Here is a 60,948-nt window from a genome sequence, read left to right as displayed (position 1 = left end):
GTTAACACCTGCTGGACCTGAGCCTTTTTGTGGACTAGGATACAAGGCAGCGGTCCAAAAAACGGAGTTGAATAACAGGATAACCCACTGGACAAACACTCCTGGACTTACTCAGGCCAAGAAATTCGTGATGATTTCACCTACCTCTGCCAGAAAGCTCTTGAGGCTGTCACGAGTTGAGCTTCGGGTGATGGTTGGACTGCTGACGGGGCACTGTCAGTACAAACATCATTTGTACCGTATGGGAAAGTCAGCAGATGAGATTTGCAGGCTCTGTGGATTAGAAGCAGAAACAGCTGAACACATGGTATGCAAGGGTCCGGAGCTGGCTGGCCTAAGAACCATTCATTTGGGGAAGCTGGTCCTGGATACCATTGAGGTAACGGCGAAGGCCCCTAAGGATATTGTCAGTTCATCAAGGCCATTGACGACTTCCTTGGGTTTACATGAATGAGTAGGGTAGGGAAAAAAGATCTACATGGTCGCAGTTCCCGAAAGACATACCGAGTCACAACGACCTCAGTTCAAATAATAATAATGAAAGGGGGGAAATCCTAGCACTTCACTCATTAAGTCCCTGACCTCATCAGTAAAAACACATTATGAATCAAACATTCGACTTAAAGCCAAATTTATTTCCTTCGAGCAATTGTACGACAAAATCACCATGCTCCTCTATGAAGATAAGATATGTTTATGGCAGGCAACATTGAGTTGCCATACTGACAATTCCACCAGTGACACCGGAATGCAACACAACAATATTCGAGAGAGGGTGCACCTTAAGACTTGGCTAAGCACTTGTCACCGAACACTGCTGACTGGATAAAATACCTTCGGTACCACATGAGCTTGACCGCAGATTTTCAGACGCCATCTATTGAGCTGAACATATATTTCCAAATAGCTGAAGAAGAACAGTTCAGAGCAAGCCTGTTATTAGATATTAGAAAATAAACGAACAGCTCATAATCGAATAAACTTTTATTGTGTATACTGTATTATATAGTTGTCTTGTACTACTAATCGACGACCAGCTTCTGCTAAAACGATAATCAAGTTGTTCTTGGTATAAAAACTGTAAAAGCCAACTTAAAACTGCATTCGCCCATTCACTCAATTGCTGTTATTGGTGTCCCCTTGTTGAGCATTTTCTCTGGTTCTCCTCCTACCTCTCATCGCTGATTGTCTGGCTTCTGCAGCTTGCTGGATGGCTTTTCTAGCTGCGCACTTGGTCGCAGCCAAATCATTCCTAGCAGCGCAGAGCTCGCCGCACAACTGCTGTAATTTGGCTCTCGCAGCCTCTATTTCCTTCACTTTTTCAGCCAGCTGCAACCTAAGGAGATCTAGAGAGGATCTCTCGTTTGCGCCCGAACCCTGAGCAAGCTGACCCGCTGTGGCCAAAAGCTTCACGAGAGCATGTGCCTCGTGAGATGTCCTAGTCGCACTGTTCGCCGTATTTTCCAGTTCTATTTTGCTGGCTCTTTCTTCCTGAACTGCAACGAAAAACATCTATGTAGAAAAATAGGGCAAGATACTACCGTCGAATAAAATCTCAAAGTAATAACAATCGAGGGGTCTCCAATGAGAGGTTTCATTTTGAATAGCTTGCTATCTGGACAGTTGTACTATTTATTGAAGCTGTCTTATTTTGACATTTGACACTTGAAAACTACGCCATTGCTAAAGATGGAACGAGACAAGCTCGAAAAACGCAGTGAAACTGTTAAAATTCACTACAAACATGGTAAAAAATTCACAGTAAGGCCCATTTTCACCACGGACATCTACGTTCATGAGCAGAATTATCGAATTTGGGACGAATGGATTGCGTTACTGAGCTATGATTAATGCTTGCCGGAATTGGAAGATATTGATGTGAACGACTTTAATTTTCAACAAGCAAACATTCGCAATTCTGCAAGAAAAATTTTCTTACCTTGTTATTTCTCGTCTCTTCGAGAAATAACAGTTGACCTCCGAGATCTTGAGATTTAACACCTTTAGACTTTTTTTAATGATACGTGAAAGATAAGGCTCCACAATAAATTCAAGATGTTAAATATGCAATTCGTGAAATTATCGAGGACATACAGCCGCAAATGCGCCAATTGGTCATGGAAAATTTTGAAAAAGATATGGTGCGATATTATTTTCCATCGTTAATAGCAAACCTTCTTCTTCACAATGAAAAAAAGCATGCATTGATTTCTCCCAAAATATGCTCGTTTTTTTTTAATATCAAAATGAAACCTTTTCTTGGAAAACCCTTCAGATAGATGGACATATACGTCATTTTCAGTAAACCCTAAGATATTTCACTGAATTCAAAGATTCCTCGATGAAGATCACACTTCTTACATCCAACGTGAATGAAGGGTTTGTTATGACTCAATAGATTGAAGTAAATAACTAGAAATATCTGGAAACACTACAAATTCACGAAACAAACGATGACAAATCGCGGGGAAGAATGCAAAAGCTAGAGTTTGAGCAGGTAGCTACAGAAAATATCAAATATTCTTATCATACATTCGTGAACGAAGGAAAATATCGCAAAGACAAATTATGCAAAATTTGATTATTATACAAGATTCATTCAAATGAATAGTGTTTTTTATATATTTCGGGCTTACAGTTCCAAGGTGGATGAAAATCCTTCTCTTATCACTATGAAGATATGGAGAAAAAGAAGGAGATGCACTTCCTATTATGCAACGATATTTATGATTGACAGAATCGTTTTATCTGATCAAAAAGGCGCCTAAATCGATGATTAATTTCAGTTGGAAGCAGAAGTTATCGTTGAGGGAACTCACCAAAAGAATTAGATTAATTAATTAGAGATAATTAATTGACCCGTAGTTTCCGAAAAAAAAATGGAAGTGATGCCACGTGTTTAATAAATATAAACAGATTGGAAATAAATCTTAGATATCTGTCTGGTTTGTGGATATTACGAAATTGAAGTTCAAAAAAAAACGAAGATAATTTCAATGAAAACTGGAATATCGTAATTACATCATTCCTCAGAATGAATTTTTTTCATTTCAACTATTGAATCTACAAAAAAAGTCTGATATCGACAAGAAAACATTTACTAGTTATACAATCAGCAGGAGAACATAATAACGAAAAAAAGTTATAAAAGCGATTACGTATATAGGTGTCTAGGTATGTGGTCTCCAAGGGTGCAATTCGCACATGAATGATGAGCGCTTAAAAGTTTCCTGACCACGTCAGTCGAGAGAAATGTTTGAAGTTTTTCCTCAAAATCGGTAGCAGAACCTATAAAACTACAATATACCAAAAAGTTTAGTATCAGATTCCTTTTTACAATTTTTTTAACTAAAGCAAAATAAATTCTGGAGGAACGGCACTGTTCCAAAGAATTTATCACTCTGTAGAACTTCAAATTGGAATAACTTTGCCAAATTCCAGTTGAATATCTTGTGTTTTGCAGATGCAATGAGAAAACTTAAAAAAAAATCAAACTTCAACACCCTATATCTCGACAACAAAGTGTTAGCGGGTCCATGTTTATACGAGTTTTTCTTCTTGAATCACCCGGAGAAACTCTCATATTCATTTGTATCCTTAAAGTAATCACCGAAACTCAGTATTTTGCTCAGTATTTGGTGGGACCAGCTCGGCGTAGTGTATTATGAATTGTTAAAACCGACTGAAACAATTACAGGCTATCGTTATCGAACGCAATTGATGACTTTCAGCGGAGCTTTGAGAAACAAACGACCGCAATAAAACGAGAGACATGATAAAGTGATTTTACAGCATGCCAATGCACAACCCCTTGTCGCGAAAGTGGACAAGACATACTTGGAAACGTTGAAATAGGAAGTCCTACCCCACCTGCCGTACTCTCCAGACGTTGCTCCCTCGGACTATCACTTGTTTCGATCAATGGTACACAGCCTGGCTGACCAGCGCTTCCGGTCTTATGAAGAAGTAAAAATTGGATCGATTCGTAGATCGTTTCAAAAGATGACCAGTTTTTTCAACGACAATACTTTGAATCATAAATGTATAACCAGTTTTTCAAAATAAAGCCTCGAATTTTGAAAAAAAAAGGCGGAAGAAAAGTTGTACGCCTATGTAACAATTTCAATTACAAGCCAAAGTGGCCAAAACTAAACCTATTCAATTCAAAATAAGAAGAATCCGATCTGAGATTAAATCCTACCTATTGTTCTCGCAGCTTCCCTTTCCCTGTGTATTTCGGATAGATACGTTTCTTTACCGGCCAAAGCTGCTTGCGCCGCTTTTGCAGCCTCGACAGCTTTATCAGCTAACTGTTCCTTAACTTGATGTGCAGCCTGCTGCCCTGCAGGAAGTTGGGCATCGTGAGCTGCCTTTGCCTCTTCTGCAGCTGTCACTGCAATATTACTCGCTACTTTACTATGAGCTGCACTATTACATTTCACTCTTACTATAACACTTAAAAATAGGCAGAAAATTGCCTTTTTGTACATTTTTGATAAGTTTCCAAAAAGTCAGTATATTAATGACAACCTCAAACAAAAAACATAGAAGCTTAATTCGATCAACATCAGGTATAGCCGTTGTTTTTAGGGCTACTTTATTTTTTTCAGTTTCTCAAAATATTCAGTTCGGATTTATTTTGTTTATTGGAAGAACGATCTATTTATTTGGATTTTATAATTTCATTATCATATAATGCTAATCTGATGAGATTAAGACTGTCCAACCGCTCTCTATCCACAAGTCTTTGTAACTGAGTGGTTAGAACTTAAAGTTAGTAATATTGAGAGATCCGCACCGTACAGATTCAGGCAACTAGAAAGAATATATTTTCACTACAAAAATTATGAAAGTTTTGCAGTCACAGTACTCAAAACTAAAGCAATTTCTCGGCCGGCAATAGTGAAACTGGTAGATACTTTTGAGCTACTAGGACAAGTAAGTGATGTGAAGAATTGAAACCGTGTGCGTCGCTCGAAAACAACTGAGAATATTGCAAGAAAAGTTTCCTGGCCTTGTTATTTCTCGGAGAGGTATCACAATTGGCCACCGAGATCTGATTCAACACCTTCAGTTTTTTTCTTTGGAGCCATGTGAAAGATAAGGTCTATGACAAAGCCACTTGGCTGATATTATTTTCCATTTGCCATGTTTATGGCATACCTTCCTCTTTATCAAGAAATGAACATCCATTGATGTCTCTTAAAATATATCTACTTATTTTCTGCAATATCAAAATGAAACATCTTATTGGAAAACCCTATACCTACTACATTAAGAAAATATTAAAACAAAACAAAAATTAAGGAAGTAGGTATATTTCTCTATCGTCTGTCATATAACGGGTGTTTTTTTTCGAGGTATATAACTTTAAGTTGGCATTACTGTTCAAGATGGCGACCGATTTAACAGCTGTCAAGTGATTTATTCTCACTTCGGTTTGGCAATTCATCATGAATAGACTCACGCCTGAACAACGCTTGCAAATAGTGTAATTTCATTTCGAAAATAATGGTTCTGTGCGGAAGACGTATCGCGCACTACGTCCATTTTATGTTGTTTAGCGATGAAGCACACTTCTGGTTGAATGGCTACGTCAACAAACAAAACTGCCGCATTTGGAGTGAAGATAATCCTCAAGTGTATGTCGAAACACCGTTACATTAAAAAAAACTGACTGTTTGGTACGCTTTATGGGCTGGTGGAATCATTGGTCCGTACTTTTTCAAAAACGATGATGGCCTGAACGTTACAGTCAATGGTGATCGGTATAGAGCCATGATTACTAACTTTTTCATTCCTGAATTGAACAACCATGATGTCCAGGAGCTGTGGTTCCAACAAGACGGCGCAACATGTCACACAGCTCGTGCCACAATCGATTTATTGAAAGACACGTTTGGTGACCGCCTAATTTCACGTTTTAGACCTGTGGATTGGCCTCCCAGAACTTGTGATTTAACACTGCTAGACTACTTTCTGTGGGACTATGTAAAGTCATTAGTTTATGCGGATAAGCCACAAACCCTTGACCATTTGGAAGACAACATTCGCCGTGTTATTGCCGATATACGGCCACAAATGTTGGAAAAAGTCATCGAAAATTGGACGTCCAAATTGAACAACATCCGAGCCAGCCGTGGCGGTCATATGCCAGAAATCATATTTAAAATGTAATGCCACAAGATTATCTTGCGGATAAATAAAATTCATGTCAATCGAATAATCCATCGTTGTTTTATTGCAATTTAAAGTTCTATAGCTCTAAAAAAAACATCCTTTATTTGTTCATATACTCGAATCTATTGTCCAGTCAAGTTTCCCAACTATTTTTATAATTAATTTGTTCCATTTCAATTATTCAGACGAAAAATTTTTCAAACACAATTTTTTAGAAGAAATAAAATAATAATTGGATAAAAGAACCCATAATTTTTCCTCTTTATTTCTATCTGCCAGTTCTCTTCTTATCCTCTTAAATCAACCAATTTTCTCCTAATCATTTCAATAGAACATTCCAAACACAAGCAGGAGGGATTCTAGTAAAAAAATCTGGAATTTTCCCTCATTACCTGGAGTAGGCGAGCCTTATTGATTGGTAAGGTAATAAAGCACAATAATAAAGTGACATCTCAGGTCTGGAGATGACCGTGGTTGTTATGGATACGAATTTACACAACTCCGACGTGCAATCTTCATATAAAACTCGATCTCGAAGAAAACAAACGTCTTGTATTTCGTGATCCTCAGGTTGTCTCGCAGTCACCGGATAGTCTGATTATAACGTTCGAAACAGACTGATGTCAAAGGTTAAATTCGAATAGTGAAGCTTAGATAAATCTTAATTGTCCAATGATGCATGTAAGACGTTCAGTTCCAGTGTATCGCTAAGTAGACCGGCTGTCATGACTCCAATTCGTACAAAATTGAAATTTTGAGTGAATGATGTATCGCTTCTTGACAAAAATCCATCAAAGATTGTGCGAAAAAATGTACACTTTTGACGATGTAGTTGCTTTTATGTATTCGCCAAAACATCCTTCTAGCTTAGGTGTGATTCGAATTTTGTTTGGTGAGTTTCTTTAAAAGTTTTCATTTGAAATTTCATACAATAGTTAACATCACCCACAACTACAGGTGATGTTAAAATATTCCATTGTTACGATCAGTATATAAATATTTTTCCCCAATTAGATATTTAATTCCTAGTTGTTTTACTTTATTCTCATATTTATTTCATTATTTTCAACTTTTTCGTTTGATTCACTATAAAAACTGTTTTCTTAGTCGTTTCAATTACAGTTTTATATTTGTATTTTATAATTTTATATATTCCTTATCTTTCAAATTTCGTAGATCGTTTTCTTGTGCTGGTATGATGAATACCAACCAATTTTGTAACAGATTTAATACAAATAGCTTCTGACAAAACTATGGATAACATTCTAACAGGTTCTTGAAAATATTCAAGAATAAAATTCTTCAACCCTAACTGAAATTTTTAAGGTTTATATTTCGGTATTTATATCATTCGAAAATTAAGAGAAAATCTTGCATGCAATACCGAATTTACTAGCAGAATTTTCGAAAATTCTTTTTTTCCTTTGGAGATTCGGTTTCAAAGCCGGTTTATATAGGTGTCCCGAAACTATGGTGCTAAATTAAAACAAAAGATTATTCGCCTTGAAAAATAAATAAAACTTTCCTGATATTTATTTTATCAAATATCATTCGTATGAAAAGGTTGAATATAAAAAATTAAAAGTAATTTTCATTTAAACTTCCGCAGTTTTAGAAATTTTTTTATTAAATTTGAAAGAATGTTTGTGTTCAATAGGTGCTTTATTTCTAACAAAAAAGCACATTTTCAGTTGCCACCAGTGGCGTAAAATAAGGTTATCATGGTCCCTTTACTCACTCATTTTTTACGCCACTGGTGAAAACTGCATTTTCGCTTTGTGCATTCAATTTTTTGTAAAAAATTTATAATAAATTATGCCAAATTGAAACAGAAAATTCTTTTTGAAAAATATATAAGACTTTTTAAAAAATTTTATCTGAGATCAGAAGTAAAGACTTCACAGAGTAATATTTTTTATATTTATTTATATTAAATGATCTTCATCAAGAATAGACTGTTTGTCGTTCTATAAAGGATTGTGCATTTTACGTATGCCTACTTACAGACGCTTGGGGAATTTATTATTATCGGGAGCCGCCGGGACTCGAACCCGGCACCTTGTCGCATCTCGGTGAGTGAGTCTACACTCTTAACCTATAGGCCACCGAGTGCTGTGTTTATTGTTGCTATGTGGAGCTTTATGAGAAGCCGCCACAGGATATTTGTAATTTCGAACGATTCCAAAATTTTTTGTGTTTCCAGGGTTACTCATGATGCTGGATTTACCGGAAGAGAGAGGAGGTGCTGATTTATTTATTAGATATGGACATCCTAAAAATTGTCATTTTCCTCTATTTGATAGCATAAAACCTCTCAGTTACGAATTAATGTCCGTATTATATGGCATAATGTGGCTTGGTGAGTAATTCATAAAAAAAAGGCTATAATATTGTAGGAACTACACTAAGGAGCCATAAAATAAAATCATCTCAAACAAATTAATAAAATGAGTTCTTTCAAACATTAATTATATCTAATTCATTTTTTCATACCTTTTGATCTCGAATTATTTCAGGAACTCTTGGTATTATGTTAGGACTGCAATTCCGTCTGTCTGTACTTATGTTCGCCGTGCCCTATTGGTACATATTCCTCCTGGACAAATCTTTCTGGAACAACCACACTTATCTCTATGGACTGGTTACTATATTACTACTTGGATCATCTGCCAATCATTACTGGTACTGTTTTTTGTCTAGATTGATGTGCGAAAATTATATTTGGTTCATTTGTCGACACTGATTAAGGTAATTTGGAACACCATATAGCTTGAACTAGTACTTATGAACCAAATACTGATACTGTTGCGTAGCAAACAATATCTTCACATATGTATAGTTGCAGCTAAAGGTTAGAAAATTGAAGAAAAACACAAACACAAGAATGTGGTGAATAAATTCTAAGATATCGCACTTTTGAAAAATATTTCAAATAATGAACATTTGGATGCAATAATTATCCTTTGAACTGTAGTGACTCTGTCTGTCCGAGAGGTGGCGTTATGGGCGTCGCTCCACACTTTAGTATGGCCCCGGCGGGTTTAAGGGAGCCACAGCGTTGCAGCAGAGTCACCTCTCCACATTATTAGGCGGTTCAGAAATGGTACAGCTATCTGTTCGAAAAACGAGTTCTCATAAATTCAGAATTTCTTTTAACTTAGGAAAATGCTTTTTTGTCACCCTATCAGCATTAAACACCTTATATATGTAGTTAATCCAATCCGATGAATGTGAATTATGTTTTCAGGTCTTTGGATGGTTTATTGAATAAAAAAATTCGAAATAAGTTCGTACCCAACTGGAACTATTTTATATTGAAATTCCAATTTTTCATGCTGTACTTCTTAGCTGGTATAAAAAAAAGCAACTGGGAATGGCTGGAAGGCTATGCTATGAACAACATGGGACATCATTGGGTTTTTATACCCTTCAGGTAATTCTCAACATAAAAATTTTATATCTGACAATTATTTCCAGTACAATTTTTTTCACCCTTTCTGAACATAATAGCTATATGTATAACATAAAAAAAACGAGGAAAAACTTACGTGAAGTCTGGAACTTTTGAGCGCTTGTCATGGCGCATAAATGACGAGAGCTCAAAAACTCCTGACTCCACAGATTTCCCCATTATGTTTAAACTGGATAAACATACTTACTGTACATTACAGAATTTTTCTTACTCCCGAACAAGTTGATTTCCTCGTTATTCATTGGATTGGATGCATCTTCGATTTGGTAATTGGTTTCTTAATCTGGTTGGAATTCACAAGACCTGTTGCTATGGTGTTATGTACATTCTTTCATCTAATGAACTCCAGAATGTTCAGTATAGGTCGGTTTGAATTTCGGGAATGAAATTGCAAAATTAACACTTATGGTTTTAGGGTTGTTTCCTTATGTCTGTTTGGCTACACTTCCGCTGTTCTGTGAAGAAGATTGGCCAGAGAGATTTCGGAAAGCATTAATTGAGAGAAAACCTTCTTCTGGAAAATCAGAAAATAATGTTTGTTCGAAAGAAACTCCTGACGTAAAACCAAATATAACTTGGAAAAAGAGATTAGTGGTTTGTCTGTTACTCACACATTGTACTATACAAACTTTTTTGCCATTCTCCCATTCAATAACAAAGGTGAGTAAGAAGACTACAAAAAATTAATTAAAAGATGAACCATTTTTGTTAGAAAATTATTATTGGAAGCCTACAAAGGTCTTCATATATTGTCTGCTCTGGTACATGATGAATACAGATAGCTACATGCAGTAAAAAAATCATATTTGGGGAAATAACTGTATTATATGGCCACCATATATCAAAATTTTTTTATTTTACAGGGGTATAATAATTGGACAAATGGATTATATGGATATTCCTGGGATATGATGGTCCATGGTTGGGAAACTAACCTTGTGGTAGTCAAAGTCGTAGATAATAATTCAGGAGAAGAATATTTTTTGGATTCAACAGCATGGACCTTAAATGAAAGATGGAACAAACATGCTGATATGTGTGTCCAGTATGCTCAGTGTGTTAAGGAAAATTTAGCAGGTGATTTGAACAAATCAAAGTAATTGACTAAAGCGGGCATCTTGATGCTCGAAAAAAACTCAAACTCCAGCACCCTGTATCTCTAAAACAAAGCGTTTGCATGCTCATGTTTATAAACTTTTTTTTCTTAAAAAGATCCAAGGAATCTGACATTTTCGTTTGTATCTCCAATTTAGGAACATCTTGTATAACATCCTGCTTTAATGTCCATAAAAATATTTAGCTTTTCTCGAATATGATTACATCTGTACTAAAAATAACTACTCTTCAGATCACAGTCCAGAAATATCCAAGAATATTTCCATATACATCGATGTTTGGTGTTCAATGAATGGAAGAATCCAACAGCGAATGTTCAATCCAAACTACGATTTATTGAAAGCAAATTGGTCAGTTTTTGAAGATGTAGAATGGTTGTTGCCACTACTTTCAGAATATAGTGGCTTTAGGAAAAAGATATCGAAAATTTCAGAAGATGTCTATTCTTGGTCGAATTCTTCGGAAGTTATATTCATCAGTGATTTTCCTGGTAAGTAGAAATAATTAAACAATCATTTTTTTCTAATGGATTTGTTCGTAGGTATGAATTTCGAAAATTTCGTCAACCCGGAATTGAAAAATGTGTCCCTTGAAGTTGTGGAAGGTAGTGTTAGATATGAAATCGAAGATAATAAAGATGTGAAAATTTTGAATAAGGGCGAAAGAGAACAAATTGAGGTTGGAAAATTCCACAAGATATTCACCATTAGCGAAAAACCATCATTCTTCATGTATACCTACATGAATTCTACTAAGGATATAACAGATCAAATAGAAACTGAGAAGCCTAAACTGCGTTATACTATGTATTCTCCATTTCCACTGCTTGAAGATGTAAATCATAGGGTTGAGTCTTTTAAAAAAATGTTTAGTCATATTTATAATGGTTACCAATATGTAATAAAGAATGCTTACTAAAAAAAATTTTTCTTCAAAATTCATGACACATTATCTTTTATCATTAAATAAACCCATAAATTTTTTTTAATGATGCAAAACAAACAAAAGAGTTTTGGTGTGTTGATTTCATTATTTTCATATGTATATTATTATATACCCATTTATATTTAACGTAAAAGGTTATAATTGAACCTGAGTGCCTTGGCCTCAGAAATCAATTGCCAAGGTTTTAAAAAAACACAAATTGATAAATATAATAATATATTTAATAAAGTCGCTACAAATCACTTTGAATGAATAAAATAATCTATAAAATAATAGGGAAAATACTTTGAGTACTATTTACATCATATTGCATTCTAATATCTAGAAAAATAGAATATGTATAGAATTTGGCAAGTTTTAGAAAACAATGGCATGGATAATAATAATCATTATTAAAAAAGAAGTTAAGTAATAAAAATTTCAAGTCCAATATTCAACATATTTGATATTTTATCTACATTGAATATTAAAGAATTTATTTTAAAATAAGGAATAAATTCACAAATTTCCTAGTCACAGCTCCTGAATAATTCAATTCTGAAAAAAGTATAATGAATAATAATATTTTGATCACTATATGTTCCAAAATGGAATAAATTGCTTTTTGATTATGTTAATAATTTTTTGGTATTCCTCTAAATTCCTAAAAGTGATTATTGTGAGAATCAGCACCACTAGATCACAGATTCCAATCATTCCATTTTTCTATCAATTATACACTTTGTATAATAAAGTATACAACATTATTGCTTTGTTTCTTGAATGAAGGATTAATTATTTCATTTTCCTTGTTTTCTTAAAATGGACAAACTACTTTGAGGATCGGCTAATGAATACGTTTCTGGTTCAAATACTGGCGGGTATTCTAAACCTGGATAATCAGGATGTGGTGCAGCAGGCAATGATGGTGGTAATGCAGGCTCGGATACAACAGGAGATAAATTTGGTATGAGATATGAATTATCTTGAAGAACGATCTGCTGAAAGAAATGAAAGATCTACTAAAAAAACTCCTAATCAAAAGGGTACAGATCAAACATGATGAAAATAGACTATTCAACAGATTTTTCAAATCTTCTCGATTTATTGAGTGATATTCATCAAATATATAAAAGGTGGATATTTTAAATGAATATTTTTAACTTATTCAAAAAATGAAATTCAAAGATTCAGACCAAATGCAATTTTACTCAATTTGTTTTCATCACTTAATAATAATTTGAGAGCTTTTTCATATTTTTCTGTGTCAAATAACCTATTCCCACAAATTTTTTTATTATTATTTAAAAAACAGACATACCTGAGTAGCTATTGGCCAAGTAGCATCTAAGGGATTACTTGTGTTACATTTTTTGAAAATTGCTCTGTGCAGCTTGGGAGACCCTAAGAATGTCTTTTCTTTTTTTTGATCACTCTGCTGTTTTCCAAAAATCTGCTTCAATTTCCCGGATGATTTGCTTGACTTTTCATCAAGATTCAACTCGAAAGCAAATTTTGGTCTCGATTTTGGATCTTGAGTTAAAGGTAGAGACATCGGAGTATATTGCATGGCAGATTTCAACTTGATCCTACTTGTTGAAGAATCAGATATTTTGTGATATCTTGGAGTATCAAAAAATAGAGATTTTTCAGACTTCGTTTTTTTATCAGAGGAGGAAAAACTGTGTTGTTTCTTTATCTTGGTTTTTTTGGAATTATCAACATCTATAACAAAAGAAGTTAATCTCTTTTTAGAAATTATCAATATTTATAATGTTCCAAAATAATAATCTTCAAAAATACCCACTCAACATTTTCTAAAATAGTGATCCCAAACTGTTTTGGGGTAATGAACCAAAAACAATCAAAATAAATTAATTAATGATGGAAAAGTTTCTAATTTTCAATCAAGCAGTCACTTACTTCCAAGAGAACGGTTTTGAGCAAATTGTACAGTTTCCGTGATGGTTTCAGGGCAATAAATCATTTCATAGGATCTCTCTCCAAACTTCGCTGAAGCTAAATTCCGATCTGAAAAATACTGAATGCCTGTATCTTCCTCTCTGTATTTTTCTTGTAACTTATGCATTCTTGGTAAGGAACTGTTCATTTTCTTATCTGAACCTTTTGTTATTTTGGGATATGTGGCAGTCTTGTTATCGTATTCAATATTGCTTTTCTGATTTTTCTTCAAAGAACCCAATCTCTTTCCAAAGCAAGAACTACTTGACTCACTGCTGGATTCCGGGCTTTCTTCTAAATGATTTTTGGGATAATATACATTAGAACTACTAGTTTTATCAGACTTGTATGATTTTTTATGTGATGCTCTATCCTCTAATTTGCCATCATCCTTTTCTTTTTTGTCTTTAGGCCGAATGGGCACTTCCCCTAAAATTATAAAAAGTTATTTTACTCGCCCAGAAATATTCTATGATTAATTTTGAAAGTCAAATCAGCCTACCATAAACAACATCAGGCTTGATCAAATTTAGGTTGATTGGGGCAGGATCTTCAAATGCTGCATGAGGATTCTTCTTTCTTTCTTCAGTCTGCCTTATCATGAGTTCTTCAAGAGTTACAAATCCAGCCAAATTGTCATTATGTGGCTTGTATGATTTTTTTATATATGTTGATGGCACTATGAGATCGTGAGTATTGCACAAACTAGGATTGCTAGCATGAATATAATTTGTTGGTTTGCTTTTCTGCAATAAAGGCAATCATCTAAATGATTATTGTAAAAAATTAAAAATCACTGAAGTGAAGCAGGACCTTCTGCGTGATTTTTTAATTTCGTAATTTTGTATGTTTTCACGAAATTTTATACAAACATTTTTGCTTCAATATATTTAATTCAGTATTCTGAACACAAACTTCCTGGTCTGTATTGTGGCATTCCATGGAAACATAAAATGATGTGATACTTTCAATTTACCACTTTATTGCAAACATTTTTTTTAGGCAATAAAATTCATATAAAAATGAATGCATAGGACTTTTTTAAAATATGCTATTATACAGGGATAGAACTATTAAGAGGGCCACTATAGGGATATCGAAAACCGTTAGAAAGACAAGGTGGCTTAAATTACAAAAAAGTTGCGTTATTTTTGGATGAGTGTGTTGATGTGAACAGATCCGAAACATCTCCAAAAAACTGAACATCGACATTTTCCAATATAGAGACTAATGGTGTCTTCAGATTTTTTCCGTTTCCCATTGTTTCAGAGACGTGATAGTCAAGTGATGATTTCACATAACAACTCTTCAAATTTGCGTATCTAGACTCGATATTTTTGTAATGTGTGATACATTGTTGAATTCGTAATTTTTTTCTTTATCACCTCATAAGGAAAAACAAAATGGCTTCCATAAGAAAAAAAATTGACTATCGCGTCTCTGAAACAATGGAAAACAGAAAAAATCTGACGACACCATTAGAATCTCTATACTGGATAATGACTACAAACCGAATTTCGTGAAGTTATCTCCAGAAACAAATCAGTTATGCAGAAAAAATAAAATCTCGATTTTCAGTTTTTTCGAGATATCTCGGGAACCATTGGAGATATTTTAAATCTGTTAACACCAACACACTAATCCCTAAATAACGCAACTTTTTTATCATTTAAGCCACCCTGTATCTCTAACGGTTTTTGATATCCCTGTAGTGCCCCTCTAAATAGTTCTAACCCTGTATATCTGCACCAAATCATGGAAGAACATTTTATGTCAAATTGATCTTATTGAAGTTCACAATTTTTTGAAAATGAATGCTGCTTCTTGACATGAACTAGACAACCCCCGAAAATTTCGTCCTTTTTGTGTTCTGTGACATCTTGACATTTCTTTGACCCTCCCTGCAAATAACCGAGTAAAATCTAAATAAGTTAGTCCTTTCTTCGAAAGATAATCTTTGGTTCAGATGACTGGATCAGAAAAACTAACTAACCTAACCTCAAGTAATAATGTTTTCAATAAATCATAGAAATAAGCATTTTTTTAAACACTTATGCTATTAGTTTCTAGTAAGATGTCTAAAATCATGGTGAATGCACTCGTCAAATTTTTAATGCAATGACATTCGACCAAATTGAAAATATTAGTTTTAGTTCGTGGCGGCGCCGCAATGTCATACTTGTCATTTCCGTTGGTTTTGATTGGATACATTAATTAAAACCCGATACTGACCAATCAAAAGCGATGTGTAATCGAGTATGATCGTGCAAAGTCGTGAAACAAAACACGAAACGTTTACTGGAATGAATTCAAATATTTGTAATAGAGAGAGAGAGTTTATTGGTATTTCAATTACAAGAATTACTTCCATAGATCATAACTATAATGAAAGATATTCATATAGGTACATAATGGCACAAACCTCGTAAATAATAAATAACAAGAATCTTAATTTGTTGATAGCGCTACCTACAGTTGACATAACGAAGCTTAACTAATATTCTCAAAATTGGCAAAACAAAAGCTAATCAGTTCATACACGTGGTTTTTAGACATCTTAGTTACTAGCTTATCACAAGGCAGTCAAAGTATCTTCACAGAACACCATAAAAATCAATGGCAACAAAATATTTCTGAATATTAATTTTCAATTAAAAAAACTCACCATCGGTAATTTGCTGACGTTATCTGTTATACTAATGTTGGGCACAGGATCTACAGAAAGATTAGGGACACTAATATTTTTCATATGTTGCTTTTCCATAGGAGGTACAAAAAATGGCACATGTGAAGTGAAATTTCCAGTAGTTACACTCTCAGAGTGTGGTTCCGTAGCTCTGATCTTTCTATACGACCTGAACTGGGCAGTTGGTACAGGAAGCGCATTTTTAGATTGACTACTAGATTTATTGAAGAACCATTTCCTGTCCAAGCTCGTACTTCCATCCTGAGTGGCATTAGAACTTTTTTTTGAGGAAAATTTTTTCAAAGAACCAAATTTTTTCAGAGAATCACTGTTTTGCTTTTCCGAATTTTTGGATTTTTCAGTATCGGAATCATCGGTTTCCGAAAAGAGGATTCCATCATTCGTTTTGGAATTTTCCGCCAATAACGTTGCAGCAGTTATCAAATCTATCCAACATTGGAGCGTTTCATGATCATCTGCAGAAAAATAGAATACTGTTCCGGTATGATAAACTTTGAAAGCGTTTGTTCTGGATTTGACCTAAAATACAAATATAACAGAAGATATTGACAAGTCCAATGGAAAAACAATTCAATTTCAATACTATTTCGGTAAAGAAATTGAACGATTTTGTGAAAACGACAATTTATTTTCAATGCATCATATTCACCTCACTAGCTACAGCAACAGTGAAACCAGAAAGGAAAATCAAACATGCTGCCCTTGGGTCATCTTTAGATTTGTAACCATAGAGACAATTTCCCAATAGCACGAACCATCTTCTTTCCCAACTGACATTCTGTGTTTGTTTCATACGCAGCCTCTGATACAACCAGCCTTGGATATCTGGTGGACTCAAATCATTGACAGTGACTTTTCTTCTCTCTGAAAACACATATTCCAAATGAAAATATGTAAAACTGGATAAAATATTAAAACAAAGTTATTTCCACTAATCTTTTAATGTTTGCAACAATTTCCCTCAAATGAGGACCTAACCTAACCAATATGGGTATGGTCCGTACATCACCTTGGTTACTATGGTTAGTAAGTTGGTGGTCCGCATATGTCAAATTCCTCAAAAACCGGTGACTATTTCCCCAAACTTCGGTGAGTTATCTGTCACCAGAGCAACCGTACTTTTATTCTGGTTAGGTTCGGTAACCACGCCCACTCCGGTTGGCAGATGTCATTTCAATTTTCAGATTATTGTTTATGGATATTTTCCATTACATCTAACACTCACAAACTTTATAATTTTACATATGAAACAAATACCCTTCAGAGCCATTAATAACTATTAGTTATTTACAAATTAAAATAGATCAACCATTTATAACCTCCAAAATTCTGTCAATGAAAAATTTAGTTGACCATTGACAAGTGTCCAGTTGTAAATACTTGGTATTGGTTACTATAGTTAGAAGTTGGTGGTCCGTAAATGTCAAATTCCTCAAAAACCGGTGACTATTTCCTCAAACTTCGGTGAGTTATCTGTCACCAGAGCAACCGTACTTTTATTCTGGTTAGGTTCGGTAACCACGCCCACTCCGGTTGGCAGTTGTCATTTAAATTTTTAGTTTATTGTTTATGAATATTTTCCATGACATCTAACACACACAAACTTTATAATTTTAAATATGAAACAAATACCCTTCAGAGCCATTAATAACTATTAGTTATTTACAAATTGAAAGAGATCAACCATTTATAACCTCCAAAATTCTGTCAATGAAAAATTTAGTTGACCATTGACAAGTGTCAAGTGGTCCGTAAATACCGAGTTGAATTCCCAATCGTTCAAGACCATTTCTAGCTCAAAATTTAAAAATATCAACTTACTTGCTATAAGATTCTTCCTCTTCGGCTTGCTCTTCGAATAAATCATAGCACGGATCATTGAATTGGTAGGGGATACTTTATCACTTTTATTGATTTCTAACATGGAACTGTTCTTATAAGAGGGAGGCTCGTGATCATGCATCTCCATTCTTGTTTTGTTCAGAGGTGTAGATACACTTTTGGGTTCAAATTGTTTACCTGATTTCTCTTCAGGAAACAACTTATTGTCATTTCTCGGAATAAAAGTCTCAGTATTGTCTTCTTTAAGAGTATTATGTTGAGATAAGTTATGTAATTTAGTTTCAGGAAATTCAAAAATTCTAGGGGGCGCTCTTGGCGGTGTGTTAACAGATGGTTGTACCGGTTTTGCCATTTCAATAAAACTCGTTGGCTTCGGAGAATCTGCTGGATAGGCAGGTTTATGCAGGTCAACAATGCCGAATGTTCTGGAAGAAAAGACTGCTTAAGAAAATTGATTTCTTGTAATACAGACAAAAATTAATATTCAATATGACTCACCTTGGTGGCGGTTTAGGTGGTAAAACATCTTGTTCTTCTAAAAACCAATCAGTAGGTTTCTCGGTTTCAGAAGGTAACAAAGCCAATTCATCATTTCCAGTCACAGTATTTGATGAAGAATCAGGCAAGGAAGGAGGCAATTCAGTTAAAGATGTATCCAATTTATTATCAATTGATCCATCTTTATCTATTGATTTAGTTTCATTAGTTAGCACCTCTTTTGATGGACTTTTCTTTATAGTCCTCAATTCTGTTATTTTTATCTTTTCAGTCTTTTCATAGCTTCTAGTTATTTCACTTATTGTTTCTGTTTCGTTAATCGTTTCACTTTCACTAAACTTAACTGCCTCAACTACGGTCTCTATTTCTTTCTTTATTGTCGTATTTTTGTCTTCATTCTCTGAAAGTGGATAATTTATATTATTAAACTGTAAATATCGAATTATATTTCAAATTAACTCACCAATAGTCAATTTTTCATTTTTTCCTACATCCTCTTTCAAAACTTCACAAACAGGCTTGATTTCTTCAGAAATATCATATGCAGGAGTACTGTGACTCTTATCAAGTCTTCCTCTGAGTTTTGTGGTGGTAATAACAGTTGTAATACTCCTTGGAGGTACAACCGGTTTTGTCAAATTTTGAGTAATTTTTCTCACTTGAGATCTGGGCAAAACTTTGGGCTTTTGTTGAATGTTTGTGCTGGTTTGTGCAGATTGCTTGTCTAATTTCTTGATTATATCATGTACATTAACCTTCACCTAGAAAAAATATTGTTTTTCGATAAATTTTTCAAAATTGAGATATTTCAACTCACTTCATTCAAAACATCGTCTTTTAAAGATCGAGTATTTTCCGTTTTTATATCCTCTTCTTTGTCTTTCGGAGATTGTTCATCCTGTGGCAGTGGTGGAGGAGGAGGGGGTGCCAACTTGCTTGGTTTTGATTTTATAGATTCAATCAATTCTTCTACGATTTCCTTCTGCCATCCAGAAGTCATACTAGATCTATCAGTCAATTCTTTTCCTTCATCAATAAAATCTACACTAGCTTCATTAACCCCACTTAAACTGTTCAAACTCAAACTTTTTTCTTCGTTCAAATTGCTATCAGGAAGTTTCAAAGATTTTGCCGAGTTCAGTTCTATTTTTTCATCATCAAAATTCACTCTTTTGGAGCACTTTGATTTCTTGAAAGACGATTTTTTGGAAGACAAACCAATAACGGTTGTTGGACGAGGACTTAATTCTAGGCCTACACTACAGGAAGCACTTTTATCACGAAGGCACTTTGAATCTTCTTCAAAGTTTGAGTTCGAGTTAATGTGATTTGAACTGGCACTTGGAGTTGCAGCTTGATTTTTCAGCATTTCCCGACACTATAAAAAAAAAGTAAAACAACAAAATAAACTTAAAAAGCTCATATTCGACCTAGGAGTCTTACCTGTTCAATAGAGAAGGATTTTAGCATACTAGTACTTGTACCACCATTGAAAGTATTTCTTCTCTGTAAATTAGAAATAGGTTTAATGGGGTACAACCTAGTTCCACTGTCAATTAAACTGTCAGGAGGTGATTCAGTATCGCTATAACTTTCACTGATCTCATTTCCTGAGTCCACCGGATCATCCACTGGTGGTATCCTGAAAGAATGTCAAATTATTACGAAATACTTTAATCGAGAAATAAATATTACTTTTCAATCCTCAAAGGACGAAGATCTGGAATTGGAAGTAAAACTGGTGAGGGAAGACTTTCATTCCATCTTGAGTAAGGTTGACCCCTCTTTTTACTTGGTAGCCTGTATGGTTTCATATAAATTTGACCGTAAACTTTGGTGTGCCTTGGCCGCTTTTTCAAAGTTAAAACAATTTCTGGTGGTGATTCTTGGAGAAGAAACATAACGTTTTTTCTTTGCCAACCGACAACAGTCATATAATTCACCTACAAATATATTTCAGAAATTATTAAATACAAATTTTCATTCGATAAACACTTTCAGAAAAACTTTTTTTATATATATATTTTTTCCAAAAGTGAAAATACATTAACAATTAAGTGGAAAGTACCTGTACAATTTCATCCCCTTCTTCAATTTTGGTACTAGTGTGAGCTGGTGAACCAAACTTGATGTCTGCTATCTGATGAATTGCATGATTGCTTGGCAAGATAAAGAATCCCAGTTCTTGTTCTTTCTTTTTCAAAGTAGCCAAATCCAGTGATGCTGGCTGTAATATCATAGGATCGGATATGTCCTGTAACAATAAAATTCTCAAAGTATTTCAACAAGAACTTGTATATAGATAACTAAAAGTTACTGATTATTTTGAGTATACTCACTTGAATAATATGATCTGCCATTTTGGTTAGTTTTTCACAAATCCTTCTAATAGTAACTACAGGCTGTTCTGAAAATATATCTCTATGTGCATTTGTAGCCATCTCAAATGCTAACTGGAGCATTTGAGTTTTACAGTCCATATAGTCCTTATCACCAGCAAAGGGAGCTCTAAAAGATATTTACATTCAATATATGAATAAAAAAAACAATATGTTTTGTCTTGATTCATGAACTGGCCAAAATTAAAGAAATTATAATATTAAATTCGTAATACTAAAATTGGTGAATTACTTACCTATCAAGCCAAAATACCAATGGTTTGATAGCAGATATAATATTGTGGACATCAGATAGAGTCTGAGATTTGAAAGGTCTACAATCATCTTCAACTGTTAATAATTCTCTATACAATGAGTTTGCCGCACAAGATAATTTCAAAGCTAGTGTTTGTAAATTTTCCTTATCTAATTCATAATGCTAAAATATTAAAAACAATTAATGTCATGAAATAAGAAAAAATCAGCAGTACTTACAAAATGTCTTAAATGTTCCACAGCCTCAAGGATAATTTCTTGGTGACCAAGAATTTTAACACCCAAGTGTTCAAGATCATCAGCTCTAAGATTAAGTAGCTGTCCTCCTGTGACTCCATTATTCAAAAATGATGTCGTATAGTGGGATACAGCACTATCTAAACCTGAAAATAAATTTTGAAAATCACATGAAGCTATTATAGGTTTGAAATTTTTCTTCCACTACATAATATATTTTTCAACTTATAATGAAAACAAAAAGCAATTTTGAATACATATAAAGAACTGAAAAAGTTTCAATTTGGTATATCAACTCAAATGATTATTTCCGTTAAAAAGTGATAAAAATTATTTGAGATTATCCAAAATCCTGTTCAAACTTGTAGATCATCAGTCATACATTCAAAATAGAAAAATACCTTTGAGCCAATCAGTCACTTGGTCCACATTCCAATCTCTCACATTAACGTATGCCATCCCAAGGAAAAAGTGAATTATTTAATGCCGACAACATTAACTTTTGCTTCTTGAAAGAATTGAAAATAAATTCAAACTTATCTCCTAGCTTTTGTTGATTAGATTAGTTTTGACACTTCCGTCTTCAAATATCCATCATGTTAGTATGACGCATAAGGTTGAAATGACCTACGAACAACGGAGCGCAGTCATAGAGAGATGCATCATTCTTCACATTGATAGTAAATGAGGTCTTTGCTTCAATTTCGATTATATTTAGAATTCCAAAAGACTGAATTGATTCTGTTTTTGCAATTCATTGATCATTTAAAATTTTTGAAAATTACTTTAACAAAACTATTCGAAAATTTCATTCTGAATATACTATTTTTATTTGAGATATTATCAAATAATTTTATATTTTGAAAGTATGTTTGCTTAGCCAAATTGTCTACACAATTAATAGAATTTAGTGTTTTTCGTTATCAACATGCAATTATAAGATAGAGTGAAGCGGGTTGTTTCGAACTTGCGTTGGCGAGAAAAATTCGATATCTTACTCTATCGGAAAATTTTATTTCATTATGAGTTTCCATATGTCGGTGAAATGAAGATATACGCACTGTACAGTTGAGGGTGAAAATGATTGTTTTTCATACTTCAAGGTATGTATGGAGAAATATATCAGAAATTAGTCGGTTTACCTCGGAAAAAGGGTCTAGTAAGAATGAAGAATTCATATATTTGTTAAAAATATGCATCATTATTGATATAAAAAATTTTGTCGAAAAGGCTGATTCAAAATTATATAGGTAACTCATTTTGTACAATTTATTCACAAAGAACTCCTAGTTTGAGTTTCTATAGTCTAGAAAATTTGAAATGAATTTTTGCCATGTGAAAATATTTTATGATGTAAAAATCCTCTATCGGCATTCTTGGTACGAAGAAATAAAAATACCCAATTTGGAAAGGCTTAAAAGCACAATAAAATTTTTTAAATCGGTGAGCTCTTCTCAAGGTCAAGTATGTTCATTGTTAGGAGCAACACTATACAATTCCAATTTCCAAGTGCAATAAACTGGTAACTGATAGTTGGTACCTATAGATACGTAAAAAAAAAAGTAAATTCTCCGAAGCGGAAATTTCTACCTTTGCAGGTAGAGATTTAAGTTCATTTTGAGCATTATTGGTACCTAATGGTATTGTGATTGTAATGGACACTTGAATAACTGAAATAAGTTAATAATGTTAGGAATGTTCATTTCATAATGAATTGAATGGAACCGTTCTTTGTTCTTTCAATGTTTGAACTTTTATAGTTTTCTATATAGGTAAATGTTATAGGCAAGTGGAAAATTCGATTTTATTATTCAACATAGTTGCCTTCGAGGGCGATACAGGGATGATAGCGATCTTCCAACTTTTCGATACCATTTTTGTGGTACGATTTGTCTTTCGCTTCAAAATAGGCCTGAGTTTCGTCGATTACTTCTTCATTGGCGCTAAATTTCTCTCCAGCGAGCATTCTTTTGAGGTCTGAGAACAGGAAAAAGTCGCTGGGGGCCAGATCTGACGAATACGGTAGATGCAGAAGCAATTTGAAGCCCAATTCATGCAATTTTGCCATTGTTTTTTTATTGATTTGTGACACGGCGCATTGTCTTGATGAAACAGTACCTTTTTTTTCGAATGGTGCCGTTTTATAACGATTTCATCCTTTAAACGATAATCGCTGTTGATGGTCTGGCCCCTTTGGAGGTAATCAATGAATATTATACCTTGCGCATCCCAGAATACTGATGCCATAACCTTGCCAGCTGAATGTTATGTTTTTGCTCACTTTGGATACGGTTCATCGTGTGCAGTCCACTCAGCTGACTGTCGATTGAACTCCGTAGTGAAATGATGGAGCCATATTTCATCCATTGTCACATAAAGACGCAAAAATTCAGGTTTATTGCACTTAAATAGTTTCAAACACTGCTCAGAATCATTAACACGTTGTTGCTTTTGATCGATTATGAGCTCGCGCGGCACCCATTTTGAACACAGCTTTCTCATGTACAAATATTTGTGAATGATATGATGTACACGTTCAGATGATATCTTCACAACGTCTGCTATCTCGACCAACTTCACTTTACGGTAATTCAGAATTATTTCGTGACCTTTTTTGATTTTTTCGTCAGTGACAGCCTCTTTTGGGCGTCCAATCAATCATTGGTGGATGATTTTCCTGGTGCAGACTCCGGAAATTCTTCATCAAGCCAAGATTTTTCTTCAACTGTATTTTTTCTCTTCAAAAAGCAATATTTTATCAGCTCACGAAATTCTTTTTTTTCCATCTTTTTTCCAATAACAAAAGTAGCTATACTCACAACGCAATATCTCACAAACTAATGGTCGGACTGCAGTCAAATTTTGACACGTATCATTTGAAGGTTGGTACTTACTAAAAATCATATGGATATAATACTAGCACCACCATCTGTGCTTCCGCTCGGGGACTAATATATGTTACAAAAATTTGTTATTACCTCACATTGATCCTGCTAATATGAGAACTGGATCCATACATTTTGTTGAAATGTATAAAATAAATTAAAAATAAATGTGAATATTTGGATTCCATTTAAAAATGTTTGCTCGTAAAATGTATTTCAGACCATCCTGAAGAACTCTGATTTCTCGTTTGTTGGCTAGATGTTTGTTCGCTGCACATCCTTACAATTTTTTTTTCAAGCATAGGTAACGCGTTGAGCATGCGCACTTATAGTCAGCAGACCTAGAGTTTGAATCAACGAATGATCAAAATTTTTCTTATGTAAACTTAAAACCAAATAAATACAATGGAGGTAAATCGAATAGCGTTGAAAAACTGAGTCATAGTTATTCCAAATATGAATAGAAATGTTGCAGCTGTGTAGAGCACTTTTGAACGAACAATAATATTATCATTCAACCCACCTTTACAAGCTGTGCATATCAGATAAGAAATGGTAGAACAGCTAATGCATCAATAGTAGTTACTACAATGAAAGAGCAATAAGTTCAAAACGCTTTATTAGAAACAAAGATTGATTTCGTCATATCGCACTTTATATTGCAGTTCCATTCATTATTATAAGCTTGCAATGCACCATTATTCCACATGGTACCACACCTCTTCATCGAGTTCTTAATGTTGAGGACCGAGAAAGACTTTATTGGAAAGTAAAAGCGGCAAGGCTTTGGACGTACCTACATATCGTTGGTTCTTGATCAGTCTATCGCGATATATTAGCTTCAAGTTATTTCAACTAACGGAATCACAACAATTCCGCATTCTGGTGTCAAACGAGATAACTTTTGATAGAGATATTGATGATGGTTTTACTTCTGCTCAAGTTGAATTGATATGGATCCAGTCAGTGATGGTAAACACAAATTGAAGACTACAATGACTCAAAATAGGTATGTACATTATACTCTTTTCGGGGAAGACTCTTAAATTTGATTTAAAATTTTTGTTTATAGAACATTGATGTAGAAACCATATTGTTGATTATATTTGTGTAATCTACTATTCGCTCTATTCTTTTTTGCTTTGAAATGATTGACACTATATACATATTCCTATTTTCATAGGGAAAAATTTCTCCAAATTCCACAATTTCCAATATAAAAATCATTGAATATGGAAATACCTGAACAGTACAAAGCGCATCCACCAAAAAAGATGTATTCACTATTCAGAAGTTCGAGAAATGGAAACCAATTCATACAATTATTCATTGAAGATTTCTGATTCTGTCGATAGACTGTAGATATTCAAGATGGTTTCGGCATGTTCCTATAGCATCTAAGTATCAATCGAAATGAATATTACAAAGTTTGATATGATATCCTTAAAATGTAATTTTAGTCAGTAAGAACTTTTTGATTTCTTGTTTTTAAATTTAGCTTCAATAGTTTTCATTACCAGAATTAGGCATCTATTGGCTTCTTTGAAAAAAAATATCAATTGCTCTACAAGTTTCATTAAAATTTAATGGTTTGTGGCGTGAAAACGCGATTGGGTGGAATCGCCATCGTCACTCTGTTTCGGTGATTTCGGGTTGCAACACACAGAGGACGTTGGTTGAAAATGATAACTCATGGATTCAAATCCGTACATTTTTGCATCTCAGGACACTCAATGGTGGTGGAATTTTGTTCTTATTTTGATCTGTGAAAACTAACTCAAAACGAATAATAATTTCAATGGAGCCCGTATATATTTTTGAAAAAAAATTTCAATTGACAAGAGCTAATAGTATTGAATTTAAATAATTTGTTTTCGTAATTCTTCTAGTTCAAATGATGATGCTCCTAGCTGGAAGTTTTGGCATAAGAGGAGATATGTTGTCGCTACGATGTCATTCTTCGGATTTTTCATCATTTATGCCCTTCGCGTTAACTTGAGCATTGCAATTGTAGCTATGACAGCAAATATAACTGTAGTACTAGAAAACGGAACTATAACTTATGTAAGCATTAAAATAATGATGATGTCCTACCGAAGATACCTATAACTTTATTTTTTATTTGTAGACCAAAGAATTCGACTGGGATTCCACAGTTCAGGGATATGTCTTGAGTTCTTTCTTTTATGGATACATCACAACTCAGCTTATAGGAGGATGGATGGCAATGAGGATGGGTGGTAAAAAACTGTACGGTATGGGAGTAGCAGCAACAGCCTTGCTGACTCTCTTAACACCCTTAGCAGCAGGCATGGGCGTAATTCCTTTAATACTGCTGAGAGTCTTGGAAGGTGTTTTTGAAGTGAGCTACGAATATCTAAAAAGGCTATTTTTTGGTCCTGTTCGAAATTATTCACGAATCGAATGATTTCTGAAAAGCTACAAGATTCACTGATACATCTATCAGGTGGTAAACAAGTCTTTCTGGTTTCAGGGCGTCACTTACCCATGCATACATGCAGTTTGGTCACAATGGGCACCTCCATTAGAAAGAAGTAGACTAGCAACCATTGCTTTCACTGGAAGTTATGCAGGAACAGTTGTGTCTATGCCAGCTTGTGCTCTCTTAGCGCAATGGTTTGGTTGGCCCAGTATATTTTACGTTTTTGGTAAGGTATCAATTCTTTATTCATTATTCATACATCCTTAAGCTTGCAAGTCGACCAACTTGGCATATCAAGTAATGTCGGCTATGAATCTGTTGTTCGCTGCCATCTCTACATGTACCAACTTGTTTGACGACTTCTACATTAGGTACTTTGCTTGGTAGCATATAGAAATGGCGTCTGATGAAATTATTATTGCTACAGCTGTTGCAATCTATGAAAAATCCAAAACCAGTTGAATAACGATAAGACTCACAATCTACACTTCTACTCCTTCTGAATCTTCCGCTTCACACTCTCATACAAGTCTCCCAATTTAGTCTGTTGAAGTCAAGTTGGCCGACTTGCATGCCTGTATGTAGCAGGCCTAAGCCATCCATATACATGAATTTTTGCTCTCAATTTAGGAAGAAAGTCTTCAACCGGCTCTGTGTATCTACCAGCAAGATAGATTGGCGGGCTTCGTTGTTATTTTACAGATAGATAGGTTTAATTAGGGTGGTTCTGTTCCAATGCGACCTAATGGTCTATTGTGCCTCCCATCAGTCATCGTAGTCTAAAGCTCGCCCTCCATTTCCAGAGTTCTAATGAACTCCAGTATTTGGGATGGCTTCAATAAGGCTAATTCCTCACTTCTACGAGTTTTTTGTCCAAAGCAGATTTTTCGTTGGTTAATGATGGCGAGTCATTCCTTCACCATGTGATCCGGCGTTCCTCCTCCCCTCAGAATCTGAACTCGTCATTTTCTGCTAAACCCATTATCATGAGGTATTTCTTAAGGTGACAATGCCCTGTGAGGAATCCAGTGAGGAGATGTAGTATGTTGTTTAGATCCAGATACTGGATAACTGGATCTCGCAGTGTCAAAGTTTCAAAGTAACTTTTTGGAATGATCTAACCCAGAAAAATTTCGCCAGAGTGTTTCTCTTTCGGTTCTCTTGAAGCTATGCTTTTTTTCTGGCAAGTGTGTTGGCCTCTCCATTCCCTCTAATTCCACAGTGGCAGGGAACCCAGACTAAAAAGACGTTTTTATTTTTGCCTATTTCTTTGAGTTTTCTTCGGCATTCCAATATCATCTTAGAATTGATGATATTAATGTATCGCTATATCACATCTGATAGCATATTGCTAGGTTAACGTCCACACATTTTTTTATTGCAAGTATCTTTGCCTGAAAGACACTTAGACAGCAGCCTAACGATATTGAGCATTTGGTGCCAGTCCTGAATACTCCAGCGCGAGTCCCCGTCGTGTTTTTGGAACCATCTGTGGTACTTATCCTTTTTATGAACTGATTGTGGACTACCTTTCCCAATCTTCTCTTCTGATTAGTATCATACTGAAGATTTTCTCAGTGCTGATTCTCTTTATCGTCTCGTCACTGGGAAAGTTCGCTGATGGTATGTCAAGGAGGATCAGGGTCTCTGATTCCAAATTCTCTCCTTGCCGATAAGATCGTATACAATATTTGTGAAAATACCGGAAATATTTACAAAATCGTTTCAAGATTTTTAGCAAAAGAATCGAGATAATTATAGAAGGAATCTCTTTTCTGAAACGAAATAATATGAATTTTCGAAATCTATGAATTTATTGCAGGTGTAGTTGGCCTCTTCTGGTATTCCCTCTGGGTTGTACTGATCTCAGAAAGGCCTTCTGAAGATCCTCTAATAACAGATGCAGAGCTAAGATATATAACAGAATCACTGGGAGAAGGCAGTGAGAAGAGAATAAAATATCCATGGAAGAGTATATTCACTTCCATGCCTGTGTGGTCAATAGTTATTGCTCATTTTAGCGAAAATTGGGGTTTTTACACCCTGTTGACTCAACTACCAAAATTCCTGAAAGGTAGGTATGTTTTTTATTCAGGTTTACGTTTCTGAGTGCCCCTCGTTAGTTTTTCAACCCATTTTAATCTATGCTTTATTTCTTTTTTTAGATATATTAGATTTCGATTTGGCTGAGACTGGAGCTATGGCAGCTCTTCCTTATTTAGCTATGTCAATAATGCTTCCTCTTTCTGGGCAACTTGCTGACTGGTTCTTAGTAAGAGGAGTTTTTAATGTAACTCAAGTAAGAAAAATATTTAACTGTGGAGCTTTCATATCCCAGACTATTTTCATGATGGGTACTGCATATGCTTCATCGGCTACAGTTTCTATGATTTGTCTCATATTGGCCGTTGGATTAGGAGCCTTTGCATGGGCCGGATTTAGGTGATTATTTTTCATTCTTAAAATTTTTTTTTTAGGAGTATCTACGTATCACTTTTAATTTATTTAATTATTTTATTTCTTTTTGATAATCCCTTTGAATATTTCACTTTGTCTCCAACAGATTCTTGACTAGCCTAGAAGACAGATTTTAAAATTCCCTTTTGTAATATAGAAATCTAACTGAATAGTTAGACTAAAATTCTAATGAATGATCGTTTGAATTGGATGGATATGCCAATATTTTCATATCTTTTAACCGCAAAATTTTCAATTATCATTTAATGATTTCATATTCGAAAAATCTGAATTGAAAAAATAAAGGATGTTTCACGAATTCTACCAAATTTTGAGTTTTTAACCCTCAGCTCTCACTTAATGAATTTTATCATGATGAAATAATGATCTTTTTTCAGTGTAAATCATCTAGACATTGCACCTTCCCATGCAAGTGTTTTGATGGGAATAGGAAATAGTTTTGCAACACTTCCTGGAATAGTGAGTCCTATTCTATCAGGATACATTGTAACTACACCTGTGAGTATAGACCAAGTACATACTTTTTTGACTGATTGTTTTGACTGGAAAATCTTTGGAATCTCTAGGAGAAAATTTTAGCACTTTCAAAACTCTAAACTTTTCACATTTTTTTCGGAAACTCTACCAATTTATCGAAAAAGCACTCGAAAGAGAATCGGTAAAAAATACACAACATATTTGTTATTCATTTAAACGAGATAGCGAAAACGTCCGAATAACAAATGAGAATGAATTGTGAATATATAGATGTGTGTCAACTTAATGATAAAAAAGAATTTTTGAATGATCAATAGCTGGTAGTTTTGAACAATTCTGAAAGTTAATTATTGTATTGAAAATCATAAAACGTCGATTCATATTGGTTTATTGATTTCAATAATGAACCTTTTGCAATTGTGCAAAAAATAAAAACTTGACTACGCAGAATCATGAAATTTCAAATATTTAATGCATTCATTGTACTGGATGCAATGATTTTCACCTTAAGGTTATAGCTCAATGAGTTTAGGAGATATGGATTTTTAAATATTCTCCTTTTGGACATATGCTGATATATCGGCATTAAAACCAATTTCTTAATCGTTCTTCCTTTTTCACCAATGATCTCACAGGCAGAGGTTCAACTCCGGAGAGGTTGGATATTTTTTTCCATTGCTCTCCTTTGGATTTGATAGTCATCTAGATAGTAGAAAATAATGAACTATATTGTTTTGAATTTGGTGTTTATTCCAGACTAAAGGAGAATGGCAAATTGTTTTCTACATAACAGCAGCAGTTTATTTGTTTGGTTGTTTGTTTTATTGGTCCTTCGCATCTGGAGAAGTCCAAAGTTGGGCCAAAGAGTCTGAAACTTTGCAACCTGGAAACCAATTGGGCAATATGGAACACGGAAGAGGAAACGATAACCAAACTTTTCAGAGTGATGAAAAATGATAATTTTCTTTCAAACTTTAACAGAAATATTATGTGATATAGATTATGTATATTATTAATCATTAGATTTGTATAATGCAATAAATATGATCTCTTCATTTCTGTGTGCTTTCATGTATGTTGTTGCAATGATTTAATATTTCATCCTATTTGAACGAAATTAAAACTCGAATAACATTGAAAATGCTACTTTCTCATTTCTATTGAAATACAATAATTTCCTATTCGACAATTTGAGAAATTATGCGTAAAATTTACATATAACGTTATCTGAATTACATAATATTGACCATTATTATATGTAATTGATATAATGATCTTTTAAATCTGTAGAATAATTGCTAGACATATTTTTTCAAAAGGCCTAGATAATCATTGTTGACTTATAGTTTGGCAATGAAAATCTTTTATCACTTGGTATTATTGTTATTTTCCCAAATGATTAACCTCATTGTTACCAATGAAAACAAATACTATAAAGGAATTATTGTAGCTCTAACATACAGATATATTTTGTTACCTCAAGATTATGATTTATCAAAGTCATTTGCATGTTTCCTTCCTTTCTTATCAAAATGGAAATATGAAGAGTCAAGTTCATTATTTAACAAAAAAAAAAAATCCTGTGACTAATTTGAATACGCATGCAATCTCTTGAAGGAAATCATTTATGAAATTTATGATTAATTGTCCCAATATGTGGTTTTCAAATGCAAATTAGCATTCCTCTTATTTTATACTACTCATCATGAGAAATAGTTGAGTTAGTTAAATATCATATGATTATCATTCACGTGCAGCATGCAACTATTTTCATCGCTAGACTCAATAAAAATTAGTTGATGATGGAGAACAAGATTAAATTTAATTAAATGACCATAACATTTCATTACAACTTTTTGCGGACCAAACAAGACATGCTTATTCTTTCAGGTACATATTTCTGAAACAGCTTTAGATTTTCAATAAGAAATGGCTTTTAAAGATAGTCATTTCATATAGGTAGGTGATTATAAATAATCGTAGATTTGCTCCTAATTATATACCTAGTGTGAATAAACTTTGAAATGTTATTGCATTGAAATAAAAGATCGAAATCTGCTGTGTAATATGGGTTCAATCAATGTTATTCTTAATTATTTTGATGCAGCCTTTCATCTGTGAAATCATTGGTCTGAAAGGATAAAAAATTATTTTTGTTATAACTGCTTGAAATTTTTTTAATGGTTTTCTTTATCATTTCTATATGAACTTTTGAAGAAAGAAGTATCAATTTGGATAATTTTAAGAAATCGGGAGTTCTATCTAAGACGCATGATGAATCTTAGTTCTATCATAGTTTTCAGACAATCAGTGGCTTCATAAATTCAAAATACTCCCACTCATGAGCTTTGGAATCTTTGGTTATAAAATGTTATTTTGTATCCAAATACAAAATATCAACTCGATTAAAATTGTTACAGATGCATTCCCATTTTTCTGCTTTATTTTTCTCTTTGGTGACACATATACAAAATATAATGTTTGAAACAATTTTCGCTAACCATTTATTTATATTTACGAGTAAACATAAAGTGTAACTAAAACATAAATTGTAATCCAGTAAGTATAAATACAGGACTTATTGATACGTAATCAGTCTTCGATAATTTCAGAGCACATTATTTTAAATAATAACAAAGATCTGCTGTCTGATATATTATTATTTCGAAACAGAGATCGTCTTTGCAGATTTTTTCTCTAAGTGTTCTTATTCTCGAAATGCTTTCAGTGAGCATCGAATTTGGGACACTCTTTACTAGGGATTCATCAAGCCAAGTAGCTTGACATTTTGACCAACTACTCGACTTGAAAATCAAGCTCGTGAAAGAATACTTACTTGAGCTCGACTTGACTTGATTTTAGATATTTATTGCTCGATTTGATATTTCTACTTCTACTATATTACTTGAAATATATGCACGGCATATATTTCTGCAATATCTTGCGCTCTTAGACTAAATAAGGGGATTCCTCGAGAGCCAAGAGACTGTAGCATTCGCCAGTGTGACTTTATTAGTTGTTTTCTCACATTTCTATGAAATCTATTGGTAGATTTTGGTAGTTTCAAAAATATCTTTCATAACTTGTCCAAAATGGCCAGGAATGTTTCATCAACGCCAGCATCTTCAGCTCCTGTTGAAAGAAAATTTTCCAGAGCTGCTCTTACAGTTTAAAAAACCCGCAATAGGTTAGGCGACAAATTTATAAGATGCCTTATGTATCTTAGATCCTTGATGGAAAATTATGGAATTAAACAAAGCCTGAAGGTTTCTCAATATTAAAAAACTTAATTTTTTTAAATATTTTCTATTTCAAAAAAGTTGATATTTTCGGTTCCTTTATACAATAAGTTCAATAAATAGAAATATTTTTTTGCAAGGTTCCTTCTCATTTCATAATTTTTTTATTGATGTGACACTACACATATGATTCAATTACTTGATGAATACTTGACTTGAGATTGAAAAACTACTACTTGACTTGAGCTTGACTTGAAATCAAGTCAAGCTCAGGCCAAGTAGATTGAAAATCAAGCCATGCAGTGAATCCCTGCCCTTTACGTACTCTTAGCATATACAACAAGAAAACTAAAAAATGAAATCGTACCCATTTAAAATGTTTCAACTATCTTCTCAGGTCTCAGTTTCTGATGAAAAATAACAACAATACCTCCACACAAATACTAATTACAATTATTTGGTTATTTATTCATCTTGGATTATACTATTTTAAGGTCAATAATTTGGGATCTTAGTAGAATTGCCATGTATTTTTTATGAATTTATAAATTCCATACTACCTGAAAGGTGAATTGGAAAAATTTGGGTTCAAATTGTTTTCATAAACTGATTGTTTTCATGAGGGATCCCTTGAAAGGTTTTTTATCGTCAATAATAGCCATAATATTGGAGATAACTCAATGAAATGTATCGATAGGTTATTCTCACAATTTTAATATTTTTGTTTTGAATACCCCCAAATATTTAACACCTTTGTGTTAATCTTATTTACTCCAAGCGTTAATGTACATTTACTCCACTCGTTATCACAATTTGTCATTTATTCATTCATCACCTTTCCCGAAATTCAGAAATATTTGCAGATAACATTCGTTAGTTGAAAGTGAAGTAAATTTTTTAAGGAAGCAGGTCGTTCAGTATACATTAAAATTTTGCCAGTGTTATTTCCACGAGTGCAGCACAATCAAGGATTTGTACAAGGTAGGAAAAAATTATGTTTAACTTCAACGTAAAATTTTTGTTGTTGTTCATATTTATACATTACGAAATGAAAATGGGAAATCTGACTTGAACTATTTTCGTATGAATTATATAATTATATTTCAATCGAACTTATTATATGGTTTTGAATGAAATCGTTTAGCCGCAAGACGTTTTTTGTTTGCAAACACAATAGGTATCAGTAGTGAATTAAATACTAGATTTCTCTAGTTTGACGTAGGTGCATATTTTCTTTATTTAGTTCTTTAGTGTTTTTATTCGGAAATTGTAACACTCATAGCGGGTTTTACAAAACTACAAAGTAGCAATCAACTCCTTGATTGTAGTTGATATTATATGATTATGACACTCACCGCAATCAAAGTTTTATGGAACTCACAGTTATTGTAGTGATTTGAATGAGGTGTTCATCAATATAGGGTTTATCTTTGAGAGAAATTAAAACATTTAGTTCTTCATTGCAGATAGTGAATGAAATGATACTTCGATAGATCTAAAAATATTGTAGCAAAAACTGAGATCGTAGATAGTTAATGTTAACAGTTGTATTTGTTGGTTATTCATTGAAGAATTCAAGAGGAAGAGTTTACGACTAGATTTTATTGCACAGTGTATTGTTTTACGGAATCATAAAAAAAAATTATCGGAAAAAATCACTGCGTCGATTTCAGAAAAATCCAACGATTTGGCAATGTTTCTTCATTCTCAGTCTTTTTATAGCGTTCAAAAAGAGTCTCGTGCAACAAATTGACCAACACGCAACAAGAACTGCACCAATTTTGCAAACAGTTACATAAACATATAATGTACCCGTTGATTGTGGTTTTCGTATTGGTCGACTGGAAAGATTTTTCATAAATGTATTATTCCTAGGTTTCGTTGTCTCCAGGCTGCATGCAGCCTTCCAATGAGGAGCTAGTAGGTATTTCTCAAACACGCGTCCATGAATGTTAACGTAAGAATCAAATCAAATTGAACCATTCAGTGATGGATGCTCACGACTCCTGACGGCGAGGCAAAAAATGTGAAGAAAAGTATAACTAATTGTGATAATCGCATACTTCAACGTGGTACTAGTGAACGGAGATAGATGATAAAGAAGACTTGAGAATATGGCTGTTGAAAAAGGGATAACAGAGATTAGGTGAGTTGAAATGAAAAAAAAATTGGTTCCCTTTTTTTTAAATGAGGTGAATTTTTTTCTGTTTGGGTTTAAGACCATGTGAGAATTTTCGATTTCACTTTTTTCATTCATGTTTTCATCTGATTGATTATTATTAGTTTTATTGAATTGATTTGAAGTCAAAAAGTTAATTAGGCGATAGAAATTAATATCCATAAAATTATTCGACTGATGACTGCAAAAATTATGCCCTTCTGAAATTTTTGAAATTCATTCATTCAATCTTGTGTACATTGCAAGAAATCAATGTGTATTTACCAACTGTGATCATTCAGTATTGATCATTATGTATTTGAATATCGAATGATTTTTGCGCGCTCGTTGAAAGTGGTGTTCATGCATTTTTTTTCAGGAAATTTTGATTCAACCTTAATTCAGTATTTTGAACACAATTCTGATAAAAAAAATCTTCGGAATACTTACTTACCTAAAGATACTCAATAAACCAACAAAGTGACATGTCAGAAAAACAAATAATCCTCTTAAAACTGCATTCTCCATTCAAATTTGTTTATTACGCATGAAATCGATTTTTTATTGATATCTAGTGAAAAAAACACTTTTTGGTTTTTTCAAGAGGTCATAATTTTTTTTATCACAAATTATTGATACTTTTTTCCCGTGTCTAAGCGACAGGGATGTATTTTCCGTTAACACATTTTATTGATGAACTTTATATAAAAAAAAACTCTGAAAGAAGTAGAATCTGACAGATGCATTCTGAGATATCTATATCTTACAACCTTTTTCTTTAATCAATGATACAATCTTCATGAAATTCTGCATTAATTTTCGATCCACTAATTTCTCAAATTCATTTTGATTGGATCAGAATTTTCTCAATTATTGGAAAAAAAAAATTCATATTGAAATAACTCGATCGAACTTAAAATTCGCACATTCTGATCTAGAGTTTTTTGATTTACTTGGATAATTTGTAATAAAAAGAAAATTAAAAAATTTGCAATGTTTTTTTTTTGAGATCCTGTTCTTGATATGAAGTTAACTAATTCTTATTTGGGAACAAACCGTATTATATTCATTGAGTTGAAGATATTGATGTGAACAATTAGTGTTCATCATTGCAACATTGAAAAATTACTGATTCAGTTATAATATCTACTATTATTATTATTAAATACTGAATGATGGGTGCTCTTAAGAAAATCCCACATCTTGAAATACTCCCATTGTTGTAAAATAAAAATATGCTGTTTCATTTATGATTGTATCATAATGCAATACAGGTTTGAATGATTTAATAAATAGTGCACATGTAACTATATTTTACAACATATTCTTTGAATTTTTGTTCAGTTTTCCACCACATCCAACGTCGATGTGTTATTTCCAGAAATTATTTGAAAATGGTAATATTAAAAATGTGAAGTGTGAAGTCAAATACATTATAATCTATTCTGTCCGTGTTTGGTTAGATAAAATGTAAATATTATCACCAAATGATATTTGTATGGATCTAACGTTTATCATCCTTGTTGTTGATGCGAATTCATACTGAAAATTGCACAACATAAGGTTTTCAGTAATTGGACCTAGACAATAATTAATTTTATAACACAGTCATTCATTATTTTGGTTTCGTTCTGATTTTTTTTTAGAAATGTGGCGATACCTTTCGAAGTTATTTGAAAATGATAAATATTTGAGAAATACATAAATGAATTGGTTTTTAATTATCTTTAAATTATTGTTATGAGAATATTTGGATATTCTTATTGATTCTAGAATTTTCAGATTATTTTTTGTCCAAAAAGTGATTTCTGAAACTTCTTCTTCTTTTATAAAATCTGACGTTCTTTCTATCCAGTTTTGAATTAACTCTCAATCTGGCTTACTTGTTTATAAATGCTGTTGTAATCCGAATAATCCCGAATTTTTTATTTTTGGTGTTGTATGTTATAACTTTTGTCTTCAATAAGGGGAACTTAAAGATAATGTAATATATATTATTTTGAATTCAATTTCGATTTTTTCACTTATGACTTGTGAAATATGAAATCTGGGATTTTTGGTTTGGAATGTTCCTTTTGTATTCTCGAAATAATCTCAACAGAATTTTCCTTGAAATTTTCTTAATATCAATGTAAAATTTTAATGATTTCATTTTTCACAGTACTAATTTGAATAAATTAGCTTGGAATTGTTTAAAGTGTTCAATGAACTTATTCTTTGTAAATATTTGCTCCAACATTACAAGGTTTGCAAATTTGGCTGGATGGATGTCATTTTCTGTTATTCGGTCACTTCTTCTATTTGATTGGCATTGATCATTTGTTTATTCATCTGTTCTTATTATTTGAAAATTTAATTAACAGCTTATTGGCAAAATAATGTGGTATTTTCCACCGCCAAGGCTCATTAGGTAAATTTATTCAAGATGACTAATTGATTTCAGATTAATTTCAAATGTCCCTTGTTTGAAATGATCTTAATACTGGATCCATACAAACTTTTTTTTGAAGAATATATGTCTCAGAAACCATTCGTCAGATAAGGCTAAAATTTTACTAACTCTAGGACATAAAAATTGCAACATCAAGAAGGCGTTGGAATTTTTTGACCACACTTCGCTGAAACAATTAACTAGATAAAGGTTGCTATTGATTGAAATAATCTAATTGTCATGGAAATTTTGACATTTTACTCATTGTTATAAGCGAAAATGACTGGTGTATTTCTTGAAAGATAAAGTAGACTTAGCTGTTTGTTTTCAGTTGCAGTTTTTTGTTTTTGGCTAGATTATGCCTGGTGTGAGACAAAGTGAAAATAATTATCGACGAATTATCGATTACATAGTGGAATCCATATAAAAAAGGGGAAATAATATTTTTTTGTTAAATTTCCTCGAAATTCTGATCAATTACTACCTTTTTTAGTTGAATATTTCTGTCTAGCCTGGTCCAAAAACTTCAAAGGCTTCTTGAAGTTGCATTTTTATGGCGCAAAGTATATTTTTACAAATAGAGCATCGATAGAAGTTTTCATACATGGTTTCATTTATTTTGATGCTTGGCGTGAATATAAATTATTTATATTGACTACCTCGGTAGCGCAGTGGATTGACAGTCGACTGTGGTGACGAAGGTAACTGGTTCGAATCCTGGTTTAGGTCATGGATGTTGTGTAGGTCTGGTGGTGGTTAATGAATTTGATAGAATTTATAGATAATAAGATACATCTGCTGATCAACGACTAACGTCAAGACTATTCTGGGGGATTTAGAAAAAAAATTATTTATACCAGGTAAATAACCTGAAAATTATGTTACATAGAGTTTTTTATTATCCACTGCTTATATAAAGGGTGTTTTTTTTAGAGCTATAGAACTTTAAAGTGCAATAAAACAACGATGGGTTATTCGATTGATATGAATTTAATTTATCCGCAAGATAATCTTGTGGCATTACATTTTAAATATGATTTCTGGCATATGACTGCCACGGCTGGCTCGGATGTAGTCCAATCTGGAGGTCCAATTTTCGATGACTTTTTCCAACATTTGTGGCCGTATATCGGCAATAACACGGCGAATGTTGTCTTCCAAATGGTCAAGGGTTTGTGGCTTATCCGCATAGACCAATGACTTTACATAGCCCCACAGAAAGTAGTCTAGCGGTGTTAAATCACAAGATCTTGGAGGCCAATTCACAGGTCCAAAACGTGAAATTAGGCGGTCACCAAACGTGTCTTTCAATAAATCGATTGTGGCACGAGCTGTGTGACATATTGCGCCGTCTTGTTGGAACCACTGCTCCTGGACATCATGGTTGTTCAATTCAGGAATGAAAAAGTTAGTAATCATGGCTCTTTACCGATCACCATTGACTGTAACGTTCTGGCCATCATCGTTTTTGAAGATGTACGGACCAATGATTCCACCAGCCCATAAAGCGCACCAAACAGTCAGTTTTTCTGGATGTAACGGTGTTTCGACATACACTTGAGGATTAGCTTCACTCCAAATGCGGCAGTTTTGTTTGTTGGCGTAGCCATTCAACCAGAAGTGCGCTCCATCGCTAAACAAAATAAAATGGACATAGTGCGCGATACGTATTTCGCACAGAACCATTATTTTCGAAATAAAATTGCACTATTTGCAAGCGTTGTTCAGGTGTGAGTCTATTCATGATGAATTGCCAAACCAAACTGAGAATAAATCACTTGACAGCTGTTAAATCGGTCGCCATCTTGAACAGTAATGCCAACTTAAAGTTATATACCTCGAAAAAAAACACCCTATATTATGTTAAGAAAAAGGGAAAATGGAGTATAATATGTACTTATTACTGTCTGATTTATCGAAAATTTCAAAAAGTGGCATGAAAATCAACTAAATAGGCAGAGGCAGTCTGTACTTAGGTATATTCTTATAAATATTGTTTATTTCCTTAGTCTTTTTAAAATTTAGGGATTTGTATTAATTGGATAATTCATTCCTAGGAGATTAAGTCCCACTGAATTAATTGCCTAATTGAGATAAGATTCTACACACTCGACATACATTATTTGCATTAGAGGGCCCTTGAATCTACATTGAGCTACTTCCGAACACTTAGCATATTTCCGTTTTCTTTTTATTATTTCAATTTAAACAAACTTTCCATAACAAGAGAGATTGCAATCCAAATAAATGAGTTTAAAATCCCAGGAATTTATTCAATTACCTACATCTTCCCACTACATGTCAATCATGATAAAAAAAAGTAGTTCCTACTGGTTTCTTCCAATTCAATTCTATATTTTCTTGGGCGGTATAAAAATTGCATGTCGAAGAAAATAATACACAGTACAATATTGTATAATGATGCCTTTGAACAATAGTGTACAATGTGAAAATTGAATTGTTTTGGATTTGAGTATGCATCAGATGTAGTGGCCTTTTTATTCCCAGATTTGAGATCCATCGAATACGTGTTCTTAAGTTCACCACTCGAGTAAAATGACTATAGTTATTCAATTTCATATAACTTTCATTTGAATATGTGTAATTGTACACATTCTGTACTGATGCGCCTATCAAGCCGCAACGCAGGCCACAAGTGTAACCATCCCCACTTCGCCATTGAAAGAAAACACTAGTGTTCTCGATATGGCATCAAGCAGATGTTTTGATAGTTGAACTGTTCTACTGGAACAACGTTGAATATCCTATCTTTCCGAATGTATTTTCCAAACCTGTATATCTAGGTACAATGACAAAAATGGCTCCAGTAATTTTATAAACAAAGCGAAGACAAGGAAAGATAGAGCGTCCACAAAAAATAATACTCAAATAATAAAACTTCCAAGAATATCACATGGGTTATATTTATATAACAATTTCTAGAATGAAATCCTCAAAAAACAACATATTGAAGTTGCAAATATTTGAATATATAAAAAATTCAAGTTTTTTTCTATTTTCAGCACTCCTGACAAGAGTCCAGGATGGAAGTTTTGGAAAAGGAGACGATATGTTGTTGCATTCATGGCCTTCCTAGGTTTTTTCAACGTATACGCTCTAAGAGCGAATTTAAGTATAGCTATAGTAGTAATGACAGAAAATAAACCAGTAATGATTGGTAATGACACAGTTTACGTACGATAATGAAACAACAATTTTTCTTTTTATCTCATAAAACTAAACTTACAGATGGGAGAATTTGATTGGGACTCCAGATTGCAAGGTTATGTCTTGAGTTCATTTTTTTATGGCTATATAACCACGCAGCTGTTGGGTGGTTGGTTAGCTACAATAGTTGGAGGTCAGAGACTTTTTGGGGTGGGAGTTGGAGCTACTGCTTTCCTGACCTTGGTATCACCTGTAGTGGCAAAAACATCGGTTTACTTGTTCATTGCACTGAGGGTAGTGGAAGGTATATTTGAGGTAATAATGATTGACATTCCTCATAGAGCAAGAATTACCCATCAGAATTAGAAAAAAGAAAATGAAACAAAAATTTTTCTCACAAACTTTAGGTAACCTTTCGAGTGTTTGAACAGCCCGCTATCTGGTAAGGTGTCTCTTTGAAGGTGACATCTTTTGACACATAGAATCTGCATCTTATTCTGAACTCCCTGTTTATCAGCTCAAGTATATAGTAATGTTGCGATATAAGAAGATTAAATATTCACAGGAAGTCAGCTGGACTCTTCTTTACTACGTATTTTCTAGTTTCTATTGGTTGGCTCTATCTTCAATATCAACCTCATTCACACGTTAATGAATAAGGTTGTGCCTCCAAAATATGTTTTTTTTTCATTTCAGGGTGTGACATATCCATGTATACATGCCGTATGGTCCCAATGGGCACCACCACTAGAAAGAAGTAGACTAGCAACTTTTGCCTTCACAGGTTCTTATTTGGGCACCGTGGTATCAATGCCAGTATGTGCCCTTCTTTCCCAATGGCTTGGATGGCCTAGCATTTTCTATGTTTTTGGTGAGATTGATCTGAATTTTTGCAACTTAATTGTCATACTCAAAATGATAAATTTCACAGGAGTTGTTGGTCTTATATGGTTCGCCATGTGGAATATTTTGCTCTCAGAAAGGCCAACCAAAGATCCGAAAATATCTCCTGAGGAATTGAAGTACATAACAGAATCTTTGGGTACTGTGGAGAAGAAGAAGGTGATACATCCTTGGAAGAGTATTTTGACTTCAGTGCCTGTTTGGGCTATCATCGCAGCTAATTTCAGTGAAAACTGGGGGTTCTATACGTTTTTGACTCAGCTACCGAAATACATGAAAGGTAATATATAAATAGATATAATTTATTTCATATAAGATATCATACCGATGCAGATTTCGTCATACAACACTTAGCAAAGGACCTAAAATGGACCCTTGTGGGACCGCTTTCTCAAAATGTTTCCTGTGCTCGTTATAACACATTGATTCCCAGGTGATTTTCATTTTTCCCTCATATCTAGTTATGTTTCTTGGTCTCGCGTGAACAAAAGTGTCTATTTATAATTTGGACCATCTAAACATGATCTACAGTAGAAGCCAGTGAGTTCCACAATTGCAAAATCAGTATTGAGGAGAAAATTTGTTTAAAAATTTCAGATATTTGCTGACGACAATATAACTTTAGTTGCCAATTTTATCAACAACACTTGGATAGAGAATTTCGAAATCCAAAATAAATAAATACTAGAATAATTTTGACATGTTCAAGTGTTATGGTTCTACTTGATATGATTCTCATTTTTATGACCAATTACCTCACAAATTAGTAATTCAACAAAAATTGTAATTTTATGTGGGTATAAAGGTAAGAAAGATATAAATCTGTGGTGATTGACTGTACAATGAAGTCCTCTTCACGTGTAGAAAGATCCGGTTCCATGACAACGAAAGATAAGTTACTCTATTGATACAGTGATTCTAAATTCAATTAGGAATAATTCAATTTTATGAAGGATTTCCCAGAATTTTATTGAAAAGAAGAACAATTATTGACGTTATAAGCATCCTGTTCTCTTTGAAGATATTTTCTTTTTTCTTTCAGACATTTTGAAGTTCGACATAACACATACAGGATTCATGACAGCCTTACCCTACTTAGTCATGTCGATCATGCTCCTTTTGTCTGGCCACATAGCCGACTGGTTCCTGGTGAAAAAGATTCTTACCGTGTCCCAGGTCCGCAAACTTTTCAATTGTGGTGCCTTCATTTCACAATCTGTGTTCTTGATTGGTGCTTCTTTCGCTACTACAGCAACAATGGGGATGATTTGCCTAATATTTGCTGCTGGTTTAGGGTCCTTCTCGCTGGCTGGATTCAGGTAAAGATGTTTCACATGTTGCTTACGATTCCGAATGAAAATTTCAGCGAAAAGATAAAAAACTCAGTGGTTCCTGCCCTATCCACCTACCACCTCCATAGCGGAGCGTGGTGCCCTAAAACGGTTGGGTATATTTTTTGATCAGTGATCCTGCCAAGTATCGAGTAGTGTGCGACGCCATCTCTCGATATAGCAAAGAGCAACCACAAAAATTTTATTGATGATGAGATGATTCGTTTTTTATTTAATTCTTCAGTATCACATAAAATTCATTAAAATTTCAGTATAAACTCTTAACATCAAAATCTATATTATAATTCATTGAGAACCTATCCGATATCTTTGAGGCCTCAAAAAGCCAAAGATTCCTTTATTCACATTGTAAGAATTGTTGTACTAAGTAATGAACATTCATTTAGTTCTTGATTTAATTCTTCGCAACTCAAATAAATATTTTTTGCAGTGTGAATTATTTAGATATTGCACCACAACATGCTAGTGTCCTTATGGGTATTGGGAATACCATTGGATCCATTCCAGGAATTGTGAGTCCCATTCTATCTGGATATGTGGTAACGACTCCTGTAAGTATTTTTTATGGTTTATTATGATTTTCACCAATAATATTTTACCGCCAATTTTATATATTTTTCTTTACAAAAAAATTATTGAAATTATTCAAAGATTATTGATATTTGAATATTAAGACTGAATCTGGTATTATTTATTCTTGGTATCAAATGACTATTGTAGGTTGTAGAAAGCTATTGTTGAATTTTTATTTTCTAGACGAGAGGAGAATGGCAGGTGGTTTTTTTCATCAGCGCTGGGATCTACTTAAGCGGCTGTATAATCTACGGATTTTTTGCCACTGGAGAATTGCAACCATGGGCTATACCAAAGGAAACAGAAAAGCCAAAACCGGAAGAGAAAACAGAAAAATATACAAATGGTTATGACAACAACGCATTCCAGGCCAATTCATGATATGATTCTCATCATATTCGATTTAAATAGTATTATAATAATGTTTTATATCTCAAATAATAATGTTCCTTATTGAATATTGAAATGTGTAAATGAAAATTTAAATTGAAATATAATTTATATTATTCAGAACTCTGTAATATCGATTTTGATCTGGAGGCGTCATCTATTCAAAGCTGCTCAGAGCTGTTCGAATTACACGTAGGGTTCTATATATAGTTCTATCCGTGTAGGAATAGTTTTATTGAGCTATTATAGATGGCAGAGCTTGTATCACTTATTGACAGTGACTGAAACAGAGTGGCGACACAATGATGTGATTTTTGATTGGCTGCTGGTTTCTGAGCCTAAATATGGCAGCTTTTTGTTTACATTATCTGTTTACCTGATTTTTAGGATTTATTCGAATTTTAATGCCCTTTTTATTAAGTCACTGTAGTAGCAATTTTTCAGTTGAATAAATTCGTTCTATATACAAATCTATCAGGCTCAATCATTTCAATTTTGACGAAGTGTCAGTTTATTCTTGGGTTTAATTAAGCCCCTCCCCATTTGCCATTTTTAGGCTTAATTTGGACGTATTGTCGCCACTGTGTTGTTTTAAGTTACTGTACGCCAATAATAATAATAATACTTAATAATAAGTTTATTCAATTTGGTCTTAATTTTATGTATACTTATCTCTATGCAACAATATTGCAACCAAAATTCTAAAATCTCCGAAACCTGAAATTTGATGATTCTACTCAATACAACTTATTCAATTGTTACCAGTTTCAGAAATACGTAGTGTTCAAATATGGATTTTGAGTTTTGAAATGATTTTTCAGGTTTTTACAATTCCGATTTGAAAATAGGTAATTTTACGTTATTGAACATGAGGATTGCCAATTTGGAATCTAATTCAGCATTGTTGAAAAAGGACAGAGTAACTTTGATTAGAATAATAAAAAAAATGGCAAAAAGTGAAAATTCTACGAAGAAGTTACAATTTTTGATTCGTTTAATATAAGCGGTCAAAGAAATATTAGCATCTGGTACACCCGGTATATCGTTCGTTTAAGGCATTTTGGGCAAAATCATCATATTCTAAGGTCTAGAATCTACAATTCATAGATTATACATTCTTAATGGAGCATCTTGTAAAAGAGGAAACAATAATTCATTATTTCTTATGTTATGGCATGCAAATATCTTCAAAAATTGGGATGATATTTATTTTGGATGATCAATTTATGAAAAATCACATTCTATCAAATCCCAACTTTGAACCAGTACCTTAACTTCTGAAGTTGTCAGTTACCACAAATAGAACAAACGACCAAAGATCAGGTGGGATAAGAAACAATAGACAATCAAGCACCAAGGAACCTAAAGTGTATAGAACGGTCGAAAGTGTGGATTTCTCCGAAACACAGGTAGGTATATTTTGATCTGTCAAAACTGGCATACATCACGAATCCAAAAGCGTATTTTGCAGGCCTGCCCAAAAAATATTACCTAAGCGAGCCACGGGTAGTAATAATTTCTTAAAAAACTCCAACATTCTACCGTTTCGGCAGATTGGCATTTGACGCCAGGTTGGCCCCCTATGGTGAGGAGCTGGCCAACTAGACATTGATTAATCGAGAAGAATTCCGATCGTGAACAACTGAAATACAAATTGTCGAACAAACGTTCTATAAAGATACAAAAGGTGAGCTTAGAGTGATTTCACGGGAATCGGTTGAGATTGATTTCCGAACAGATCATGATGATGAGGCAGCAGAGCTCGCCCAGAGCTATTTCACGCTGGACCACTCATAACTATATTGTTGGACAACGATTGATGAAGTTATAGGTACCGTAGCAATTTTGTCAGGTGTTAAAAACATTGCGAATATGTGGCGAGAATTTTTTACCTTTGTTTGAGATGTAGGAGTTATTGAAATGTTAACTCGAACAGTTGGTTTAGATTTTAGTAAATTGTGGTGTTTTTTTTAGAGCTATATAACTTTAAATTGCAATAAAACAACGATAGATTATTCGATTGACATGCATTTTATTGATCCGCAAGATAATCTTGTGGCATTATATTTCAAATATGATTTCTGGCATATGAACGCCACGGCTGGCTCGGATGTGGTCCAATCTGGACGTCCAATTTTCGATGACTTTTTCCAACATTTGTGGCCGTATATCGGCAATAACACGGCGAATGTTGTCTTCCAAATGGTCAAGGGTTTCTGGCTTATCCTCATAGACCAATGACTTTACATAGCCCCACAGAAAGTAGTCTAGCGGTGTTAAATCACAAGATCTTGGAGGTCAATTCACAGGTCTAAAACGTGAAATTAGGCGGTCACCAAACGTGTCTTTCAATAAATCGATTGTGGCACGAGCTGTGTGACATGTTGCGCCGTCTTGTTGGAACCACAGCTCCTGGACATCATGGTTGTTCAATTCAGGAATGAAAAAGTTAGTATTCATGGCTCTATACCGACCACCATTGACTGTAACGTTCTGGCCATCATCGTTTTTGAAGAAGTACGGACCAATGATTCCACCAGTCCATAAAGCGCACCAGTCAGTTTTTCTGGATGTAACGGTGTTTCGACATACACTTGAGGATTAGCTCCACTCCAAATGCGGCAGTTTTGTTTGTTGACGTAGCCATGCAACCAGAAGTGCGCTTCATCGCTAAACAAAATAAAATTGACGTAGTGCGCGATACGTATTCCGCACAGAACCATTATTTTCGAAATAAAATTGAACCATTTGCAAGCGTTGTTCAGACGTGAGTCTATTCATGATGAATTGCCAAACCAAACTGAGAATAAATCACTTGACAGCTATTAAATCGGTCACCATCTTGAACAGTAATGCCAACTTAAAGTTATATACCTCGAAAAAAAACAGCCATTACAAAACAGGCATTCAAAATCTTTTAGAAAATCATAAATATTTGTTGTTTAATATTATAATAATAGGTCAGTCCACATAGAAGACGCTAATTTTCCACTTCAGGAAGAAAAGTTGTCTCTTTGGGACAAGATACGGACTTTAAATTTCGATATGTTTTAGATCAGAGCTCGATCTATGAAAAACGTTTTCATTTGAGGTGACTGTGACCAATGTTTTAGGATATATAACATTCCGAAGGATTTTGCAATAAATATTGATAATAAGAAAAACTGAGTATATTAAAAGACATCAAATGTTTATTTCATAGGTAATGTAATTTTTTAGCTATTTTCTCGAATTTGGTAATCGAAGGAACATTATTCATTCAATATTTTCGAATGAATGCAATCGAAATATTTTATCATAAAATTTTTTTCGAAGAATAATTCTGTTCTGGAATATTATTCTATTTATTTCAAGAGTTGATTCAAAAGTAATATCACATATAATTAAGTGAATAATATATAGTATTATGTCATTGAACATTATAAGTTGCAATTTAAAATAACAAGGAAGTTGTCTGTTGCAATTTTTATAATGTGAACACTGTCTTTAAATATAATTAACATTAAATCTAGTTGAAAAAACGTCATTTTCACCGTTGAATACTGATCAATACCTGTCGTTTCTCCATTATTTGTATTTGTTTTCCCATAAGATTAATTAATTGCCCTTGTCAACAGGACTCTGAAGGTATTTCTTCGGACCATTTTTCTTCTGCAACCAAAGTGTTTTATTCGAAATCCATTACACTTGACCGTTGTAGCGCCCCCTAGGGGCCTGCTAGCAATTAGGACCTCAGCGTGCTGTCCATATTCAGGATTGATACCTGTTTACGGTTATCAGCGTTTCAGATATGTTCTCGTTATTGGTTTTTATTTGTTTTTCAGCTCAAGATCATTGACTAATTGGTATGAAAATAATGTATAGCATGGTTGTGTTGAAGGAAGCGACCTGAGATGATCTTATCGAAATGAGGAATTTTTCCATTTCAATGAAGTTGATTTATGCAGAACTGAAGAAATCAATTGAATTAAAGAAAAGAAGAAGAAAATATTTTTTTGGGTGGAATTAAATCCACTAGCCATGTGACTTTGAACTTGAATCTGTAGATTGCCTCACTGTACAGTTCGTGAAATGAATATAGATAGGTACATTCGAACAGGCATTTTATTTTCCGGATAATTAAACGATGATTCCATGATTTGGCTGTTAACATCACTTATTAATTTATTGTTTGATGCATGTAGAAAAAAATCTAATTTTCAGCATTGCAGTGAATTTCAACAATTTAAGTGCGTTGATGAAGCGCTTTTTGTTCCATCTTTAGTATTAGTATTGGCGTACTTTTTACTTGTCAAATGTCAAAAGATCAAGTGTCAGTTACCCAGAGAGCGGGCTATTTGAAATTGAACTTCTTATTGGAAAACCTTCTATATCGAATGTTCTCTTGTAAGTTTGAATTTAGGGATTCACGGCTTGGCTTGGCCGCTTGATCTTGACTTGATTTCAAGACAAGCTCAAGTCAAGTAGTAGTTTTTAAATCTCAAGTCAAGTCAAGTATTTATTTATCAAGTACTTGAATCATATCAAGCTACTGGATTTTTAGCAGTTTTATTGTGTGTATTTTTTTCAAAAAGAAACATAAATTTAATTATTTTGAATCATAACAAAATAAAAAATAATAAAAAAATGAAATTTCTCAATATTGAGAAACCTCCAGGATTTGTTTGATTTCATAATTTTCCATCCAGGATCTAAGACACATGGGGCATCCTATAGAATCGTCGCCTAACCTATTGCGGGTTTTTATAACTGTAAGAGCAGCTCTGGAAAATTGCCTTTCATCAGGAGCTGAAGATACTGGCATTGATAAAAAGAATTCTCGGCCAAAATGGCCGAGTTTTTAAAGTTTCTGAAACTACCAAAATACACCAAGAGATTTCATAGAAATGTTGGAAAACTATCAATAAAATCACACTAGCGAATGCTTCAGTCTCTCGGTGCTCGAGGAATCCCCTCATTTAGTCTAAACGCACACGAGATTGCAGAAATATATGCCGTGCGACGCGTGCATATCAAGCTTAAGTAAGATCAAGTAGCTTGATATCAAGTCAAGCAATAAATATTTAAAATCAAGTCAATCCAAGCTCAAGTATGTAATTTTTCACGAGCTTGATTTTCAAGTCAAGTAGTTGGTTGAAATGTCAAGCTATTTGGCTTGATGAATCCCTATTTGAACATTCCTTTTTATTTTCAAGCAGTTTTAGGCACATAAAATAATGATTTTTCTGTATTTTTGTGTCTCATTTTCTGGTGTTCTTGAAAGTGTGGATAGGGACAATATTTTTCATACTTTAAAATATCATTGTACTCTTACACTGACACTGTAATACTTATATAACATTAAGTATAAAGTGTTGTTTTTTCCACAACACATGACACAGATGCTTAATTTACAATCGTTGACGTGTTGAAAGAAGCCAAATTTGGTGTGTTTTTGATAGGATATATCAAATTGTTCGAAAAAGATCAAATAAAACAATGTTGTCGACTTTTCACTGAAAAACTAACATTTTTGTAGAATTGTCATGAATAAATTAAGCAAGTTCTCCAAAAAATGACAGTAATGAAGTATCATTAGGTTTTATGTGCAACAGCCTGTAACTCATCTACTACGGGAAACATGTTCCACAAATCATTGTACTCGATCAATACTCATAAAACGAACTCAATATACATCGGAAATGCAGTAAAAAATATTTGATAACATGGCTAATAAAATGGGAAGTAACAAACCAGAATTGATGCAGGTACATATACAACACTCAACTAATCAGTCTTTTCAGTGAAATGGCTTTTCGAGTCATTTGTTCGCGTCCCATGAAAGGCGCAATATAAAATATGGTGTCTACTTAATTTCATCAGATTCAACATGAGGGTGTCCCACAACCACAAGAGTAATGCTTCCATTCCATTAACTTTGGCTGTCCTCAAGTTTGAGAGACAATCACTTAAGTGGAGACCAGGGACACCTAAACCGCTAGCTTGCAGTTTCTACTGATGATATAAAGAGATATATTGTTTAGACGTTATTAAATACATAGGTATTATTTGAGTACTATATTATATAATCTTTCCTGTAGCTTAGCAAAAATTCATTGTGACAAATAAGAGCCAATGTAATGAATTAAATGCTAAGATAACTTCCGTTTGTAATATTTTAATGAGGTGATAAATCAAGAGTAATGAGTTCGTCAACACAGTAAATCAGAAAATTTGAGGCATGCAACAATAACCTGTAATCACCAAGTAGGATATGAATTTGACAAAGAATCTCTTTCAAATGGATTGATTCCTATTGACGACTACTGGTCACAGAAAAAACCACTGGTGTCCCATTAGGAAAGTGTTAGATTAACTTTTTATAGGAGCTAATAGAATTAGATGTTCAGTGGTTTTGCGGATACGAATTGGATTGAATGTCCCTGTTGAATAAAATCATGAAACTTGCCCATATGTTGACTTTTTGGACTTGTTCGTTCTATTCAATCATTTGTTGTAGCGTAGGAACGTATTAGGGCGATAGTTCTGAGAGTTGAGCTTGTTAAATGTAGGGGGAAGGTCGCTTCAATTTTTGACTTAATTGATTCACTGGTTGTGTAGGTATTTTAACAAGAATAGTTAATGTTTTTAATAAGATTTGTAGCCAAATAGATTAACCTGTAGCGATTTTTTTTTGGCAATGGAATGGAAAGCGAGGAACTTTATTTTATTTATTCTTTGGTAGAAATGAGTAATTAGTGAGATCTCTTAATTAAAAACTAATCCAGCTCCTGGACCTGATGGTATAACCTCCATACTGATAAAAGCTATGCATGCATATATCTTAGAACCGCACTTACAAATTATAAACACCAGTTTTACACTAGGAATAGTGCAAAGAGGATGGAAGGAATTAAATTTTAGTTGCATTTTTTATTTTGGCAGCAGAAAAGTTATGACAAATCAAATTACCGACCCATTTCAACAATAAACAATTTTGGAAAAATCTTCTGAAAGTGTTTAAAAACGAGAATCGAGTCATTTCAGATTTCAAAGTGACGAGAATTTGCCTCGTAAGCTGACATGTTTAATCGAGAATAACTTTATAATGCAGACACGAATAGACTGATATTACGATGGCGTTATGTTTACAAATACCTAAGTTTATTGAATGACATCTAAGATCTATTCATTTCGACTACTACTTATCGCTACAGCTATCTATTACAAAACGACGGAAGCAAAGTTGTACAACTTATAGCTTAAAATTATCTATTTTAAACAGAGAGACACATAAAACATCGAACGGAAAAAATAACAGACTATACTTCAAACTAGAATGATCTCTTGTTCCTGAAATATTAGACATGATTTTTCTGTATTCTTCTTGATGTTTTATGGGTCTTTTATCGCGATCGTCTTGAAATTTTACATCACGTTGCAATTATTATTATACATCTCCATGCTATATTTCAAATTTGTCGAAATTGTCGTCGCTGAAATTTTTTTTTTATATTCTAATTGAATTTTCTACACGCAAAATCTTGATACAATTTCTTGAATCTGTTGTTATTGAGATATTGAGTTTTTTTCGCAATATTCTTGAATTTTTTGCATTTCTGTTCAAGTTTTAATTATTCAATTTTTTCAAACAATTTCCAGTTATGCAATAATAGACCAAATATTTGGCGGTGAGTTTATAGAAAATCAGTTTCCCATTCCGAAACGAAAATGTCCACTAGACAATATGCCCTTGTGGAATTCTTCCATTGTACCGATATTAATAGGTATTGTTATAATTTCAAGGCCAATAAAGCAACAATAAAAGTGGATGCGAACCGTTGTAATTTATATACTTGGGTAGGTATGTCGGAGGATGACCCTACACCCGTACAATTGAATATTCAACGGTTTGCGTGCGTGGGTCAGAAGTGAAAACTATTAATATGGTCCATAAAAATTTAAAATGCAAATAAAAAGCCGAACGGTAGTTGTTTTACATTTCGACACATTTTATCAGTTCGGCACATCATTCATTATGATGGTAATATTTTTGTTGGGATTATAAATCGAGAAGTTATTGCTGGGCATTAGTATTCTGACATAAACAAACCTTTTAAGTCTGGGGAGAAGAAATAGACGACAGATTTTTAGCATATCGTTCAATATTTATATGGGTTAGTGTCGAAAAGATTTCAGGTAGCTCACCTCTGTCAGATTCATGTCGAATTTGAATTTGGTACTCGCTCTGATTTTGGACAGGAAGTTGCAATAGGTTTACATATATCCTATTTCCGTTGTCTTCGAATGGCTTTATGGTACTTACCTATATTGACTTTTAGCAGTATTTCTCTGAGGAGTTTTGTAGAACTGCACCACAGCCATTTCCTTCCATATCTGATTTGATTTTACCTCATATGTATATTGGTGTACAACGTTACTTCCACCGTTTTGAAATAGATGTCTGTAGCGGTAAGTGGTAGTTGAAATAAAGAGATCGTATATGTCATACAATAAACTTAAGTATTTGTAAACATAACGCCATCGAAAAATTGGTCGATTTGTGCCTGCATCATTGAGTTATTCTCGAAAGTAATTGCACAAGTGCATCAAAATTACCGATAATTTTGCATGACAGCGTGTTGTCATAAAAACTGCATGAGTTCATTGCAGTTTTTCAAAGAAAACACGCTGGAATGCGAAATTATCCGGTCATTTTGATGCACGAGTGTAATTCGGGGGAATATTTCCCGAATAAACTGTTAAATTACTTGTCAAACTGATTTAGAATGGAATTGCCATAGATTCGAACTGTGTAAGATGCATAGAAACTATGCATCTATGAACAGAACAATTATCGCAGTGCAGTTTCGCTTCCTACAATGCAATTTTCCCTGTAATTTTCGATAATTGTTCTCTATATACATAGAATTTTTGACAGGAGGGAAATATTCGAAACATGTCAGCTCACCAGTCAAATTCTCCTTATTTTACGGGAGGTTTTAATTTTCTGCTTCAATATGAAGAAAACTGCGGCTGACGCTCTTCGAATGCTCTCAAATATGTACCTATGGTGAGGCCGCTATTGGTGAAAGAAGGTGCCGAGAGTGGTTTCAACGCTTCAAGGACGGTGACTTTGACGATTTGGCAGTGGAAGAGATAAGGTTTTTGAAGATGCAGAATTGGAGGCATTACTCGATCAAGACTCGTGTCAAACGCAACAAGAATTGGGAGAATCACAACCCATTTCAAAACGCCTGAAAATCATGGAATTGATGAGAGGAATAATTCAGAAACAAGAAAATTTGGTGCCGTTCGAGTTGAATCCGAGAGATGCTGAACAACGTTTGTTTGCTTGTGAACAGCTAGTTGCAAGGCAAAGACGGAAGGGATTTCTACATCGGATTGTTACTGCAGACGAAAAATGAGTTGATGACGATAATCCCAAGCGCAGAAAATCATGGTGATATACCGGCCATGCTTCCACGTCGACAGCCAAACCGAATATTCACGGTTCCAAGGTCATGCTCAGTATTCGGTGCGACCAGCTCGGCGTAGTGTATTATGAGTCGTTAAAACCGACTGAAAAAATCAGAGGCGATCGTTATCAAACGCAATCAATGCGTTTGAGCCGAGCATTGGAAGACAAACGGCGGCAATACAACGAGAGACATGATAAAGTAATTTTACAGCATGACATGGCTCGACCCCATGTTGCGAAAGTGGTCAAGACATTCTTAGAAACGTCCGACCCCACCCGCCGTATTATCCAGACGTTACTCCTTCGGACTATCACTTGTTTCGATCAATGGAACACAGCCTGGCTGACCAGCACTTTCGGTCTTATGAAGAATTAAAAATTGGATCGATTGGTGGAGCGCTTCAAAAAATGACACAGGATTCGTACGCTGCCCGCTAGATAGGAGAAAGTAGTGGCCAGCAGTGGACAAAACTTAGATCATAAAGGTATAACCAGTTTTCAATAATAAAGCCTCAAATTTCGATAAAAAACGGTGGAAGCAAAGTTGTACGTTTCAGAAAAAAGAAATAATTTTGCAAAAGTTGAGTATCATACATACCTATATTGAATTGAAAAATTATGAATATTGTGGAAAATACTGTTTCAGTTGAGGAACACATAAAAAGTCGATTCGTAGAACAGACAAGAGCAAGGCGTAGAGTGACACAAAAGAACAAACTTTTTCATTACCATAAAAAATGACATTTTTTTCTAAGAATTCGGTCACTCCCCTAACATGACACCAGGCACAAACTAACAGTAAATTTCGAAAGAAGCTTCCTTCAACCCAACCCCTATAACGGCAGACATAACTTATAATTGCATACTTTAAATTCGGAACCGACGCAAACAATTATTTAGAATCTTGTAAACATATGTTTAACGTATCTAAAACATCAGTTTTACTCCCCGTAGACAATATAGTGTTGACATTTCGTCCCTTGGATGTCAGCCGATAAGGCTCCTGAAAAATGGTGACTATTGGCCTCCGTGAGCCCATTGTTTTCGGGGTAGAAAGAAGAAAGGGGTTGCAATCATTCAAGATAAGTATCTGTGGAAATTCTAGATAGCTCATATTTTTTTTTCTTTTACCGCGAATTTGATATCAACGGGCTGTTGACATATCTTATGCATCTTTGTAGGTAGCGCATCATTGCTTATCTTGATACCACATCTGGGTTACGTAGAAGGACGTCAAAAGGTGGTTTGACATGCTAAAATATTTTTTGTATATGACTGCTACGTCAACAGTTAGATTATATCGTTTTTTACCGGAATCAGTTAGAAGGTAAGATAAGGAAGTGGAACCTGCAGATGTTTAATTTTCCGTGCTTGTTTCTGGAATTTTGTTGATATGAAGATTTTGTTCCGAAAAACCCAACTGAGGATGGCAACAATCCCCGATTTTCTTTGTGAATAGGGAAGAGATGGCGGATGTGTTTTAGATGAATAGTATATTCTAAAACTGTTGCAGAATGGGCTGCTCCTATTTCAACACTTAAGCGAAATCCAAAACGAGCGACGAAAGAGCGAGTAGTACCTAATGATTCTGAGCAGTGTTTGAAGCTGTTTAAGTGCAATAAACCTGAATTTTTGCGTCGATATGTGACAATGGATGAACCATCGCTCCATCATTTCACTCCGGAGTGCAATCGACAGTCAGTTGAGTGGACTTCATACGTTGAACCGAATCCAAAGCGAGTAAAACACAACAGTCAGCTGGCAAGGTTATGGCATCAGTATTCTGGAATGCGCAGGGTATAATATTCATTGATTACCTCCAAAAAGGCCAGACCATCAACAGCGATTATTATATAGCGTTATTGGATTGTTTAAAGGATGAAATCGTTAAAAAACGGCCCCATTTGAAGAAAAAAAATGCTGTTTCATCAAGACAATGCGCCTTGTCACAAATCAATGAAAATAATGGCAAAATTGCATTAATTGGGCTTCGAATTGCTTCTGCATCCACCGTATTCGCCAGATCTGGCCTCCAGCGACTTTTTCTTGTTCTCAGACCTCAAAAAAAAGCTCACTGGAAAGAAATTTAGCGCTAATGAAGAAGTAATCGCCAAAATTGAGGCCTATTTTGAAGCGAAAGACAAATCGTACTACAAAAATGGTATCGAAAAGTAGGAAGATCGCTATAATCCCTGTTTCGCCCTCGAAGGCAACTATGTTGAATAATAAAGTCGACTTTTGCTGAAAAAATGTGTTTTACTATAGAAGACCGGGGAATTTTCAATTGGCCTGTTAGAATATTTTATAATATACCATACCATTTTATGCATCCATCAATCGATTTCATTAATTCTGATTGATAATAGTATCCATGAGTATAAAAATGAAAAGGAGGCAAGCAAAGAAAAAGGATGTATGAAATATAATCAACTCCTTGATCTGCAGAACAAAGATTCTAATGTTCTGACAACATTTTGAACGAAATTTTCTTCCCAGTAGAGTTTAATTTCTATTAGTTCAGTGTTTTTGTACTTATGAAATATTGAATATTAGGTTTGATTCAAATCTCGCCGGATAAAAGGTATTTTTTTATTTTCTCTTATTTTAGTCAGTATAAAAAAATATGAAATCTCATGATTCTCACGTGAAATTTTGTATCTATAATTTGTTCATATTTGTTACAAATTTTTCCTAATACTTTATCATCCTAATGGTTAAACAATAAACACGATCTGTGAGTTTCCTTAGATTCTCCATGGTCTGTCCAAACATTAAAATGGTGTCTCTGACTCCTCCAATATCTTAACCAACCAGTCGATAAACACGATTCTGTCGGTGCTGAGGCTATCGGAATTGTTTCAATAAGTATTGTTCGACATTTGCAATATCGCAAACAGTAGCAATATGCTAACACCCAGTACATCCGCGAGTTGGAACCGTATTTGGCTTGTCACGTTTGGAATTCACGACTTGTGAAGTACTTCATGGTCGAGGAAGGCAACCATTTTCAGATGGTTTCATTGTTTTTTTTTTTGCTGGGTAGGTATATTTGCCAGAGATTTCTCAGAGAGTGGAATAGGTTAGATTATAGATATTGAAATCCCCCCCCCCCCTGTTATGTAGGAATACGTCTATACTTTCCCCTAAAATAAACTTATTTTGGCGATATAATAAAGTTTTGAGACAAATTTTGCCACTCTTTTATGCCTAATTTGAATCTAGCCCGGAAACGTTTATAGGTGTCATGACTTCCGCTTATGATATAACCGTTGACTAAACCTTTCCATAACCTTTCATTGTGTATTTTGTGTTTATTCTGAAAGAATGAAGTCAACGGCATATATCGGATGCAAGTTTACTATCATTCTCAGAGTAATAAACATAGATAAAGGGAGCATCTGTCATTTTCAGTAAGCAAATTTCGTCCCCAACATTAACTATCAAATTTGACATGAAGTGCGCGGACATGAAGACATATCAGTGATATGATATTTCACTCAATTCGCGAGTTTCTCCACAAAAAAAAAACGCACTTCTTATATCCCATAGTATATCAACGTTTCATATCAACTCAAAATATATTGAGATGAATACTTAAATATATCAGAAATTCAGGAAACAAACTACAAGTGCGCCAAACGACGTGAAACAACCGATGACACTAGGAGAGCAAAAGTTGCCAAACCTTGAATTTCAGCAGGTAGATACAGAAAATAATAAATATTCTGCTTATTGTAAATTAGACAATTAGGAAAAATATCGGATTCCAAATATTCAAATTTGCATATTTAATTTGGAATTACTCAAATTAATATATTGCATTCAATATAATATACATTCATGATGATATAATAATAGTTAATAATAATAATAATATCTAATAGTTTATTTTACCCAACAGGAAATTTCCCAATAACAGGGTAACATACTGACAATGAATAATATGAACAATTATTCAAACAAAATTACAATTGATAATTGATATAGTAATATTGTGGATTTGAAAATATATCACAATCCGACAACGTAATCTAACCATCTTGGGGATATGTAAAAATTGCATATACTTCCTCTATCTATGTTTATTGCTTTATGTTATCATTTAATCAGAAAATGCAAAAATCAATCAAAACGGTAGCAGTAAAAACAGTCAAACTTAAAAGTGATATAAAAAAGAATTTAAAACTCCGTTTGTCTTTGGGTTACACTTAACTTGAAAGTGACGTAAGTCACTGTGATTGGTGACTGGTGTTTCAGATAATGAAGCCTATTGCCTCATTTTGTACTCTTATTTTATTGAAAATCTTATCATTTTTGCTGTTTGAATTAGAACAGAGTCACTTTTTAGAATCCTGCTAACGTTCTTGGATTCTTCAATAATGTTATCAAGCCTATTGAAAATTTATGATGTTGTTGAAAAGATTACCAGGATGTATTACTTTTGCAAATTGCTAATCTTGATTTTATATATCAATGCTTTTCTCAAATTTTTATTACTTAAACCGCACATTTTTTTAAGATCTGAAACATAAACTGAATGATATAATTCTGTTCTGGAATAATTCCAAAAAGTAATGAATCCTAGTGATAAATTTAATGAAAAAAAAATAGTGATGAAAATTGAACAATAAAATTTGGAGAACTTAACCTTTTTGTCAGTTGGAATTGTATTTTCATACAAAAAAAGTATATAAGTGTATAAAACATTTTTGACACAATATTGTCATAATTTTGATATTTATACAAGATTTACTTCATCATTGATCCTTAGAATTGAAAGAGAGTACCTACATCATAGCTCAAAATTACAAAATTTCGTCTACGAATAAATTTTTGCGCCGGCAATAAGCCTCAAAGACATTTTGTCGACTATAAAATCTCCGAAACATCCTAAAACAAGCAAAGCGGGCATATAAAACACACAGTCGAACACAGGGACGTGTGATCGGGTAGAAAAGCGACCAGTGCAGCTCTGGCGGGGGGTTCCGACCCCCCACAGGGGGGGCCCATAAACAATGGTGTAAAGAGTCCGTTTCTCCGTTCTCCGCCCTCTAGTGAAGCAACGGGATCCTTCATTTTTCATTAAAATTGCCCTTTGACGGTTGTTTATTTTAGGGTTTATGTCAGTCTTTGGTTTTTCTAGATGGGATTTTTCTATGTGGCCCGCAATGTAATATTTTATATTGATAGTGTTCAGAGGATCTCATTCCATTTTGGAGGCTGTTGCGTTCCGGACCAAATCGTCGACAAGATTGATATAGTGGATAACATCTTCGAGAGGTCGACATGACCAGTTGGGAGATTGCTATGATGCTGGGGAATGGTAGAAAAACCGCAAGTCGTTATTTAGAATATTTGGGGACAATTTGTGATATAGTATGAAGCTAGTCGGAAACGTCTTTTATATGGGCTGGTTTTTCTTGATATCAGAGATAAATAGGATTATAAAAAAATTGTGACAGACAAACTTATACATACTTCTCGAAAAGCAGATCTGGACGATGGTTCATGTGAAAGTTTGATTGGAAAAATAATCAGAACGTAGTTCTTCTTTCTTCTCATTAATCAGATTCAATTTGCCGCCTGAGAGCTCAGATTGAAGTTTTTCGCTAATGAAATTAATTTTAGTATGAAATAAAATTGAAATGAGGAATAATAGCTTTCAAAAATTAGCTGGTTTTTCATGGGGTGTTGATGCTAGGACTCTTCGAAATGCAGCTTTGGCCTTGGTTTTTTCTGCTGCTGAATACTGTTGTTCTGTTTGGTTCAACAGTGCTCATGTTCATAAAATTGATGCACAACTTAATGTTTTTATGAGAATTATCAGTGGAACTATTAGATCTACACTTTCACATTGGTTATCAGTGCTATCACATATAGTTCCGCCTCATATTCGCGTAGACAGGTTGGAGTCAAGAAATCTTGGGCAAAATTTCATTTCTACCCGAACTTATTTCCAATTGTATCTTACCTTCCAGATACTAGAACTGTCAGATTAAAGTCACGCAAACCCTTATGGATTAATGTTTTCCTTCAATCTAATGGAAGTGACAAGGAAATTTGGCGTCATGGTCGTTGCAATAGTATGTTCTTCAAATGGCATTCTATTGATTGCCCACTATGTGAGTGTGGTGTAGAAGAAACCATTGACCACTTGGTGAATACTTGTCCAATTTATAAATTTCATGGTGGTTTCCAAGCTATCCATTTAGTTTCATATTCTTTTTCAGAATGGGTCTCTAACTTCTAATCAATATAATGGAAATTAAAATTTATTACTTCTTTCTGGTTTTTTTCTTCTTTGTTTTCAGATTTAATTATATAGTCGTCAACCATTGATGAAGAGAAAGGATGGAGAAGATTTTGTTTGGATGAAGGGAAAGCCGTTCAATATAAATATGTCAGCTTATTCTGTTAACAAATCTACAAACCAATCACTGCACCTATACGGGGAGACAGAGTTTTTGCTGAGGTTTTTATTTGTGCTCTTGTATCATACGTTGAAATGCATGATGCCCCGTTTACATTTCCTCTGCTTGTACTGAGATTTGATCTTCAGATGCTTTATTTTCTGAAGTAAATAATAATTTTGTATTACTCTATCTCAAAAAAATATGTGTATATACATACCAGGTGGCCCACTCCGAAAGCGGATCTCATTTTGCGGGAATAAATGAAGATATTTTGAAAATCCTTTTTTTTGTGATATGCTTAAGGTAGTAATCCAAATATTCCTCAACTAAAAATTCACAAACAATTTTTTACAGGTATTAATTCAATATGTTCAGTAAAGTAATTCATGGAAATCTCAAATTTATAATATAATAAGAATAATCAATATAATAATGAAACTTCTTATCGGAAAATCTTTTAGGTAAATATATGAATATAGCCCCCATAAAATACACTTCGTGTAATAAACGAAATCTTCGTTGATATATTTATTATAAATCAAACCATAAATAAACTGAATCATCTATCGGGAAGAAGAAATAAACCCAATACTTCCCCAAAAAACAGCGGAAATAAAAATGCACCCTAGTCGAAGTTGAAGTAATGAAATAAATGATCCAAACATCTCCCATTCACCGTGACTCCTCCAAGTCCAATAATATTGATACATCTCCATCATGGCGGAGTTTTTTAGGTTTGAACAAAGCGGCGCAAGTTTGCAAACTGACTCCGGAAAGTTCCGGCTTTATTTTCCGGAAGTAGGGTCGTTTAGGACGCTATTATAGTTCTATTTCTGGGGGGATCTAATGGCTCACTTCGACTCCTCATGTTGGTATTAAGTACACCCACTGGTGGAGATTGCAATATATTGGGTGTGTATATAAATTATATTCGGTTTCATGAAAAATTCATTTTTTTATATTATTTCCAATGATCAAACATTGCA

The 60,948-nt window shown here is 33.9% G+C and overlaps 4 protein-coding genes across 5 annotated transcripts; 2 read left to right on the top strand and 2 right to left on the bottom strand.

Annotated features, from left to right (window-relative positions):
* Window positions 1-966: 966 nt before the first annotated feature.
* Window positions 967-4,544, bottom strand: LOC123677918 (uncharacterized protein CG45076-like). Its single transcript, XM_045614657.1, has 2 exons — window positions 4,202-4,544; window positions 967-1,496 (listed from the first exon to the last, which is right to left on the bottom strand). The coding sequence occupies exons 1-2, from the start codon at window positions 4,488-4,490 to the stop codon at window positions 1,117-1,119; spliced, it is 669 nt and encodes a 222-aa protein (XP_045470613.1). The 5' UTR covers window positions 4,491-4,544; the 3' UTR covers window positions 967-1,116.
* Window positions 4,545-6,736: 2,192 nt separating this feature from the next.
* LOC123677517 (vitamin K-dependent gamma-carboxylase) lies at window positions 6,737-11,736 on the top strand. The gene is made up of 9 exons (XM_045614083.1): window positions 6,737-7,072; window positions 8,384-8,539; window positions 8,697-8,862; window positions 9,428-9,613; window positions 9,852-10,015; window positions 10,068-10,312; window positions 10,516-10,729; window positions 11,001-11,258; window positions 11,310-11,736. The coding sequence occupies exons 1-9, from the start codon at window positions 6,943-6,945 to the stop codon at window positions 11,684-11,686; spliced, it is 1,896 nt and encodes a 631-aa protein (XP_045470039.1). The 5' UTR covers window positions 6,737-6,942; the 3' UTR covers window positions 11,687-11,736.
* Window positions 11,737-11,912: 176 nt separating this feature from the next.
* On the bottom strand, window positions 11,913-22,207 carry LOC123677516. 2 transcript variants are annotated; one of them, XM_045614081.1, is made up of 17 exons: window positions 21,994-22,207; window positions 21,575-21,738; window positions 21,337-21,518; window positions 21,041-21,209; window positions 20,770-20,955; window positions 20,397-20,644; window positions 20,145-20,343; window positions 19,519-20,079; window positions 19,165-19,462; window positions 18,702-19,101; window positions 18,183-18,628; window positions 17,011-17,225; window positions 16,320-16,880; window positions 14,157-14,400; window positions 13,616-14,083; window positions 13,014-13,417; window positions 11,913-12,693 (listed from the first exon to the last, which is right to left on the bottom strand). In XM_045614081.1, exons 1-17 carry the CDS (start codon window positions 22,049-22,051, stop codon window positions 12,493-12,495), a joined length of 5,004 nt encoding a protein of 1,667 aa, XP_045470037.1. In that variant the 5' UTR covers window positions 22,052-22,207; the 3' UTR covers window positions 11,913-12,492. The 2 variants fall into 2 exon arrangements, with proteins under 2 accessions (XP_045470037.1, XP_045470038.1); XM_045614082.1 differs by having other exon boundaries at window positions 11,913-12,690.
* A 345-nt stretch (window positions 22,208-22,552) lies between these two features.
* On the top strand, window positions 22,553-44,212 carry LOC123677789. Its single transcript, XM_045614494.1, has 16 exons — window positions 22,553-22,695; window positions 25,143-25,486; window positions 26,367-26,541; window positions 26,606-26,839; window positions 26,972-27,146; window positions 28,743-28,994; window positions 29,086-29,362; window positions 29,776-29,896; window positions 30,632-30,828; window positions 40,727-40,898; window positions 40,953-41,186; window positions 41,568-41,742; window positions 41,803-42,054; window positions 42,817-43,093; window positions 43,557-43,677; window positions 43,883-44,212. Exons 2-16 carry the CDS (start codon window positions 25,431-25,433, stop codon window positions 44,078-44,080), a joined length of 2,916 nt encoding a protein of 971 aa, XP_045470450.1. The 5' UTR covers window positions 22,553-22,695; window positions 25,143-25,430; the 3' UTR covers window positions 44,081-44,212.
* Window positions 44,213-60,948: the final 16,736 nt, after the last annotated feature.

Source organism: Harmonia axyridis, chromosome 4, assembly GCF_914767665.1.
Source record: "Harmonia axyridis chromosome 4, icHarAxyr1.1, whole genome shotgun sequence".
Taxonomy (NCBI): domain Eukaryota; kingdom Metazoa; phylum Arthropoda; class Insecta; order Coleoptera; family Coccinellidae; genus Harmonia; species Harmonia axyridis.
Note: the sequence above shows the minus strand (reverse complement) of the source record. Positions and strands in the feature narration are given on the sequence as shown.

What these genes read in the sequence shown, in the direction of transcription:
- LOC123677918 (XM_045614657.1), bottom strand. Translation starts at nt 4,490, where the DNA reads ATGTACAAAAAGGCAATTTTCTGCCTATTTTTAAGTGTTATAGTAAGA. An exon ending in GGAAGCTGCGAGAACAATAG is followed by an intron (nt 1,497 to 4,201) that starts GTAGGATTTAAT and finishes TTTTCGTTGCAG; the next exon opens with TTCAGGAAGAAAGAGCCAGC.
- LOC123677517 (XM_045614083.1), top strand. Translation starts at nt 6,943, where the DNA reads ATGATGTATCGCTTCTTGACAAAAATCCATCAAAGATTGTGCGAAAAA. An exon ending in TGGGTTTTTATACCCTTCAG is followed by an intron (nt 9,614 to 9,851) that starts GTAATTCTCAAC and finishes TGTACATTACAG; the next exon opens with AATTTTTCTTACTCCCGAAC. An exon ending in TGTTAAGGAAAATTTAGCAG is followed by an intron (nt 10,730 to 11,000) that starts GTGATTTGAACA and finishes ACTACTCTTCAG; the next exon opens with ATCACAGTCCAGAAATATCC.
- LOC123677516 (XM_045614081.1), bottom strand. Translation starts at nt 22,051, where the DNA reads ATGGCATACGTTAATGTGAGAGATTGGAATGTGGACCAAGTGACTGAT. An exon ending in CGTCCTTTGAGGATTGAAAA is followed by an intron (nt 20,344 to 20,396) that starts GTAATATTTATT and finishes ACATTCTTTCAG; the next exon opens with GATACCACCAGTGGATGATC. An exon ending in CAAGCCTGATGTTGTTTATG is followed by an intron (nt 14,084 to 14,156) that starts GTAGGCTGATTT and finishes TTATAATTTTAG; the next exon opens with GGGAAGTGCCCATTCGGCCT.
- LOC123677789 (XM_045614494.1), top strand. Translation starts at nt 25,431, where the DNA reads ATGGATCCAGTCAGTGATGGTAAACACAAATTGAAGACTACAATGACT. An exon ending in GCTACCGAAATACATGAAAG is followed by an intron (nt 42,055 to 42,816) that starts GTAATATATAAA and finishes TTTTTCTTTCAG; the next exon opens with ACATTTTGAAGTTCGACATA. An exon ending in GATATGTGGTAACGACTCCT is followed by an intron (nt 43,678 to 43,882) that starts GTAAGTATTTTT and finishes TTTATTTTCTAG; the next exon opens with ACGAGAGGAGAATGGCAGGT.